Below are 51,506 nucleotides of genomic sequence, written 5' to 3' on the forward strand. Positions count from 1 at the left end.
CCAAGGCACTGCAGGGCAGGCCTCAGAAATGAGTCTGATCTGAAAGCTTGCTTTCGAAGGACCTTTGCATTGCAAAGCGCGGTTTCTAATGGACCTTCTCTCCTGGAGATACTAATAAACATCTCCACCTGCAGAAACCCGTGGGACCCCCGAGGCGCACCACGTGCAGGGCCCGCGGCTGCAGGAAGGCCGCCCATCCCAGGCCCCGCCCCGCCCCAGGCCCCGCCCCGCCCAGGTGACGCCGGCCCCGCCCCCGCTCTCCATAGTTACGGCGCTGTGGAGGCGGCGGCCATCTTGGCGGCGGAGCGATGAACGGGTCGAACCCGAAGGCTGCGGCCGCGGGGTCGGCGGCGGGGCCCGGGGGGCTGGTGGCTGGCAAGGAGGAGAAGAAGAAGGCGGGCGGCGGCGTCCTGAACAGGCTCAAGGCGCGGCGGCAGGCGCCCCACCACGCGGCCGACGACGGCGTCGGGACAGCGGTCACGGAGCAGGAGCTGCTGGCGCTGGACACCATCCGGCCCGAGCACGTCCTGCGCCTCGGCCGGGTCACCGAGAGTGAGTGCCGGGCGGGCCGCGCCCTCCCCTCGCGCCGGGCCCCCGCGCCCCTCGTCGGCCCCCCAGGCCCCCCACGGCCCTCGGCTCCCTCGCCGGGACCCGGTGGGGAAGGGGTGACCCGGAGCGCCGCTCGGGCCGGGCCCATCCCCGCCCCGCGGTACCCGACCCCTCGGCCCGGCCCCAGCGGTCCCTGGAGTTCCCGCCCGGCCCGTCTCCCTCGGCTCGCGCAGCCGCTGCCAGGCCGCAGCCCCTACCTGCTTCTCGCCGCTTTTCCCTCCGCCCCGGCCCCTGACAGCCCCGCCCCCGCCCCCGCCGCTCTTTGGGTCGCCGGCGGTGCCCCTTTGTGTGCTGGTGGCCTCTTTCTAACCCAGAACGCATGGCCGTGGCATGTCGTCGTGCACACTTACATCTGTGCCGCCCCATCCACTGAAGCTGTTAATAAAGTTGCAGTTTAGGTACAAACTCCAGCACGTGAATCCTGCGCTTGGCGTTTCTTCAGAAAATGCACATCTGGCGGAAAAGGCAGCCCTCCTGGGAGGGAGCCCGGTGCTCACCCCCCAGCTTGTTCCCTTCAGCCGAGCCCAGGGGTTTGCAGTCACCTGCTGAGGCCCCACCCCCACCCCTGCAGACCGCTCACCCCTGCAGTGGTCGAGCTGGCCCGGGGCCCTCCACTGGAGAGTGTCAGTAGTCAGCTCCCGTGTGGCTCAGTGTTCTGGGAGTTTGACGGAAGTAGGCCTTGGTCCAGCCTGTGCAAAAGGGAATTCCCGGCTCCTAAAGTAGTTGTACTGGGAATGTTGTGACGTCACCAGTGTCCACCACTGTTTGGGGCAGAGCTGTCCTTTGTGCACAGGAGTGGGTCTGCACAGTCCTGCCGTTCAGCTTCTGTTCTCACCCAGCCTTCTTCTCGAGAGGACAGACATGCTCGGCCCCTGACCTATGACCTCGTGCTTTCTCCTGATACGGGTGAGCCCGGCCATTCCAGGGCCTGGCCCTGAGCACCGCTCTTGGGGCACACTCAGGGCCCTCTGGGGGCTTGGGAGTGGTGCCATTGCCAAACCTGCTTTTGCAGCTTTTTGGAGAAAGCCACAGATAGAACTCCGTGACCCCTGGGTTCTCTTGGTCTCATCCACATCTTGTCTGTCTGATTAAGCAGGTTCTTTTCTAGAGTCTTGGCAGCACAGCCGTCTCTGCAGTTACCAAATACGTACTCGCTCCCAGTTTGCCTTTTTTTCTAAAGAGACAGCTTGTAAAGCAAGAAACAACTTACACATAATATAAGGTGTCAGGATGAGTTGTGGAGAAGATGCTGTCAGGAGTTGTCATGGAAGGAAATCAGTGATTTTACTTTTTAAAGATTTATTTATTTGAGGGGGCCGGCACTGTGGCGTAGCCAGTTAAGCTGCTGCCTGCAGTGCTGGCATCCCATGTGGGTGCTTGTTTGAGACCCTACTATTCCACTTCCTATCCAGCTCTCTGCTATGGCCTGGGAAAGCAGATGATGGCCCAAATCCTTGGGCCCCTGCACCCATGTGGGAGACCTGGAAGAAGCTCCTGGCTCCTGGCTTTGGCTCAGCACAGCTCCAGCCGTTGCAGCCATTTGGGGAGTGAACCAGTGGATGGAAGGTCTCTCTCTCTCTCTCTCTCTCTCTCTGTAACTCTGACTTTAAAATAAATAAACAAGTCTTTAAAAAAAAAAAAGATTTATTTATTTGAAAGGCAGATATATAGAGAGAAACTTCCATCTGCTGGTTCTCTCCCCCAAATGGCCACAATAGCCAGGGCTGGGCCAGGCCTAAGCCAGGAGCTTCATCTGGGTTTCCCATGTGGGTGCAGGGGCCCAAGCTCTTGGTCTATCCTCTGCTGCATATCAGTAGGGAGCTAGGTCAGAGCGGAGCAGCCGGGACTTGAACTGGTGCCCATATGGGGTACCAGCACTGCAGGCAGTGGCTTTACCTGCTATGCCACAGTGTCAGCCCCAGGTTGTTTGTTTGTTTGTTTGTTTTTTAATGGTAGAGTTGCAGAGAGATTTTCCACCTGCTGTTTCATTCCCCAAATGGTCGCAACAGCCAACACTGGGCCAGACTGAAGCCAGGAGCTTCCTTAGGGTCTCACATGTGGATGCAGTGGCCCAAAGACTTGGGCCATCCTCTGCTGCTTTTCCAGACGCATTAGCAAGGAGCTGTATCAGAAACAGCGCATCCAGGACTTGAACTGGCTCCCAAGTAGGATGCTGGTGTCACAGGCGTTGGCTTTATCCGCTGCACCACAGCTCTGGGCCCAGTCAGTGACATTTTTATGGTCGGTGTTATTTTGCTGTGATGCTCAGGTTGTAGGTTTTAGGTTTTACTGATGTGGACTTAATGCCCTCACTGGCAAGTTTATCCTGCTGCCTGTGTGTGTGTGTGGTCCACTGTATAGTTTTGTGTAACCCACACAATCAAAATCCAAAAATGGTCTTGCCTTTTTAAATAGTTGGAAAAAGCCAACAAGAGTAAAATCTGGGAGGCCAGCACTGTGGTGTAGTGGGTAAAGCTGCTGCCTGCAGTACCAGCATCCCATATGGACACTGGTTCAAGTCCTGGCTGCTCCACTTCCGATCCAGCTCTCTGCTATGGCCTGGGAAAGCAGTAGAAGATGGCCCAAGTTCTTGGGCCCCTGCACCCATGGGGGAGACCCAGAAGAAGCTTCTGCTCCTGGCTTCGGATTGGTGCAGCTCCAGCCATTGCAGTCATTTGGGGAGTGAACCAGCGGATGGAAGACCTCTCTCTCTCTCTCTCTGCTTCTGCTTCTCTCTAACTCTTTCAAGTAAAATAAATAAATCTTTTAAAAAAAAGTAAAATCTGGTGACATGTGGTTATTATATAAAATTCATATTTCAGCATCACTAAACATAATTTTATTGGACTAGGGTCACACTTGTTCATTTGTGTATTGTCTGTGGATGCTTTTGTGCTATGAAGACAGATTTGAGTGGTTCTGACAAAGTCCATGTGGCCACAATGCCTTAATTTATTAAATATTTTATAAAGATTTATTTATTTGGAAGAATTAGAGAGAGGGAGAGACATTGAGAGAGATCTTCCATCCCCTGGTTCACTCCCCAGATGGCTGCAGTGGCCGGGGCTGGGCCAGGCTGAAGCCAGGAGCCAGGAACTTCATCTGGGTCTTCTGCATGGGTGCAGGGGCCCAAGCACTTGGGCCTTCTTCCCCGCTGCTTTCCCTGGTGCATTAGCAGGGAGTTGGATTGGAAGTGGAACAGCCAGGACTCGAATGGGCACCCACATAGGATGCTGACACTATAGAAGGTGGCTTATCCTGCTGCCACAGCGTCGGCCCCAATTTATTAAATAATTTGAGCAGCAGACAGAGCCCTCATTGACTGGTTTCACTCTCCAAATGACTACAGTGATTGGGTCTGGGCCAGGCCAAACCCAGGAGCTGGGAACTCAGTCCAGGTCTCCTACATGAGCAGCAGAAACCCAAATACTTGAGCCGTCACTGCTGCCTCCGAGAGCCTGCTTTAGCAGGATGCTGGAGTCTGGAGCTAGAGCGCAGCCTCAAACCCAGACATTCCGCTGTGGGGGGCAGGTGTCTCGCTTAACCTGTGTCTTACCTGCGAGGCCAGATGTGTACCGCAGCCTAAATCATAGACAGTCTCGCCGCCGTTATAGAGTTTACTGACCCCTGCTTTCTCATATGCATGCTTGGCTTATAAATAAGACAACAATCATGCTGTCTGTTACATCAGAATAAATGTTTTGAAATGGATTTCTTAAAGGAATTCCGTCCTATTGTGACACCACGTTGATAGGTAATGAAAGCGTTGTAGATGTTTCCAGAGAAATCCCTCTCCTGTCCCTGTCGGAAAACGTGCTGACCGTCCGTGATGCACAGCGTCTGCACGAGAAATCCCAGGGGCTGTGCAGGTGGATTGTAGAGGGACAGTACCCGCGCTCGCTCCACAACTGGAGTGTGGATTTGGGAGATTCCGCACCAGCAGTGGTTTCTTTGTCATTTTCAGATTATTTATGTAAACCCGAAGACAACATCTACAGCATTGACTTCACCCGCTTCAAGATTCGGGATTTGGAGACGGGGACGGTGCTTTTTGAGATTGCCAAGCCTTGCGTTTCAGGTAGGCCTCGAGGAGGTGGTGCCCGCTGGGCAGGGCCGAGGGGTCTGAATCCTGAACGGTGTGCTGTCGCGGCTTGTTTCTTGGCTCCCGTGTGTCCACCTTCTGCCGGGAGGGCTGCTTGGAAACTGTCCTGAGTGGCTCGCTGCTCCTCACTGTGCTCCTCGGCCTGTGTAGTCTTCACACCCCTGTGAGGAGTTGTCACCCCCGTCTCACAGAGAACGAACGGAGGCCCAGAATTCCCAAATGGTGCCTTGTTAAGGTCCTGTGCTCTTTTATCTTTTTAAAAATTTATGTATTTGAGAGACAGAGTGAGACATAGACACTCAGATCTCCCAGCTGTTGGTTCACTCTCTAAATGTCCACAATGGCTGGGGCGAGGCTAGACTGAAGCCAGGAGCCAGGAACGCATTCTGGGTCTCCCAGGTGGGTGGCAGGGACTCAGTTATTTAAGCCATCACCTCTGCCTTCCAGTTCTGCATTAGCAAGAAGCTGGAATCAGGAGCTGGAGCCGGGCCTTGAGTCCAGGCACTGCCTAGATAGGAGACAGCGGTCCTAATCAGTGTCCTCACCCTAGCCCAGACACCCAGCCCTCCTCTGTCTTATCGTATTGCCCCAGCCAGCAAAGGCCCCTTGCAATTAAACTGCAGTGAGGAAGACTCACCTGAGCCCCGAGTCCTGGTACTGAGGGGTCCAGTCCAGACCGAAAGGCAGTTTTGTCTTGCTCCTCGTTACATAGGGCTTTGGTTTTAATCTCTACCTTTTTCTGGAAGAAGAGACCTATAGCTTACCTATTTAGGATTCCTTAAATTAGGCTTGACTGGGCACTTCCTGTGCCTCTGATGCATTTCCAGGGTGATTCATACTTGGCCAGGAGACCCTGTAACAAGTCTTTGGAATGCCTCACTGGAGATTTGGCGCCCCCTGGAGTTAGTTGTTAGAACATCCGCACACAGAGCCTATGTGGTATCAACTCAGATGAAAGCTTGTATTTTGCAAAGCTTTTCTTACCTGATTTGCTCCTGAGAAAGAGCCAGAAAATTTGTCAAGGCAGGCATTAGCCTCTCAGAGAAGTGGAAAGACTTTCTTGAGAGTTTCAGCTCAGATTAATTACCGTGCCAACTTTAGAGCCCTGGCCTCACTCCCATGTGATGTTCTTTATGCTGTGGTAAGCTGGTTCTGACCAAGATACCTAAGGTCAGGCCTCTGGCTTCCCTGGTCTGTGGTGTTCTCATCTCAGGTCCCTCATCCAGGTGCTTTGGCTGTCTCAGGGATTCCAGGGCTACCACAGCTGTGTGGCTTTGGATTAGACTGGGCACAGAGTAGTCATTTCAGACAAAACTGACCTCTGTCAGGAGGGCCACCACAGATGCTAGAAAGTGTCTGGATTCTCAACCTCTCCAGTCTGTGTTTGAGGATCTTCACGCATGTGGAGTAGCCACCACCTTCCTGCTGCCCTTGTTCTGATGAGTTCAAGCCCCTGAGAAGATTTGGTCTCACTTGGAATCCCGTCTTGGAGCCAGGGCTCTAGAATCTGCAGGTGTGGACCCCTCCTCGGTGTGGCTGCCCACTCTGGAGGTGTCGCTGGCAGAGACGGCTGATGCTGGGAAGGTCCGTATTCAGCATAGACCCGGAGGGTGCTGGTGCCCTGGTCACAGTAGAACGGTTCTTGAGCCCGTTTTACAACTCTGACCTGGGTTTGGGAATGTTCTACAGCAGGCCAGCATTCACCTGGTGGAGGCCATACATGTTGGACCATCGCTCACATGCCTCACCCTCGCCCAGGTGCTCAGAGGGCTGGGCCTAGAGTGGCCTGATTAACCTCAGTCCCAGGAAGTACAGTACCCCAAGGCTTCGATGTAAATAACAAAATTATTTCTCGTGATTTATCTTTGCTGAAGCAAACAGAAATGTTTATGTTCCAGAAAGAACTTTTTGACTAGTTCCGCCTTTTTAAAAAAAAAATTTATTTACTTGAAAGGCAGGGTTACAGAGAGGCAGATGTAGAGAAAGAGACAGGTCTTCCTTCCACTGGTTCACTCCCTAAATAGTTACCACGGCCAGAACTGGGCCAATCCGAAGCCAGGATCCAGGAGCTTCTTCTGGGTCTCCCATGTGAGTGCAGGGGTCCAAGGACTTGGGCCATCTTCTGCTTTCCCAGGCCATAGCAGAGAGGTGGATCAGAAGTAGAGCAGCCAGGACTCAAACTGGCACCCATATGGGATGATGGCACTGTAGGTGGTGGCTTTACCCACTACTAGTTTCTTACTTATGTATTTGAAAAGGGGAGTTACAGAGGGGGGGGAGGGGAGAGATCCCCTAGTTCAGTTCTCAAAGGGTTGCAATGCCCAGGGCTGGGCCTGACCAAAGCCAGGAGCCCAGAACTCCATTTGGGTCTCCCATGCAGGTGGTAGGGGCCCAAGCACTTGGGCTGTCTTCCACTGCCTTCCCAGGCACATTAGCAGGGAGCTGGACCAGAAGTGGAGCAGCCAGGACTTGAGCTGGCACTCATATGCTCATATGGGATGCTGGCATCTCAGGCAACTGCTAACCTGCTGTACCCAATGCCGGTCCTGGTAGCCTCTTTCTTTTGCACAGTGGCTAGTACTGCAGCTCTGTTTCCAGCTTCACTCTTAGGATAAGGCTCAAGCCCCCCAATTATATAAAAAGCAGAAAGCTCAGTGTTTAAGCCAGGCTTGAGTCAGGGAGACTTGGATTCAAATCCCTGTTTCCTTCATCTGCTGTTTGAAGGGCTTCGGTCATGTTCTTCAACCTCTCTGAACTTGGGCTTCCTGCTCTGGCCAGTGGAGGTGCTACTCCCTCACAGGGTGGAGGGGTTTGTGCAAAGCATGTAGCGCAGGGCCTGGTGTCTCGCAGGTGTGCAGCACACGCTGGCCGCCCATCCTGTCCTGTGGGAGGTAGTACTGCAAATTGGTTGTCGTCGTGGGGTTTGGCTGGCGGTGTGGAAAGGGCGCACTGAAGATTCTGGGTGCGTTTTCAGACCAGGAGGAGGACGAGGAGGCAGAAGGTGGAGACGTGGACATCAGCGCAGGACGCTTTGTCCGTTATCAGTTCACACCAGCATTTCTCCGCCTCCGGACAGTGGGGGCTACGTGAGTACCACTCTTTCCCGAGGGGAGTGTTCTGCCGGTTCACATGGAGGAAAGTTCTTGGTTGGGTTTGGGGTTGGCGTAGAGGAGGGAGGAGGCCACGTGGGAGTCACAGAGATTTCTTTTGCAGGGTGGAGTTCACAGTGGGAGACAAACCTGTGTCCAACTTCCGGATGATCGAACGGCACTATTTCCGTGAGCGCTTGCTGAAAAACTTTGACTTTGACTTCGGCTTCTGCATTCCCAGCAGCAGGAACACTTGTGAACATATCTATGAGTTTCCCCAGCTCTCTGAGGACGTCAGTATGTATCCCTTGACTCTTAAAAAAATTTTTTTTAAAAGATTTGAAAGGGAGAGAGGCAGACAGATTCCATCTGCTCGTTCACTCCCTAGATGACTACATCAGTGTGTGCCTGAGCGAGTGCCAACAGGGGAGCGCCAGTCCAAGTCCTGGCGGCTTCACTTCCGACCCAGCTCTGTGTTGATGCACCTGGGAAAGCAGTGGAAGCTGGCCCCAGTGTTGGGGCCCCTGCCATCTGTGTGGGAGGCCTGGAAGAAGCTCCTGGCTTTGACCTGCTCCAGCCCTGGCTATTGGGGCCATCTGGGGAGTGAACCAGTAGATGGAAGATCTCTCACTCTGTATGTCTCTCCCTGTCTCTGTAATGCTGACTTTTTTTTTTTTGACAGGCAGAGTGGACAGTAGAGAGAGAGACAGAGAGAAAGGTCTTCCTTTTTGCCGTTGGTTCACCCTCCAATGGCCGCCGCGGTAGGTGCGTTGCGGCCGGCGCACCGCGCCGATCCGATGGCAGGAGCCAGGTGCTTCTCCTGGTCTCCTATGGGGTGCAGAGCCTAAGAGCTTGGGCCATCCTCCACTGCACTCCCTGGCCACAGCAGAGAGCTGGCCTGGAAGAGGGGCAACCGGGACAGGATCGGTGCCCCGACCGGAACTAGAACCCGGTGTGCTGGCGCCGCAAGGCGGAGGATTAGCTTAGTGAGCCGTGGCGCCGGCCTGTAATGCTGACTTTTAAATAAATACTTAAAAAAAAAAAAAGCAGAAAGGTGTTAGGCCTGCAGTTAGGTGAAGTGGAGTCGGGGCGGGACCTGAGAGAGAAGCTGCAGCGTGGCTGAGCTGGAGAGGAGGAGCAGCCTTTCTGTCGCTGGGGCTTCGCCCTGGCTGTCCCGGCCCCTCAGCTGGCACCTGGGGGATGTGAGTGGACTCCTGTGCATGGTGCCTGGCTTTAGCTGCCTTGTGGGGAGGGTGCATGCACACTGGCTGGTTTCTTAGAGTCCCAGGCTCTTAAAGGCTGTCCTATTGAAGACCATGCGCTCTCTACTTGTGTGGCAGTACTGTCAGGTCAGAGTGGGAGGGCAGAGATGTGAGGCAGGGTGTTAGTGACAGCGTCTGTTCTGGCTGGACCTCCCCCCAGCCAGGCTGCAGTGTGTGGCTGTTGCATGAAAAGATTACAAGCTTTCCAAGTTTTACCTCTGAAACCAAGTAAACAGCAAGAGTTTGGAGGTCAGTGTTCTGGACATACACCAGGCAACTTTGGCCTGGATCAGTTTTAGCATTTTTTTTTTTTGCTTTTTTTTTTTTTTGACAGGCAGAGTAGATAGTGAGAGAGAGAGAGACAGAGAGAAAGGTCTTCCTTTTTGCCATTGGTTCACCCTCCAATGGCCGCTGCAGCCGGCGCATCTCACTGATCCGAAGCCAGGAGCCAGGTGCTTCTCCTGGTCTCCCATGCGGGTGCGGGGCCCAAGGACTTGGGCCATCCTCCACTGCCTTCCCGGGCCATAGCAGAGAGCTGGCCTGGAAGAGGGGCAACCGGGACAGAATCCGGCGCCCCCACTGTTCTAGTCCCCGGTGTGCCAGTGCCGCAAGGCGGAGGATTAGCCTGTTAAGCCACGGCGCCGGCCAGTTTAAGCATTTTTAAAAACGAGTTGTACCTTTTAAGCACAGTGGTGAGTGAGAGCCCTCGAGACCTTCTGAGGGCTCGGAGTGGCGTGGCTTCACTGACTCAGACCGTGGCCGAGGTCATGTCCCCGTTCTGTGTGGTTGAGGTCGGGGTGATTGTCTGAACCACTGGGAGATCACATTTAGACCCCAAGGTGAGCAGACCATCTCTGGAGAGGGCTCTGTGCCCTCTGCTCCCCAGCCCTCATCCCCACCTGGCATTCACAGGAAGTGGGCACAGGGCGGGCAGCCTTCCGGGTCTGGACAGGAATGTCTATAGAGTGGCCAGTGGGCCAGCAGCCAGGGCCTGCCTGGGTCAGTGAGTGGCTGTGGTTCCTGTTGGCAAGAGGTCAGCACACTTCCCTGGGGCCCTGGCCGCAGGAGTCCAGACTGGGGCAGCTGTGAGCTGCTTCCCCTCTTGTGTGGAAGAGGCTGTCACGGTCAGGGTGGGGCCCTGCCTGTGGTCTCCAGCTCTTGGGGGCTGGCTCCCTCTGCCCTCGCCTCATTGTCCTGGCAGCGAGTACTCACGTGTTCCAGAAGCGCCTGCTTAGGGACCTCGCAGGGGATGTGGGCCTCTTTCCCACCTGGTCCCGGGGCAGACTCACTCACTCCGCCTTTTTTCTTGCCCTGACTTGCAGTTCGTCTGATGATTGAAAATCCGTATGAGACCCGCTCTGACAGCTTCTACTTTGTGGACAACAAGCTGATAATGCACAACAAGGCTGATTATGCCTATAACGGAGGCCAGTAAGCGCGGCAGGAGTGGACAGGGAGGCGCTCAGCTGCGGCCACGAGGTCCTGGCCCACGGGCTCGATGCTGCTGTTTGTCACCACACGTCTGGAACCCGGCCCCAGGAAACCAGAGCTGGGGTGGCAGTTTCCTGTACTCCAAGGGAGGTGCCAAGCAGTGCTGTTTCTTCCCCAGTACTTTTTCTCCCCAGCGCCCCTCCCCTTAGGTCCCAGAGGAACTAGAGTAAAGTAAGATTAGGGTAAGGTGCCTGGAACCAGATTAAAAAAGAAAGTTTATTTTCATGTAGTTCTAGCTGTCTGTTGGTTGTTCTGACAACTTGGTCTCTCCAGGCATCGCTCTGCCAGGCCGAGAAGACTCTGGCCCGGCCTGCCTGCAGGCTCGGAGCCCTTCTTGAGGTTTCTGGGTGCCGGGGAAGCTGAAAGGTGGGCCTGCCTCTTCCAGGCACTCCTCCTCTCACTGCCAGTGTGGCCGTCTGCACAGCTGCCCTCAGCCTGTGCCTAGTCTAAAACAACTGGAAGAATCGCAGAGCAGATGGGAGGAGGACCTGGGGCTCTGTGGGGCCGCCCACGCGGAAGGCGGCTTCTCTGGGTCTTCAGGGGTCCTCAGTAGGATCCTGGGCATAGACCAAGCTTCGCCTGGCAGTGCCTTCCTGGCCTCAGTGTGGAGACCAGGCGCGCTCACTCTGCTGCTCCTGGCTCCTAACTTCTGAGTATCTGAGACAGAAAGTGTCCGATCTCTTGAGGCCAGAGTGGGCCTCCTTGTGCTTTGGCTTTTTTATTTCCAGACTTCTTTTGGGGAGGCTTGAGGAAATGTCAGTGGTATTCCTGGCATGTGTGGTGTGTGGTTAGAACTTCTGACGGTCCTGCCCGGGCCCCCGGGGCTGGCCTGGCGCGTGTGGGGAGGCAGAGCTGTGTTGCAGCAGGGATTTGATTTCTCCACCTAGCGTGGCCTGAGGGGTTGGCTTTGCCTCTGAAACTCTGTCTGGATTGATTTCTTTGAGTGTTTCTGTCTGCCTTTCCTGTTGCTATTGGAGCTGTTCTGGTTGTCTGGAAAGGGTGATGGAGGCTCAGGAAAACTTCCATGCACATCCTGTGGGTGCCTGTATCCCAGGGCCCTCAGTGGACAGGCTGCTGCCACCTCAGTGCCCTAGCTTGTCTGTGTGGGTGGCTGCAGGCGCTCAGCCCAGACCCGTGGCCTTCTGAGAAGAGTGTTCCTGTGGTCAAGGCCTGTTTAGTGTAGGTAGAAAAGTGTCTGTAGCAAGGGCCCAAGTGTGGGCTAAGTCACAGTGCCTGAGACAGGAGAGCTGTGTCCCCCGGTACTTGGGAAAAAGCGCGTATGGATGGGACCAAGGGAAGGCGGGCCAGCCTTTGCCCCCGGATCCCCTGGGCCTCCACTGACCATTGTTGCTCCCTGTTTGGATTCCAGAGTGTAAGTGGCCTTGAACCTTTGCCCAGTCCTCTGTGCCAGGTCAGAGTCTTGGCAATGCCATGTGCTGGCAGGGTTCTCACCGAGGAAGCCTAGGTTACCGCTGTGTGCTGGCACTGGACGCCCCGCTGCAGAATGGGGCCTCATCGCCAGACATCACTCAGAACTGGAGCCGACCACAAATCCAGGTGCCTTAAGCGTGGCTCTGTCCCTCAGGCTGTGGGGACAAGCTGCGCAGCCACCGTCCCTCCTCACCGTGGACAGTCATCGGCCTGTCCCCTGCCTTCTGCTGCTCGTTGTTCCTCACGGGACGAGCTGCAGGATGCTCCCTTCTCTCTGTGACAGAGGCCCAGTCGGGAGTTTCTGCTCTGACATTTAATTAAGCGTGGTTTCTGGAACTCCTAGAGTGTGACTCCATTGAGCGTGTCTGGAAATGGCCAGAGCAGGCTGCATCTTGTGCCCTGGTGGGCTGCCCATGTCCGCAGTGGCAGCTTGTGCTAGGGTGAGCACCCCGAGGAGGGAGGAGGGGCCCTGTGGCCTGGGTAGTGCTGGGTCTCCTTTACTGGTAGCTTGCCTGAGGCTCCCTGGGGACCATTTTGAGGCCCAGCGCTCAACCCGTGCCAGGCAGGCCAGGGATTTGCCAGTCCGCTCCTGTTGTGCCTGTGGGGCTGTGTGTTCCTGGGTCTGGCTGCGCAGGAAATCTGGAGCAGCGTCACCACTGGGGACTGTTCACTGGAATGAGTTGCAATGCAAGCTTGAGGTGACAGCTGGCAGTCAGACCCTCTCTGACAGTAAGGGAACCAGTCACAAGTTCCTTCGGGAGGCCAGGTTGTTAAGGAATCTGGCCGTTGACAGTAAGTTTCTTGTGGGTGGTGCAGAGGAGGGAAGAAGCAAAGGCTAGCTGCCTGGGGAGACCACATCCTCTGTTAGAGCTGGTGTCGCAGGGGCAGCTCCTAGAGGACCGCATCCCAGCACAGGGCCCGCTGCCTGCAGCCCCTCCTCTCCGGCCTTGTGCCAGCCCCTCTGCCTCGGGACCTCCGAGAGGACCTCTCTTTTCCTGAACAGCCTTGGGCTAAGGAGCCCTTCTAGCTTCTCCAAAGACAACCCTGGCTCGTTTCGTTCCATGTTCTGTCGTGCAGGTGTAGGGAATGACAGCTGAAGTGAGGAGGCTGTGGCTGGTCATTTCCATGGTGGTGGCTCCACACTGCCTCCTGGCGGAGAAAGCATTTTCAGGGGCCGTTCTTCCTGCAGACGCCCCAGTCGGGGCCATCTGACGTCAGTGCACAGGGACAGGGCCTGGGGATGTTTGAGGCTAACCCCTGACCGGCAGTGGTGCAATGGCAGTGACTGGGCGATCGCCAACTTGCTCTTCAGTTGAAGTGGGACTCGTTTCTGGAGTGGAATTAGTAGGCTGTGTCTGATGCCAAATCAGGTGAGCCTTGCCTTAGCGTGTCCTGCCACGCCTGGGAGGCTCCCGGTGTCCCTTCTGCTCTGTAAAGTCACCTCCTCCTGGTGGCCAGCGTCAGCACACATCAGTGAGGGAGGTCTGCTCCTATAAATCCCCGGCAGTGCCTGGGGAGCCCTGTCACGGAGCGTGCCGCTGTGCCTGCTGTGGGAGCCCAGTCGCTGAACCTCGTGTCACTCACATTCCACGTCACCCAACATCTCAGCCACAGGAGGATCTGGGGGGGGGGGGGCTGCTCCCTTGTTTTACAAAAGATCATGTAGAGTCATTGAAGTTGTGCGAATCTCTATTTTTCCCTGCGAGTCTTTTTTTCACAGAATAGAAGACGCCTCAATGACCTGATCTGTCCTCCTCTGGCCCACTGCCCCCAAGGTCCTCCTTCCGGTCTGTGTTGTCTGTGTCGACCGTTGGCTGCTGACTTATTTGTATGAAATGTTATTTTGCCACAAGAGACACTAATAAAAGAAAGTTTTTCTCAGTCTGTGTCAACCTGTCTCGTCTCCAGACTGGGCCCTGGTGTTGCAGGAGGAGCAGGGAGGGGCGTCCCCAAGGTTGTCTTGTCTGCTCACACGGCCTTTCTGTGAGCAATCTCATGTTTCTAGGATTTCTGGCTTCTAGGGTGGCTAGCCTAATAACATTGTGCTCGCAGTTGAACGTTTTTATCATTTCTGTTTATATTTTGCCAGGAGGCTTTGAGAATTGAAAGTTTACATACATATTTTTAAAAATGGGCTTATTAAGGTATATGTTACACTAGTAAAATTCATTTTTTTAGGGTTTATTTATTTGAAAGGCAGAGTTACACAGAGAGAGGGAGTGACAGATCTTCCATCTGCTGGTTCACTCCCCAAATGGCTGCAATGGCCAGGGTGGGGCCAGGCCAAAGCCAGGAGCTTCTGCTGCTTTTCCAGGCACATTAGCGGGGAGCTGGATCAGAGTGGGGAGTAGCTGGGACACAAACCAGTGCCCATGTGGGATGCTGGCATTGCAGGTGGGGGCTTAACCTGCTGCGCCATGACCCTGGCCCCAAAATTCATGTCATTTGAGAGTACAGTTTGATACACTTTGACAAATATATAGACTTCTTACCCTCATCACAACCATGATACAAAGTACTTCAAAAAGTCAGTGAAAAATGGAATGAAAAGGTAGGTTTATTTTGGTGCAAAAAATTTCTGAAATTATGCATAGTTTCTTCTTAAGCATTTTTATGAACCTTTGATGGCCCCTTGTATGCATGGATTTCAATTTTTTTGCACCAGAATGAACATTTTTTTTTTTTTTTTTTGACAGGCAGAGTGGACAGTGAGAGAGAGAAAGGCCTTCCTTTGCCATTGGTTCACCCTCCAATGGCTGCCACGGCTGGCGCGCTGCGGCCGGCACACTGCGCTGATCCGATGGCAGGAGCCAGGTGCTATCTTGGTCTCCCCTCCTGGAAGAGGGGCAACCAGGACAGAATCCAGCTCCCTACCGGGACTAGAACCCAGTGTGCCGGCGCCGCAAGGCGGAGGATTGGCCTAGTGAGCCGCGGCACCGGCTGAACTTTTTTTTTTAAATTCATTTTTATTTATTTGGAAGGCAGGGCAGGACAGGGCAGAGAGAGATGTCCCATCTGCTGCTTCACCCCCAGGAGCACTGGGCAAGGTGGGAACCAGGAGCTGGGAATTCAATCCAGATTTCCTATGTGGGTGGTAGGAATTCAACTGCTTGAGTCATCGCTACTGTCTCCCAGGGTGTACATTCACTTTAAGCTGGAGGGGCCGGCACTGTGTTGTAGTGGGTAAAGCTGCTGCCTGCAGTGCTGGCATCCCATGTGGGCAACAGTTCAAGTCCTGGCTGTGCCACTTCCAATCCAGTTCTCTGCTTGGCCTGGGAAGGCAGTGGAGGATGGACCAAGTCCTTGGCCCTCTGCACCTGCATGGGAGACCCGGAGCCTCCTGGCTTTGAATCAGCACAGCTCTGGCCAGTGGTGGCCATCCAGGGAGTGAACCAGCGGATGGAAGACTCTCTCTGCCTCTGCCTTTCTGTGACTCTGTCTTTCAAATAAATCTTAAAAAAAAAAAAAAGCGGGCGAGAGACCCATCTTCCATCCACTGGTTTACTCCTCAAATGGCCTTAACAGCCAGGGCTAAGCCAGGCCAAAGCCAGGAGTCAGGAGCTTCTTCCAGGTTTCCATGTGGGTGGCAGGGGCCCAACCACTCAAGCCATCTTCTGCTGCTTTCCCGGATAGCATCAGCAGGGAGCTGGGACTGGAACTGGCTCTCCTGTATGGAATGCCGACATCACAGGTAGCTTAAGCCACTGGGCCACACCACCAGCCCCATGGACTTTTGAAAGTTCAACACCCATTGAAAAAGTTCTCTTGAGTTCCTATGTGCAGCCAGTTCCTTCCCTCTGTTCCCACTCTAGGTCTGTTTCCACTGGGAAACTTGCACGCTGTTAATAGGTAACTCATGGCTGGCATGTAGCCCACTAGGCTAATCCTCCGCCTGCGGCGCCAGTACTCCGAGTTCTAGTCCTGGTTGGGGTGCCAGATTCTGTCCCGGTTGCCCCTCTTCCAGTCCAGCTCTCTGCTGTGGCCCGGGAAGGCAGTGGAGGATGGCCCAAGTGCTTGGGCCCTGCACCCACATGGGAGACCAGGAGAAGCACCTGCCTCCTGGCTTCGGGTCAGCGCAGCGCACCGGCCATAGCAGCCATTTGGGGGGTGAACCAATGGAAGGAAGACCTTTCTCTCTGTCTCTCTCACTGTCTAACTCTGCCTGTCAAAAAAAAAAAAGTAACAGCCATATTCACCATCCCAAACAATGCAGTCCTAACAAGAGCCTGCTTGATGTGCTCTGTGCCCTTCATCCCCACCTGCCGGTGGTGCCCAGCTGGGCTGACTGAAAGGTGAGGACCACCCCAGAGCCTTCGCTGGCGGCCGTTCTTGACTTCACAGTCACAGTACTGCGCATGTACTTTAAGTGCCCTTTTTTTGTGGTTGTTAAATGAAAGCTGTGGTGCCAGCATTGTGACACAGCTGGTTAGGCTGCCACTTGCAGTGCCAGCATTCCATATCCGAAAGCCAGGTCAAGTCCCGGCCGTCCCTCTTCGCATGCAGCTCCTTGCTCGTGTGTCTGGGAAGACAGCAGAAGATGGCCCAAGTGGTAGGACCCCTGCCATCCACGTGAGAGACCAGGATGGAGTTCCTGGCTTCAGTATGGCCCAGCGCCAGTCATTGCGGTCATTTGGGGAGTGAATCAGTGGGTGGATGGAAGACCTCTGTCTTTTTCTCTCTCTCTGTGACTCTTAAAAAATTAAAAAAAAAAAAAAATCAATTTTAATGGGGCCGGTGCTGTGGCATAGCTGGTAAAGCTGCGGTCTGCAGTGCCGGCATTCCATATGGGCGCTGGTTCAAGTCTCGGCTGCTCCACTTCTGATCCAGCTCTCTGCTGTGGCCTGGGAAAGCAGTAGAAGTTGGTCCAAGTGCTTGGGCCCCTGCGCCGGTGTGGGAGACCTGGAGGAAGCTCCTGGCTCCTGGCTTCGGATTGGCCCAGCTCCAGCCATTGCGACCAGTTGAGGAGTGAACCAGCAGATGGAAGACCTCTCTCTCTCCTTCTGTCTCTGTGTTACTCTGACTTTCAAATAAAATAAATCTTTAAAAAATCAATTTAAAAAACAATGTAAAAAATGAAAGCATCTTTTGACTTTCTCTCCGAAGTGAAGCAGATTTTTGGAGGAACAGGATTTTTGGCATGTGGGTCAGTGCTGGCTCAGATGCACCTGGGGTGCGGGGACGCTGCCGGGGTGGGGGTGGGGGCGGGAGCGGGGGGCCGGGCAGGTGCCCGCGAGCTCTGCCCGGGACGCCATGGGATCTTCGGATAGAGGGGTCTTCCCACAAGGGAAGGACCGAGGACCGCTTCGACAAGACCTCTCAGACCTCCGTGCGAGGCTCCGTCCTCGGCTTTGCCCTGCTCGCAGATTTCACTACCGCTCTCGCCGACCCGGGGAGCCCCTGTGCACGGCCCGGCAGCGCCGCGTCTCGGCCCCGCCCCTGGCGCCCGGGGGGCGTGGCCTCCCGCGCGCCAGCCCCGCCCCTGGCGCCCGGGGGCGTGGCTTCCCCGCGCCGGCCCCGCCCCCGGAGCCCAGACCTGCGCGCGCTAGCTCGCGGCCGGAGGTCGCTGGGAGAGGCCCCGCCGGGTGTGTGTCGTCCATGGCCGCCGCCTTGCTCAGCCGGGCCGGGGGCCCCCTGCGCGGAGGTGAGTGCGCGCGGGTCCCGCGGGACAGCAGCCTACGTCCCGGCTGCCGGCGATTCGCCGCCGCGGGCGGGCGCGGCCCCCTCCGGGCGCGCCGCGGCCTTTGCCCCTGGGCGGCTGCCCCCTCGCGCCCCCGGCTGCCCGGACCCCGGCCCGCCGCGGGGCCGCCCCCGCCCGGCCTCCCGCCCACTTCTCCGGGGGGCGTCCACCCGTTCACCCCACCCCCGCCCCCCGCGGAGGACCCGGGCCCGGGGTGGGAGCCAGACTCATTCTGTGACCTTGGCCGAGGCGCCCCGGCCCACCTGGCCCCGGCGGGGTCCGCGGGGAGGTGCGAACGTGCTGGGAGCACTGGAGCCGAGGATTCGGCGCGCGGTGAACTTAGCTGTTGCTGCGTGTTTCCTGCGGCCCTTTCCCGTCTTGCTGGTCTCCAGCCAGAGCCGCTCGCCCTGGGTGATCCATACCAGCGAGCCTGGGTTCCAGTCCCTCCCCAGCTTGCTGACAGTGTGCTCCCTAGGAGCTAGCGGGTGATGGTTCAAGTGCTTGGGTCCCTGCCTCCTACCCAGGATTCCAGCTCCAGCACCCGCTTGGCTCTCAAAACTGCCTTGGGCATTTGAGCCTTTAAAAAAAAAATTGTTTATTTGAAAGGCAGAGTTACAGAGAGACAGATAGAGATCTTCGGTCTCCTGGTTCATTCCCCAGATGGCTGCAACCACTGGGGCTGTGCCAGGCAGGGCCAGGAGGCTGGACTCCATCTGGGTCACACTTGGGCCATCCTCTGCTGGTTCCCCAGGAGCTGGAGTGGACGTGGAGCACAGGGGACTCGAACCGGCACTCCAGTATGCGATGCTGGCATCATAGGCAGCAGCTTAACCAACCCCTGTTACTGTTGTTTTTTGAGCTCTCTCGCATTCTTCTCCCACTGACCCCCGCTCTTCGCAGCTCTGTGCGCCCGACACTGGCGGCGGTTACACACGGTCTACCAATCGGTGGAACTGCCGGAAACGCACCAGATGTTGCGGCAGACGTGCCGGGACTTTGCGGAGAAGGAGCTGGTCCCCATCGCGGCCCGGGTGGACAAGGAGCACCTCTTCCCCGCGGCTCAGGTGAGGGCGCTGGCCTCGGCGCTCTGCCCTTGACTCCCGGACGAGTGGCGGCAGGGACAGCTGGGGCACCGAGACGCCAGAGAATGTTCTGGAAGTCTCCCTTGTCCATGAGCTTCGGGGACAGTAGTAGTGAGTGGTGGGTGCCACGTGCGAGGCATCGTTGTGTGCGCTGGATGTGAGGAGTTAGTGCCGCACACCCCATTGCAGGTGTGACATACGCACACTTAGGAGTGGGCGAATGATGGGCTCAGGGTCATGGAATCAGTCAGCAGAGCCGGGGCTGGGACTCAGCTCTTTTTTCTTTTCTAAACTAAGGTTTTTTTTTTTTTTTTAAGTAATGTTTATTTTTTTATAGATTTTTAAAAATTTATTTATGTATTTGAAAGGCAGTTACACAGAGAGAGAGGCAGAGAGAGAGAGAGAGAGAGAGAGAGGTCTTCCATCCGCTGGTTCACTCCCCAATTGGCTGCAACAACCAGAGCTGCACCAATCTGAAGCCAGGAGCCAGGAGCTTCTTCCGGGTCTCCCACGCAGGTGCAGGGGCATGAGGACTTGGGCCATTTTCTACTGCTTTCCCAGGCCATAGCGGAGAGCTGGATCGGAAGTAGAGCAGCTGGGACTTGAGCCAGCACCCATGTGGGATGCCAGCACGGCAGGCGGCAGCTTTGCCTGCTACATCACAATGCCAGCCCCGGTAATGGCCATTTTTATCTGCTTGAAAAGCAAAGCAATAGAAGGAGAGAGATCCTCAATCCACTAACTCACTCCCCAAATGCCTACAACAGCCAGGACCAGCCCAGGCCGAGGGCAGGAGCCTGGAGCTTCACCTGGGTCTCCCACAAGAGTGACAGGGGCCAAAGTACCTGAGCCGTCTTCTGCTGCCTCCCCAGGATGCCTCAGCAGGAGGCTGGGTTGGAAGTGGAGCAGCCAGGACTCCGTCGGGTGGGTAGGCACTTGCATATGAGACGCTGGTGTCCCCAGCGGCAGCTTAACCCGCCGCACCACAGCGCCGTCAGCTCTGCTTCTGTGGGACCCTAAGATCCTCCTGGGCCCCTGGGTTCCTTGATGTGCCTTCCCGTCCCTGCACCTGCGGGTCAGGACGTTGCTGCTGTCTGCCGCCCCCTGGCGAGGTCCTGGCACGTGGTGCGGACACGCAGCAGGTACTTGTTCAGCCGAATATTTGAAAGGGCAACGTTTCCTCACCTCCTCCTGCCTGTATTTCAGCCTGACACACTCCAGCGTCGTGTCCCCGTTTACATGTCTTGGGGCCGTTCTTCCAGCCCAGTGAATATTGTGTGTAGGGAGTTTGGGTGTTGTGCCTGCACCGTGCAGATACCCAAGGAGTTCAAAGCTGAGCAGAAGCAAGAAGCATTCTGGGCACTGAAATTAGCTGGGCAGCTGAGGTATGAGGCGTGGGCCATCTCGCTTAGCCCTTGGAGGCATCCTTGTCTAATGTATGTCGGCTCTCTTTTCACTCCTGGAAGGGTGGCAAGGGTCGAGTGAGATACTCTATCCCGAGTTCACTTGCTTTGGCAGCTACTGGTACTTTTTTTAAAGATTGATTGATTGATTTTTTTTTTTTTTTGAGAGCCAGAATTACAGACAGAGGGAGAGATAGAGAGATCTTCCATCTGCTGGTTCACTCCCCAAATGGCCTCAGTGGCTGGAGCTGGACCAGGCTGACGCAGGAGCTTCTTCTGGGTCTCCCACATGGGTGCAGGGGCCCGAGCACTTGGGTCATCTTCTGTTGCTTTCGCAAGCGCATTAGCAGGGAGCTGGATCAGAAGCGGAGCAGCTGGGACTGGAACTGGTCCCCACAGGGGATACTGGCACTGCAGATGGCAGCTTTACCTGCTACACCATAGTGCTGGCCCTGGCAACCACTAATACTGTAGAAATAAAAACTGTTCGTTTTATTCAGTTGAGAACATAGACTCTTAGATAGGTGACGTGACTTCCCAAGGCTTCCTGGTGCGTGGAACTGGAGTCAAGTGGGCTGTGGACCCTTCCCCGCCGTGGTCCGCGTGTTCTCCCCCAGGCCCCCTGCCGGGCAGAGAGCCCCCTCGCAGCTGGGAGAAGTGGCCTCAAGCTCGGCCTGCCCTCCGCAGATGTCACCCTTGGTGACCTTGCCTGCTGCTGTCCCCTCGCCTTTCAGCACCACTGGTGGAGCTGTGAAACCCCAGTGGTTTGTGCGGGGAGGAGATGAGCAACGAGGCGGCCACCCCGCAGGAGCGTGGGGTGCCCCCACGGCGGCTACACCGGCCCAGCCCATCCCGCTGCGCGGCACCCGCAGGCTGTTACAGCACCTTGGGCAGAGATGGGCTCCGTGCAGGGAAGCAGGGTGGTGCCAGTCCGTGCCCCGTGCGCTCCTGCCTGCACGGTGCCGGTCAGCCCTCGCAGGTGGTACCAGAAGTGGCGCTGAAGGAAGAGGCTGCCCCCTCCTCCCCCCGGGCCCCCGGGGCCTGCTCGGCAGGGTCTCCTGTGTGCCAAGAGCAGTGCCGAGAGCAGCCGGGGACACCTGTGTCCCGCTTTCTGTTGTGCGCTTCTGTTGTGCGCTGCGTTAGTCCTGCGGTGCCTGGCGGCTCTCCTGGCCGCCTCTGACTTGCCTCGGGCCACAGCGCTGGGGCAGAGGTGCCAGGACTTCTCACCTTCCCGTTAGCACGCGCGCACTGTTACTCCTGTGTGCGTCTCTCAGCTGAGGATTAAGTCCCTGTCCCTGTGTGCGGCACCAAGCTGTCGCTTCCAGAGGGAAATCCAGGGAGGAAGCGGGCATCAAAGGACCAGGCAGTCGAGGGCCGGCGTTTCTCGTGGAGGTCAGGACATTGCTTGGGACGCCCACAAGCTGGTGCAGGGCGCCTGGGTTCAAGTCCCGGCTCCACTGCACAGCCCGCCTTCCTGCTACTGCGCACCTGGGAGGCAGCAGGGGACGGCTAAGACCCGCGTGTGACACCGTGGTGGCGTTCTGGGCCCAGCCCTGACTGTTGTGGGCACTGGTGAGTGAAACAGCAGGTGGGAGCTCTGTCTCTTGTCTCACTCTGACAACTTGAATTACAAGAAAGAATTAGACACAGGTAGGGAAGCCGACATTTCTGCGAGATTCCACATATGTTTCAGGGCCACAGCAGTAATAACATCAATAGCTAACGGTCAGAGGTCGCCGTGTTCCCGGCGCTTCTACAGGGGGCTCCAAAAAGCCCATGGAAAGTGGAATTAAAAGATAAGTTTATTTTGGTGCAAAAACAAAACACTGAAATATGGGGCATGTTCAAAAAGTTCACGGAAACTGCGTATTATGAAAAGAACGTACATGGATATCACATTTGCACATCAAGTGGGTGTCTTAATTCTGCCTTCCCTAAACATTGTGAAGACCCCTCGTCCACGTGCCGAAGCCCTTACTCTTAGCAGCCCTGCGAGGTGGGCACCCAGTCCCCTCTGTGTCCAGATGAGGAGGCTGGAGCCAGAGGTGGTTGCTTGTGTAACAGTCACGGTTGATGATTGGAGGAGCCGGGCAGAGGCTTCTGGGTCCCCTCTGGCCTATAGTAGGTACTTAGTTAATGCTTTTTTTTTTTTTTTTTTAAGATTTATTTATTTATTTGAAAGTTACACAAAGAGAGGAGAGGTAGAGAGAGAGAGAAGTCTTCCAAATGCTGGTTTACTCCCCAGTTGGCTGCAATGGCTGCAGCTGCGCCGATCCGAAGCCAGGAGCCACCCACACGGGTCTCCCACGCGGGTGCAGGGGCCCAAGGACTTGGGACATCTTGTACTGCTTTCCCAGGCCATAGCTGAGAGCTAGATTAGAAATGGAGCAGCTAGGACTTGAACCCGGACAGCACCCATATGGGATGCTGGCACTGCAGGCCAGGGTGTTAACCGGCTGCACCACAGCGCCAGTCCCTAGTTAATGCTTTCTAATATTTCTTCCTGAGTAATCTCTCTCACACACACCCTGCACTGGCATGAAAGTGGGCTTACAGGGGTTGGGTCAAGGGGAGAGGCGCTGAGCAGAGGGTGGGCCAAGAATTGGGTGGAAGGCTTGCTTGACTGGTTTTATCACCTTAATTGAACTTTAGTCTTTTTATGTCCAAACCACCAAGTGGAAGAAGCACTCGTGAGTTTACGGTGCCGTTCTGTTGTAAAGGGAACCCGGAACCAGAAGGCTGCCCCTACCGTTGTGTGTAAGGTTGCCGCGGGCCGCTCAGCCTCGCCCTGTGTAGATGTGGTTACCCGAGGCCGCCTCAGACAGGGCGTGCAAGACGCGTGTTATGAAAAAGCTTGGCACGGACTTCTGGATTGTTCTGCACCACGTAAGCTGATCTGTTAACTCTGTTTCCCGTGACTCTTGTGATGTACCGTCACACACGAACCGAAGCCGGTCCTTCACATTTACTCAGTAAATACTGAATCACGTTACAGAGCCAGGTGCAGAACCTTCTCTTGTCCCATCCCAGATACGGGTGTCACCCCGGCCTCGTTAGCCACGTGGACACCTCCAGAGCCAAACCCCAGCTTGCTCTGCCCTCTGGCCCACTGGTCCTTGTTAGTTCCACCCTGGGAGTGTCCCCTGGTTCCCTCTCGTGGTTCTCCGCATCACGATTGTTCCATTTGTAAGTTAGGCTTCTCTAGCCGTGGTTACCACCCTGTCGTGTGTGGCCTGTCTTGCCGCTGTTTCTTTTCTTCTTCTTTCTTTCTTTCTTTTTTTTTTTTTTTTTTTGGATAGAGTTACACAGAGAGAGGAGAGGCAGAGAGAGAGAGAGGTTCACTCCCCAATTGGCTGCAACGGCTGGAGCTGCACCAATCCGAGCTTCTTCCTGGTCTCCCACGTGGGTGCAGGGGCCCAAGGACTTGGGCCATCTTCTACTGCTTTCCCAGGCCATAGCAGAGAGCTGGATCGGAAGTGGAGCAGCTGGGTCTCGAACCGGTGCCCATGTGGGATACCAGCACTGCAGGCGATGACTTAACCTGCTACGCCACAATGCTGGCTTCCTTCTCAAATAATTTTTTTAAAAGTTTGTGGAGGGGCTGGCGCTGTGGTGCAGCAGGTTAAAGCCCCAGCCTGCAGAATCGGCATCCCATATGGTTGCCAGTTCAAGTCTTGGCTGCATCACTTCTTCTTCTTCTTCTTTTTTTAGAAAGCATTTATTATTTATTTAATAAATATAAATTTCATGGGTACAGCTTTTGGATCATAGTGGTTCTTCCCCCCATACACACCCTCCCACCTCCAAACTGTCCCACCTCCTACTCCTTCACTCCTTCTCCCATCCCATCCTTCATTAAGATTCTTTTTTTTTTTTTTTTTGCCAGGCAGAGTTAGACAGTGAGAGAGAGAGACAGAGACAGAGAGAGAGAGAGTTATAGACAGTGAGAGACAGAGAGAGACAGAAAAAGAGGTCTTCCTTCTGTTGGTTCACTCCCCTAATGGCCGCTATGGCCGGAGCGTGCCAATCCGAAGCCAGGAACCAGGTGCTTCCTCCCAGTCTCCCATGCGGGTGCAGGGACCCAAGCACTTGGGCCATCCTCTGCTGCCCTCCCGGGCCACAGCAGAGAGCTGGGCTGGAAGAGGAACAACCGGGACTAGTACCAGGTGCCCCAACCGGGACTAGAACTTGGGGTGCTGGCACCGCAGGCGGAGGATTAGCCTAGTGAGCCGCGGCTCCTGCCAAGATTCATTTTTAATTATCTTTATGTACAGAAGAGCAACTCTATACTAAGTAAATATCTAAACAGTTTGCATCCACATAGACACACAAAGTATAAAGGACTGTTTGAAGACTAGTTTAATTCTCATAGTACAACTCATTAAGGACAGAGGTCCAGGATGGGGAGCAAGTACACAGTGACTCCTGTTGTTGATTCAACAATTGACACTCTTATTTATGATGTTAGTGATCACCCGAGCCTCTTGTCATGAGCTGCCAAGGCTATGGAAACCTCTTGAGTTCACAAACTCTAACCTTATGTAGACAAGGCCATAATCAAAGTGGAAGTTCTCTCCTCCCTTCCGAGAAAGGTACCTCCTTCTTTGGTGGCCCATTCTTTCCACCAGTATCTCACTCATGTAGGTCATGTAGGTCATTTTTTGCCACAGTGTCTTGGCTTTCCAAGCCTGAAATGCTCTCCTGGGCTTTTTAGCAGATCTGAATGCCTTAAGGGCTGATTCTGAGGCCAGAGTGCTGTTTAGGGCATTTGTCATTCTATGAGTCTGCTGTGTGGCCTGCTTCCCATGTTGGATCATTCTCTCCTTTTTAATTCTATTTATTATTATTAGCAGACACTTGGTCTTATTTATGTGATCCCTTTGAAACTTATTCCTATCTTTATGATCAATTATGAACTTAAACTGATCACTTTTACTAGTAAGATGACATTGGTACCTGCCAACTTAATGGGATTTGGAGTCCCATGGCAAGTTTTTAGCTTTACCCTTAGGAGTAAGTCCAGGCTGCTCCACTTCTGATCCAGCTCTTTGCTGTGGCCTGGAGAGCAATGGAAGATGGTCTGGGTACTTGGGCCCCTGCACCCGCGTAGGAGACCCAGAAAAAGCTCCTGGCTCCTGGCTTCGGATAGGCTCAGCTCTGGCCATTGCGGTCATTTGGGGAGTGAACCAGCATATGGAAGACCTCTCTCTCTGGCTCTGTCTTCAAAAAAAAAAAAAAAAAAGTTCTTGGAAGAGTCTGGCATTGTGGTGCAGTGGGTAAGCTGCCGCCTGCAATGCCAGCATCCCATATAGGTGCCAATTCAAATCCCAGCTGTTCCACTTCTCCAGCTCCCTGCTGATGGACTGGGAAGGCAGCATAAGATGGCCCGATTACTTGGACCACTGTACCCAATGAAGCTCTGGGCTCCTGGCTTCGGCCTGGTCCAGCCCTGGCCATTGTATCTGTTTGGAGAGTGAACTAGTGGATGGAAGATCCCTCTCTCTGCTTTCCCCTCTCTATCTGTAACTCTGTTTCAGATAAATCTTTGAAAAAAAAAAAAAAAAGTACATGGAAAAATGAGATTAAGGGGTGTTTGTATTAGTGCAAAAATTTTAAAATCTTACATAGAGGAGTCTTTTAAAAGGGCTGTTTGTATTAGTGCAAAAATTTTAAAATCTTACATAGAGGAGTCTTTTAAAAGTTCATGGAAGGCCGGTGCTGCAGCTCAATAGGCTAATCCTCCGCCTTGCGGCGCCGGCACACCGGGTTCTAGTCCCGGTCGGGGCACCGGATTCTGTCCCAGTTGCCTCTCTTACAGGCCAGCTGTCTGCTGTGGCCTGGGAGTACAGTGGAGGATGGCCCAAGTGCTTGGGCCCTGCACCCCATGGGAGACCAGGAGAAGCACCTGGCTCCTGCCATCGGATCAGCGTGGTGCGCCAGCCGCAGCGCGCCAGCCGCGGCGGCCATTGGAGGGTGAACCAACGGCAAAGGAAGACCTTTCTCTCTGTTTGTCTCACTGTCCACTCTGCCTGTCAAAAAAAAAAAAAAAAAAAAAAGTTCATGGAAGATGCATATGAAAAACGTATTCATGAATTTCAGGGTTTTTTTTGCACCAAAATAAACAAATCTGTTCCTGCCATTTCCACATCATCTTGTTAAAAATGCCCCTCGGACTGTTTCCCAGACCGACAGTGGCGGTGCTGGAGGCCTGCTCGGCATGCCACTGCTAGGAAGGGGCTTGCCAACGCTCATGTTTTCTCTTGGGTTCGCGTGGAGACCAGTGGGCTCACCCAGGCAGCTGTGCTGCCGCCTTCCAGCGTGCAGAGAGACAGAGAGAGGGGAGAGAGAGAGCTCCCATCTACTGGCCCACTCCCCAGATGCCCTGCAGCGGCTGAGACTGGGCCAGGGCAAGGCCAGGAGCCAGAAACTCAACACAGGGCTCCCATGTGCGTGGCAGGGCCCCGGTTACTGGAGCCATCCGTGCTTCCTCCCGGGTCTACGTTAGCAAGAAGCTAGAAGCAGGAGCCAGAGCCCGGGCTGGAACCCGAAACTCTGGGTACAGGATGCAGGCATTTAAGTCCGCATCTAACTGGGAGGCAGTGTGCCTGCCCCCGTTTCTTCTTTGGGAGGCCATTGTGACTTTTCTGAGCCCTTTCTTTCCCTGGCTGCTGGTCTCCCCACTCACCCCCTCTTCAGAACGCCCCTAACCGGTGTGTCCACTGCCGCCCTCATGGCCTCCCCCTCCAGTGCTTGTTTTTCCCTAGAATGTTCTGGCAGCTGGGTCTCCCACAGGGCTGCAGGGACTCAAGGACTTGCACCGTCATTGCTGCCCTACAGGGTGCACAATTGAGCAGACTTGTTACCTGAATCCAGGCATCTGGTGAGTGAACCATGATGGAAGATCTCTCTCTCTCTCTCTCTTACTCTGCCTATCAAATAAGTAAATAAAACTTTTTTAAAAATTGAGCAAAGACTCTTAGAATATACAGGACTGGGTGTTTGGCACTGTGGTTGAAATGGCGCTTGGGAAGCCCACCTCCTGGCTCTGCTTCCGGTTCCAGCTCCCTGCTAACAGGCATCTTGGGAGGCTGCACTGAGGGCCCAAGCATGTGAACCTCTGCCACCCACGGGGGGTAGGTACCCAGAGTTCTGGGCTCCTGCTCTCAGCCTGGCTCAGCCCTGGCTGTGTGGGCATGTGGGGGAATGATCCAACAGATGAAGGATCTCTGTCTCTGTCCCTCTACAGTGGATTGAAAATAAAATACGGAGGATGGGCGCAGGTCCTATGCAGTGCGACACCAGTTTATAAAGGACTTGTGCCTTTGAGGATTCTGGCATTTGCCGGAGGTCTTGGCGCCGTCCGCGAGGGTGACTGCCTGGGTAGGGCCTCGGGAGAGCAGTAGCTCGTCCTCCCCTTCCTGGTCAGAGAGAAAAGACTTTGTCACCAGCATGGTGGTGGTGTGGTACCGTGGGCTATGTGACACTGGCGTCCCATAGCAGAGCGCTTGTTCCAGTCGCAGCTGCACACACTGCTTCACATCCAGCTCCCTGCTAATGCACCTGGGAGGCAGCAGGTGATGACCCAAGTGCTTGGGTCCCTGCTCCCCGTGTGGGAGACCTGGATGGAGCTCCTGGCTCCTGGCTTTGACCTGGCCCAGCCCTGGCTGCTGTGGCCATTTTGGGGGAGAGAACCAGTGGATGGACGACCTCTCTCTTTTTCCCTCTCCTTCTCCCTCTCTCACTCTGCCTTCCAAATAAATCTTTTTTAAAATGAGCAAGACAGCTGTGAAATCCAGCTGCATAGTAAGGCCTGCAGAGGAGCCCAGGTGTGTTCTAAAGTGCGTGTCGCCGGGCTGAGAGGTGAGACCAGCGAGGAGGAGCTGGCGCCGAGAGCAGGAGGTGGGGAGGAAGGGCAGCGGCTGGCGCTTGGGGCCGTGCCGAAAGGGGAGCCAGCGCTGGCCGGGGCTGTATGTGGGGTGTGCCTAGGGGGCTGCAGGAAGCTCCACGAGGCTCAGTGCTGGCCCGCTCCTACCTCCTAGTCCCCTAAAGGCCCTCTGTGCCCTCTGCCTGCCCCCTGGTTGGCTGTGGACAGGGAGGTGAGCCGGTGTGGCAGGTGGGGGTGGGCGGCTTGAACGAACACGCCCCTCAGCCGTGTCTGGACTGCGGGATCTCGGGCTGTGTCCTCTGGTCACTTGGCCTGCGGGTCTGCAGGCGGTGGCTCAGGGAAAGCGGGGTGGGGTGGGGAAGGCGGGCACCGGCCCCCAGCAGCCCCCTCCCGTGACTCTGTTCCCCGGGCCAGGTGAAGGAGATGGGCAAGCTCGGGCTTCTGGCCATGGATGTGCCTGAGGAGCTAAGCGGGGCCGGCCTCGACTACCTGGCCTACGCCATCGCCATGGAGGAGATCAGCCGGGGCTGCGCCTCCGCCGGCGTCATCATGAGCGTCAACAACGTGAGGCCCTGCTGGGCCCCTGGGCGGGCGGGGCGGGCGGGCCCAGCACGTGGTCCTGCTGGGTGTATCCAGGCCCCAGGGCCTCCAGCTGCTCCCCTCTGTCCCCCCAGTCCCTCTACCTGGGGCCCATCCTGAAGTTTGGCTCCAAGGAGCAGAAGCAGCAGTGGATCACCCCCTTCACTGGCGGCGACAAGATCGGCTGCTTCGCCCTCAGCGAGCCAGGTACCTGCCCCGTGCCCTCCCGACCTGCCGCTGGTGGCTTCCTGAGGTCGGGGAGTGGCCGCCTCTGTGGGCTGAGCCTGGCTCCCTGTCGTGGCCAGGGAGAGTTCTGTGGCCCAGCTGAGCCGCAGGTTTGGCCTGGAGCCCCTTGGCCATGGTGATCCCCGCTCCTGCCTGCCACCCGGGCCCCAGGGTGCCTGCAGACCCGGGCTGGAGGGCGGCCCTGGGCCTGCGCGCTGCAGCCAGCACCCTGACTCTGGGTCTTCCCGCTCAGCAGCCAGGGCGGGGGGTGGGAGAGACTGGGGTCCCTGGTGCATTGGTGGCAGTGCCCTTGGCAGAGCTGGGGTCACGCGGGGTCCTGAGTCTGTGCACGGGGCAGGGAACGGCAGCGACGCTGGAGCCGCGTCCACCACAGCCCGGGCGGAGGGTGACACGTGGGTCCTCAACGGCACCAAAGCCTGGATCACCAACTCCTGGGAGGCCTCGGCCACCGTGGTCTTTGCCAGCACGGACAGAGCCCTGCAGAACAAGGTGGGGCTCCCGGCCTCAGCTTCCGTGTCGGACTCTCCTCGGCCCTGTGGGGCTGTGGCCGCTCTGGCGCTGGGGGAGGGGCTCCCCCTTTCCCTCCCTGGCACGGCTGCAGCCTGTACCTTCCTCCGAAGCCGGCGGAGTGGCTCCCCAGGGGCTTGTGTGGGGCCTGGGGGTGGCTGGAGGGCCGCTGTTCCCCTGGCCAGCTTCTGAGAAGTCGCTGGGTCTGTCTGGGGCCTCTCAGGGTATCAGTGCCTTCCTGGTGCCCATGCCAACACCTGGGCTCACCCTGGGGAAGAAGGAAGACAAGTTGGGCATCCGGGCGTCATCCACGGCCAACCTCATCTTCGAGGACTGTCACATCCCCAGGGAAAACCTGCTGGGGGAGCCAGGGATGGGCTTCAAGATAGCCATGGTGAGCCTGGCCGTGGGGGTGGGGCCCTGGGCCTGACCCCGGCCCCCGGCCGGCAGCTACTGACCAGGGCGGTCCCCACAGCAAACCCTGGACATGGGCCGCATTGGCATCGCCGCCCAGGCCTTGGGCATCGCCCAGGCTGCCCTCGACTGTGCTGTGAATTACGCCGAGAATCGCAGGGCCTTTGGGGCGCCGCTCACCAAGCTGCAGGCCATCCAGGTGAGGGGGTGCGGCCGAGGGCACCTGAGGGGGGGAGGCGCGGCCTTTTATCCTGTTGTCATTTTCTCCTCCTCCTCCCCCTCCTCGGAGCAGGGAGGGGCGGCTGCTGATGGGGTGGGGCTGGGCTGTTGCAGTTCAAGTTGGCAGACATGGCCCTGGCCCTGGAGAGCGCCCGGCTGCTGACCTGGCGCGCCGCCATGCTGAAGGATAATAAGAAGCCCTTCACCAAGGTACCCGTGGGCAGGGGCTCCCCAGGGGCCCTTTGAGGGAGAGTCGGGAGGCCTCTCCCATGGGCCCGTGGGTTTCTTGCTGCTGGGAGGGGCTTCACTCCAGGTGAAGGCGCTAACTCTGCCATCCCGTGGCTAGGAGGCAGCCATGGCCAAGCTGGCCGCATCGGAGGCAGCCACCGCCATCAGCCACCAGGTGAGTGTCTCTGTGTGGACCAGGGCTCCGCCAAGGCCCTGAGGGCGCCAGCCGCCTCCGCCCCCAGCCGCTGCTTCTGTGTGGCCGCCCCTGCCCCGTCCTTCCCACCAGTGAGGGGTCTGCTCACTTTCCGTCGTAGGCCATCCAGATCCTGGGCGGCATGGGCTACGTGTCGGAGATGCCGGCCGAACGGCACTACCGCGACGCCCGCATCACCGAGATCTACGAAGGCACCAGCGAGATCCAGAGGCTGGTCATCGCCGGGCAGCTGCTCAAGAGCTACCGGGGCTGAGCCAGCCAGCCAGCCAGGGCCGGGGGAGGGCTGGAGCCACTGGGCCTTAACCAGGACTCAGAGCCGGAGACCAGCTGGCGGCAGGGTGGGCCCCCCGGTCCCACCCCCCTCCAGATCAAACCAGGCAGAAGTAAGACTCAGGGGGAGGAGAGGCGAGGCGAGGCCAGAGGCTGTGGCCTGCGTGCCGGGACAGGCCGCCTGCAGCTGTTCTTGGGCCTGGCTGCCTCTTCTCCATTGATAACCGACCGTGCCTCATTTGCTTTACCTGTGGCCGCGGCCTCCTGGAGGAAGGACTGCGGGGAGGGGGCTGACACCATGGCACCCCCAAGCCTGCTGCTTGGCAGGAAGGCCCAGGAGGAGCAGCTCTTTGCCCTGAGGTCAGGGGTCAGGAGGAGGAGTGGGGGTGGGGCCGGAGGCTTTGGCAAAGCAGCAACAGTTGTGGTCTCGGATGCACTGGCCCCAGTCTTCAGCCGGCAGTGGGGTGGGGCCAGGGGCCAGCTATTGAAGGCCAAGTGTGTGCAGGTGTGTGGGGACGACTGTGGCTAATAAAGCGCGCCTGGCCCCGGGCCGCCGGGTCTTCCGTCTGTGCGCACCTTGTTCGACACGTCTACCCGGCTGGGTCCTTGGGGAGCAGCCCCCTGCCCTGGGAGAGCCCCCGGCTCCTGCCGGAGACAGGGCTGGCTGCTCAGGAAGACGCGGAGGCTCCCTTTGTGGGTGAGTGTCTTCGAGAGTGGCCAGCAGGGAGGGCAGCCTGCCAGGCCCTGCCCAGGAGGGCGCCAGGTGCGGGGGGAGGGGCGGCCGGCCAAGCCCTGCAGTGAGGTGAGGGGAGTGCTTGCTGTTTGAGTGCCTCAGTGGCAGCCCTGAGCCCGCCGGTGGGACAGGGACCTGCGCAGGTCCTGGTGCCCGGCAGGACGGGCTCTGGGAGAGCCGCTGCCTCTAAAGCCAGAGCTGGCGTCGGTGACCTGAAGGGCGCACCTGGAAGACAGAGCAAGCAGCACGGGAGGATTTAGAAGGGTGCGGGGCAGCTCCGCAGAGCGGGGAGGGGGGGGCACGGGCCTGTTGGCGTGGTCGGCAGGGACCTGGGCTACGCCAGCCCAGCCTTTGCTGCGTGGGGGTTGCTGTGTGAGGCCTCGGGTTCCCACGGTGGGAGAAGGAGCTTCCTGGAGAAAGTTGAGGTCCTGATCCCACACCCACCCCCCACACACGGGCGGGGCCGGGGGGCAGGCGCTCAGGACTGACAGGTGGTGTCTTCGCTGCCGAGGACTCGCACCCAAGACTCAAGAGCCGCCAGCTCCGCCTGCACTGCGGGCCTTGCCTGTCGCACAAGGGGCTCCCACGGGAGAGGCCGCTGTTGGGGAACGGGGCGGGGAGAGAACCCCTGGCCTTGCATGAGTGGGGTGGAGGCAGTGCCGCAGGTCAGGGCCTGGGCGGGCAGGGATGAACGTGCTTGTGGGGCGTCAGGCCCGCTGCCCAGGTGGGCTCTGATAGCCAGCGCGTGGTGCGCCGTGCAGGGCCCACAGGCGCCGTCTTCCTGGCGTCGCACACCTGTGGCTGCTGGGAGCAACTTCCCTGGATACTGTTGAGGTGGGCAGTGGCCTGGGCAGCTCGCAAATGTTCGGGTGTGCCTTCCTCCTGGGCTTCCTAGATCTGCCTGTTCCCACCTGGGCTAAGGGCAAGCCCAGAGTAGGGGTGGGGATGGGGCAGCTCCGCTGTGAGCCCAGGAGCAGCAGGGCGAGGTGCTCAGAGGGAACCGGGGCCCCTCCAGCCTTGGCAGCCCGGCTCCTGGCCCAGGGAGGGAGGGAGGGTCAGTTTCTGGGGTTGACGCTGTCTTGGGGCCGTTGCTGTGGGAGGGGGTGAGGCACTGAGGTTCAGAAGAGAGAGTGCAGGAGGCGCCCCCACTGAGCCGCAGGCAGTGCAGCCTGGGGGCCCAGGGCTTCTTGCTCGGGACTCTGACCCACCTGCCACGGGGAGTGTCTGGGCCTCCAAGGGCCTGGGAGGTCCGCTTTAGCCACGCCGTGTCCTCTGGGGCCAAGGGCTGGGCATGGTGGCTGAGCTGGGGCCAGGAAGTGGGCAGCGTGCCCCAAGTGGATCTCAGCTGTTCCTGCTGCTTGGAGCTGCCGCTGCCTTTCCCAGACTGTGCAGGAGAGCCCAGGGCCGCGGGCCTGTCCGAGGGCTTTGAGCCAAGGTCTAGTCTGCGCGCTCTGTCTTGGGCGCTCGGAGAAGCTGTCATGGCACGGAGGCCAGGCTCTCGCCAATGTGGGCGGAGTCTCCAGCGTAGGTGGAGTCGTGTGCACATATCCTCCGGCCTGGGAGTCAAAGCCGCTCCTGGTCCCTGCCCTGGCTCCGCGCATCCTGAGCCACGGGGAAGTGGGCTGTGGTGCCCACCTGGCTGCCCAGTCGCAGTGTGCATTTCCTGGGAACAGGACACTTGCTTAGACGGCGTCGCCTTGCTTACCAAGCCCGCAAACTCACATCTGCTGAGCCCAGAAAATCGCCTCGAGGCCCAGGACTGTGGGCTGTGTTGAGGCCTTGCCGGGCTCCTAGGATCTGGGACGCTCCCTGGTTAGAGATGGGGTTTTCACGACGTTTCCCATGTGACCGGCCCGGCTGCTGGCTTTTGTGCACTGTTGCTCCGAGATTCGTGCGGTGGTTTCTTCCTGATACGATCTGGGATCTGTTTTCTGCTATTGCCAAAATGATGTAGTAATGTCCTTCTTTTGTCTTTAGAAAGATCTACTTGAGGTAGGGGGACAGAGAAAGAGTTCGTCCTTCCTTCCATCTGCTGGGTCACTTGATAAATGACCACAACGGCCAGGGCTGGGCCAGGCTGAAGCCAGGAGCCGGGAGCTCTGGTACCGGGGCCAGCAGTGGCTGCCTCTCGGGCCATTAGCAGGAGGCTGGATTGAAGCACTGAGTGTCTGGGACTTGAACCAGGCACTCCAGTACGGGACACAAGTGTCCCCCGTGACGGCTTAACCACCCCACCCCCACCCCCCCCACCCCCACCCCCCCCACCCCCGCACACCTACCCCTGCTGGCCGCCTTTTCTTCCTGATATGGTCACTGGCTTTCCATCTTAATTAATCCCCTAAGGGCTATCAATTCTGTTAGTCCTTCCAAAGAGTCAACTTTGGGTTTTTTTGGTATTCCATATTGCTCTGAAAATCTTGACTGGCTGGCGCTGTGGTAAGGCAGATAAAGTCGCTGCCTGTGGCTCTGGCATCCCATATGGGCACCTGTTCCAGTCTGGCTGCTCCACTTTCGATCCAGCTCCCTGCTAATGCGCCTGGGAAGGCAGTAGGGGGCGCTCCAAGTCTCTGGGCCCCTGCACTCACATGGGAGAGCTGGATAAAGCTGCTGGCTTCAGCCTGGCCCCGTCCTGGCCGTTGTGACCAGGACTGAACCAGTGGATGGAAGATCAATCTCTCAGTCCCTTCCTAACTCTATCTTTCAAATAAAAAAAAAAATTTAAGGAAAAACTCTTGAGTTGTGTTTGTTTCTGCTTTTTATGGATTTAATTTGCTCTTTTTCCAGCTTCCTGGGGTGGATGTCTGCCTTATAGTAAATGAATTCAGAGCTATGCTTCTGCCTCTAACAGTGGCTCTCGTGTCTTGTAAATTTCCACGTGTCTGCTTTGTCTATCACTTGCTTTTCGGAGCCCGTCGTGATGGTGGTAACGCGGAATTTTCCTAGGGGATTACTGCGACTGATTGTTTAGAAATTGTGGGGACACTTGGCGCTCAGTGGCTTCACAGCGTGTGTTTGCTACACCTGCAGTGCTGTGCACCCCTAGAGCGCTCTCCCCACCCTGATGGGGGAGACTCCGCACCTGCTGTTACTGGCTTCCGCCTTCATATGTGGTCTCAAAACATCTTCTGCGTTAGGTGCTTTGAAGTATGTCAGGTTTGCTTCGTGTGCTCGTGCTGCTTTTCGTAGAAACCGAACGTTATCTGAGAGTCCTGGGGTCCGTGTCCGTGCGGGTCGCCGTGGTCTCTGGCTTGGATTGCCACGCGCCATCCCCCCTCGTGACTGCTGCACTTAGAAGCTTCCAGTGTTGCGCTGTTACGAACCACAGTGCAGTGAACATTCTGGAGTGTGTCTTCCCGGGAGAAATCTGAGCGTCTACCCAGTGGCCTTGCTGAGCCTTCGGCTCTTTGTTGCAGCAACTTTTAAAAGATTTCATTTATTTAAAAGGCAGAGAGACAGAGCTCTCGCATCCACTGCTTCACTCCCCCAAATGCCCACAGAGAAACTAGGAGCCAGCAACTCCATCCAGATCTCCCACGTGGGTGGCAGGGACCCAGCTGCTTGGGCCATCATTGCTGCTCCAGGTGCACAGTAGCAGGAAACTGGAGTCGGATGGGAGCTGGGGCTCATCCCAGGCGCGCTCGGTACCACTGGGCCCAACTGCCCGATCGCCCTTTGTGGAGGCCGGACCAGCAGGAACCCCCTGGTGTGTCTGGGATGCCTCATTCTCCCCAGACCTGGGTGCCATCCGATTTTACAACTGGAGGAACTGCACGCCTTTTCCCGTGTTCGTGGACCACTGTGGCTCTGGCTGGGAGCGGCCGTTTGTGTGTCTCCCCTGGGGGCAGCTTTCCCTCCCATGTGGCCGTCCGGGGCGCTAACCGCTGGTTTGTCAGCTGCATAGCTAGAAGAGCGCTCAGTGTGACTTTCTCCTTTTCAAATGGGTTTACATCTTCATATTCATTTGAAGAAAGTGTTTTAGAAGTTTTATCTGTATTCTGCAAATGTTTCAAAATCTGCTCCATGGTAGAAGTGACAAGTGACGGTCTTCTCGGGAGCAGCCTGGGGACCTCCTTCCAGATCTTTCCTGTTGCATCTGCAAACATCTCCCAAGTTCACCCCACAAATGGGGCCAGTGCAGTGTGGGACCAGACTTCCTGTCTTCCCCTTTGCAAGTTCCCACCTTAGTACGTTTGAGCACCTGTCTTCGTACCTATTTCAAAATTATTTATTGACTTGAAAGGCTGAGTGAGAGAGAAAGATCTCCCACCCACTGGCTCATTTCCCAAATGCCTGCAACAGCCAGAGCTGGGCCAGGCTGAAGCCGGGAGCCAGGAGTTTCTCAAAAGGGTGCAGGGGCACAAGCACTTGGACCATCTTCCACTGCTTTCCCAGGTAGATTAGCAGTGAGCTGGATCAGAAGTGGAGCAGGCGGGCCTGGAACCAGCGCCCATATGGAATGCCAGAATTAAAGTCGCTGCACCACACACCCAGCCCCTTTTTAACCGCTTGGAAACATTCATTTGATGGTGATGTCTCCAGTTCCCTCCCACCAGCTGTCGGGAGGTGCTCCTTCCTGCATTGCCAAGCATCCCATCCTTGCCGATCTGGGGAGAAAGTATGACCTGATTTCCTGATTAGTCATTCCCAAGAGAGTTTGAGCATCTTTTCGAATGTTTATTGGTGTTTTTTCCTTGATTAATTTTTTTAAAGATTTATTTATTTGAAAGTCAGAGTTACACAAAGAGAGAAGGAGAGGCAGAGAGGTCTCCCATCTGCTGGTTCACTCCCCAATTGGCTGCAATGGCCGGAGCTGGGCTGATCCAAAGCCAGGAGCCAGGAGCTTCTTCCAGGTCTCCCACATGGAGGCAGGGGCCCAAGGAGTTGGGCCATCTTCCATTGCTTTCCAGAGCATAGCAGAGAGCTGGATCTGAAGTGGAGCAGCCGGGACTTGAACCGGCATCCATTTGGAATGCCAGCACTTCGGGTAGAGGCTTTATTTGGTATGCCACAGCACTGGCCCCACCCCAGTGATTAATTTATATTCCATGTCCTTGACCACAAAAATTGTAGCAATCATCCAGAGTGGTCCTTTTGTGGCAGGCTTATTTCTCTTAGCATCATGACCTCAAGGTTCAGCCTTGTTGGAACAGGTGTCAAAATTACTTTTTTTGGGGGGCAGCACCGTGGCTCACTTGGCTAATCCTCTGCTTGCGGCGCCGGAATCCCATATGGGCCCTGGGTTCTAGTCCCAGTTGCTCCTCTTCCAGTCCAGCTCTCTGCTGTGGCCTGGGAAGGCAGTGGAGGATGGCCCAAGTGCTTGGGCCCCTGCAACTGCGTGGGAGTCCAGGAAGAAGCACCTGGCTCCTGGCTTCGGATCGGCGTAGCTCCAGCTGTAGCAGCCATTTGGGGGGTGAACCAACAGAAGGAAGATCTGCCTCTCCTTCTCACTGTCTGTAACTCTACCTGTCAAATAAATAAAATAAAAAAAAACTTTAAAAATTACTTTTTTTTTTAAGATTTACTTATTTATTTGAAAGAGTTAGGGAGAGACAGAGGTTTTCCATCTGCTGGTTCATTCTCCCAAATGGCTGTAGTGGCCTGATTGGGGCCAGTCAGAAGCCAGGAGCTTCTTCCAGGTCTCCCATGTGGGTACAGGGACCCAAACACTTGGGCCATCTTCTGCTGCTCTCCCAGGTGCATTAGCAGGGAACTGGATCAGAAGAGGAGCAGCCAGGACTAGAACTGGTGCCCATATGGGATGCTGGCACTGCAGGCGGTAGCTTTACCTGTATGCTAAAGCACTGGCCCCGAGAACTGCATTTCTTTTCTAGCCTGTGTGATATTCCATTTTATGGATAGACCATGCCTTTGGGATTGTGTCCAGGTTTGGTTACTGGGGACAGAGCTGCTCTGTACGTGTGAGCATCTGCTCTGTCTGTGTGTGTACACCTGCAAGTGAAGTTGCTGGACCCTAGAGTAGTTTTAATTTCGTGAGCCGCCACCTTACTGGTTTCCACAGCAGCAGCACCAGCATGTGTTCCTGCCAATAGCATGCGAGGGTTCAGATTTCTCCACATCTTTGCCACTGCTTGTCTTTTTCATTTCTCAAATGCCTGCAATAGCCAGGCAGAAGTCAGGAGCCTGGAAACCAGTTGAGTCTCTGACATGGGTGGCGGGGACCCAAGTACTGGAGCCATCACCTGCTGCCTCCCTGGGTGTGTATCAGCAGGAAACTGGAAACAGACACCAGGCGGGACTCCATCCCAGGGAGTATGGGTGCGCTCAGCAGCTTCTCGCCGACGAGGACAGGTGCCCACCCCTGCGTCCTAAATCTTAGCCCTCTGACATCTGCCATGTCACTGTATCTTGCCTTCATGCCCACTGGGTGTCATTATTGTGAGTATACAGCCCTTGTGAATTGTTGCACACAACCGTGCTAGAAGAACCACTGACCAGATTGGAATAGAAACTATTTTCCGGGCCCCACAAGGCTCCCCTGTGCCTATCGGGAGCCCCCAAGTAACCACAGTCGTAATTTCTGTCAGCATAGGTTGATGTTTGCCTGTATTTGAACGTCAGATAATGCAGTGATACAACATGCACTTAAAAAAAAATTTATTTGAAAGGCAGAGAGAGAGAGAGAGAGAGAGATCTTCCATCTGCAGGTTCAGAGAGAGAGAGAGAGAGAGAGAGATCTTCCATCTGCAGGTTCAGAGAGAGAGAGAGAGAGATCGATTTTCCATCTGCAGGTTCAGAGAGAGAGAGAGAGAGAGAGAGAGAGAGAGAGAGATCGATCTTCCATCTGCAGGTTCACTACCCAAATGGCCCCAACAGCCAGGGTTGGGCCAGGGCTGGGCCAGGGCAAAGCCAGGAGCTTCTTCAGGGTCTCCTATGTGGGTGCAGGGGCCCAAGCACTTGGACCATCTTCCGCAGTTTTCCCAGGCTACAGCAGAGAGCTGGATTAGCAATGGAGCAGCCGGACTGGAACGTGCACACATGTGGGGTGCTGGTGTTGCAGGCAGTGGCTTTACCCACTATGCCACAGCACAAAACCCACAACATGTATTTTTTTTTTTTAAAGATTTATTTATTTATCTGAAAGAGTTACAGGGAGGCAGAAAGAGATCTTCCATTTGCTGGTTCACTCCCCGAATGGCCACAACAGCCAGAGCTGGGCCAATCTGAAGCCAGGAGCTTCTTCCGGGTCTCCCATGCCGATACAGGGGCCCAAGCCCTTGGGCCATCTTCTGCTGCTTTCTCAGGCCGTAACAGAGAGCTGGATTAGAAGTGGAGCAGCTGGGATTTGAACTGGTGCCCATACAGGGTGCTGGTGCTGCAGGCGGCAGTTGTACCCGCTGCACCACAGCGCTGGCCCCCCAACACGCACTCTGGAGTGTAACTGCACTCAGCACTGTGTTTGTGCGGTCTGTTGTGTTACTCACTTGTGGCCTGTAGCTCACTTTTTCATGGCTCTGGACTCGTAGGAGTTTGCCACTGTCTTACCCACTCTGCTGCTGCCGGATTTTCATGTTTCCAATGCTTGCCTGTTACAGAGGAAGCTGTGGTGCCCAGTCCTGGCCACGGCTCTCGGTGGACACCAGTGCTGCTCTGCTGGGTGTGGGCCTGGAGGCGGAGTTGCTGGTCCTGGCCGCCCACCTGTGGAGGGTACTGGTGAGCAGTGCTCCGTGGTGCTTGTGCCAGTTCCCGCTCCCACCCACAGACTTTCAGTTGCTCTGTGTTCTTGCTGGGCTCACCGCAGGAGTCTTTTACAAGGGCAGGTTTTTTTTCTGCTGTTTTTGATTGGTGCTGGACACATCGGTCTATTTTTCTGCTTTCTCTAGGATTCATTTTTTCTAAAAGATTTATTTCTTTTGAAAGAGCTACAGAGAAAGGGGGAGAGACAGATATATTCCATCTACTGGCTCACTCCCCACATGGGTGCAACAGCCAGAGCTGGGCCAGGCTGAAGCCAGGAGCTTCTTCTGGGTCTCCCACATGGGTGCAGGGCCCAAGGACTTGTGCCATCTTCCACTGCTTTCCCAGGCCATAGCAGAGAGCTGGATTGGAATTGGAGCAGCCAGGACTTGAACCGGTGCCCATATGGGATACCGGTGTCTCAGGTGGCGGCTTTACCCACTTCGCCATACATTGACCCCTTTTGGGTTAATTTTATTAATTTTCCTGTAAAACAAACCACTTATGTGGATTCTGGATTTGTCAGAATAGGTTCTACAGGTTTGGATATGTAAATGTTTGCATTTTATTTTTCTCTTGAAGTGAAATATACAATAAAGAAATTACTTTACAACATTATAGAAAAACCATTAGCTCCCACCTCAGCCTTCTCACTAACTCAGACTCTTTTTTTAAAAAATATTTGAATTAGGGGCCACCACTGTGGCGTAGCGGGCAAAGCCGCACCTGCAGTGCCAGCATCCCATATCAGTGCCGGTTTGAGACCTGGCTGCTCCACTTCTGATCCAGCTCTCTGCTGTGGCCTGGGAAAGCTGTAGATGATGGCCCAAGTCCTTGGGCCCCTGCACCCATGTGGGAGACCTGGAGGAAGCTCCTGGCTCCTGGCTCCTGGCTTCGAATCAGCACAGCTCCGGCTGTTGCGGCCAACTGGGGAGTAAACCAGTGGATGGAAGACCTCTCTCTGCCTCTCCTTCTCTCTTTTCTCTCTATATAACTCTTTCAAATAAATGTCTTTAAAAAATATATATGAATTAACATGGAGATTTATAGATTTGTTTATTTTTTACATTTAAAAATTATTGAAGAGGCCAAGAGACGGACATACAGATGGACAGGGAGAGGGCACTCCCATCCACTGAGTCACTCCCGAAAGCTCCCAGCAGCTAGGGGTGGGCTGGGATCGTGGCCGGAGCCAGTGCCAGAAGCACGCTCTGTGGCTCTCCCGCCGGGGAAAGAACCCAATGGGGCCGCCTTCTGGGTTCTGCCTGAGCCGGAGTGGGGCTCAACGCCAGGCAGGTGCACGCCTGCCCCAGTCCTGCTCCTCGACTCTGAATGCTGGAGTCCGCATGCCGATGTCGCGGCTGCCAAGGAAGAAGTTTGAGCATCGCCCTCCTGCTCACAGAACGGTTCTTAGCGCTGACCTTGTGATGACCACGGCGGAGCCACGTAGTGGACTGCTTCCTCCTTCTATGGTTGTTTGCCCCCTAGACTTGTTCCCTAGAGTTCCGTGCCTCATTTTTCTGTCGGCTTAGTTCAGTGCACCACCAGTTCTTCCATGCTCGCAGGGAGTCTTCCAAGAGTTCATGGAAAATCTACCTTAGGAAAAAATCACACACGGGGTTTTATTGCACCAAAATAAGCTTCTGTTTTCCATGAACTTCGGGTAGTGCCCTGGGACTTGTGGGACCCAGTCCAGAGCAGGGGAGCCATCTCACCCAGTGAGACAGCGTGGGAGAGAATGTTCTAGAACTGCCATGCTGTCTAGGGAAGAGCCTGACTCTCCCAGGACTGGGCTGCCTCTGTCAGCAGTGGGGACTCGTGCTCCCTGCAGCTGGAGGTCTATGGGGCCCGTGTTGGGATCTGTTTCTCAGCGCAGGTTAGGGAGCAGCAATTCTGGGGGATCCGTGGGGAGAAGCGGAGGAGGAGGCTGGCAAAGTGAACAACGGCTTCCTCGGCGGCTGCACTTGACCTTGAGATTGGAGACCGTCCACTTCCCCTCCCCCACTGTCCATTCTGAGCGTGGCAGGTGCTGGCCGCCTGGCTTCAGAGACTTCTGAGCACACGGACAGCCAGGGGCTGCTGCACGCGGCTGTGCCCGGTGATGGTGGGGGAGGGAAGAGCCAGGCAGCGTGCTGGGGGGTCCCCTGGCTCCTGACGTGCTGCTGCTGTCCGTGCTGAGTGACAGCTGCCATGCCAGTTAGTTGTCATCAGCTTCCTCTCCCGACGTGGCCACTCTGTTTTCCTCCGGCCTGTCCTTGTCACTAGTTGTTCAAGTACACTTCTTGCAGGTCCCCATTGGCAATCAGGGCACCGACCCCGCAGGGCCCTGAGCTGTGGTCTGGGAGGCCCCAGGTGGTGAATGGAGTCTGTCTTGTTTTTATTCCTGGTTTCCATCAACACTCACGCATATGGGGTGGGCATTGTGGTACAGCAGGTTCAGCCGCCGCTTGAGTGCCAGTTCAAGTCCTGGCTCTTCCGTTCCCAATCCAGCTTCCTACTACTTAATGTGCACCCTGGGGTGGGGGTGGGGGCGGCAGGTGATGGCTCAAGAGGCTGGGCCCCCCACCACCCATGTAGGAGACCAGGTGGAGTTCCTGGCTCCTGGCTTCCGGGCTGGCCCTGGGCCTTAGGGGAATGAAGCAGCGGATCGAGGATCTCTGTCTCCCCCTCTCCTCCTGTGTCTCTCATGCTGCCTTCTCAAATGAAACTGAAACCAAGCTGGGGCAGGTGCTGTGGTGTCGCAGTTAAAACCTCCGCTTGTGACCTCCGCGTTCTGTATCGGCAGCGCCAGCGGCTCCACTTCTGGTCCAGCTCCCTGCTAATGCACCCGGGAAAGCAGCGGAAGATGGCCCAAGCGCTTGGGCTCCTGGTGTCAGCCTGGCCCAGCCCAGCCCTGGCTGTTGCAGCCACCTGGGCAGTGAATCAGCACATGGAAGATCTCTGTGTCTCTTTCTCTCCCCCCTCTCTCTGCCACTCTGCCTTGCAAAATAAATAAGTCTTTAAAAAAAAATTAAAGTTGCACAAAGGCAAACATTGTAAAAACCCAGGTCCCCCGCCTACAAGAACACAGAACTAGTGAGCGGGCTCTGATTAGCGGGAGCCTGGCGGCCTGGTGGACAGCGCCCGTCCCTCCAGGGTGTGCTGGCCGCCGGCACTTCTGTGGCACCAGCCACAAGGCCGTTCCAGTGTCCGGAGCGGGCCATGGCCCCGGCTGCTCGGCTGCTCTCCTTCCCAGTCCCACGCCAGGCTGGGTGGGCCTCTGGGGCTGCTGGGGAGCCCAGGCCTCCGTCCCCGTGGAGGAGAGCCCCTGACCCAGAACGGGAAGGCTCGCTGCTGTGGCTACCGTGCAGGGAGCCGTGTGTGCGTCCTGGCTGGTGGGAGTCCACGCCGCTGGGCCCTAGCAGCCGTTCCCTCCACACACGGGTTCTGCCGCATCTGGGCCGGCCCGCCAAGTCCTTTCGTCTCAGTCGTCCGGTGCACCTTCGTGGTGGGTGGCCGGTGTGGGTGGTTTGTGTGGATGGCTGGGGGTGGATTGTGGGTGTATATGGGGGTGCGTGTAGATGGCTGGTGTGTAGTATGTGTGTGGTATGGATATTGGTGTGTGTATGTGGTGTGGTATGTGGGTGGGTGTATGTGTGTGTGTGTGGTGGGTGTTTGGGTGTGTATGGTAGGTATTTGTGTAGTGTGTGGAATTGTGTATGGTGTGTATGTGTGGTGTGTGTAGATGGCTGGTGTGAAGTATGTGTGGTATGGGTGTGTCTGTGGTATGTATATGGGTGTGGTATGCATGTGGGTGTGGTATGGGTGTGTGGGTGTGGTACGTATACGGGTATGGTGTGGGTGTGGTGTGTGTGGTAAATGGTGTGTGTGTGTGTGGTGTGTGTGTGTGTAGGTTTGTGGAGTGTGTGTGTGGATGTGTGTGTGTGCCTGGTGTGTAGGTGTGTGTGTGTATGTGAGTGTGTAGGTTTATGTGCGTTGTGTGTGTAGTATGTGTATAGTGTGTAGGTGTGTGTGGATGTGTGTGTAGGTGTGTGTGGTGTGTGTGTGTGCATAGTGTGTAGGTTTGTGTGTGGGGTGTGTGTGTGTGAGTGTGTAGGTTTGTGTGCTGAGTGTGTAGGTTTGTGTGCTGTGTGTGTAGGTTTGTGTGGGGTGTGTGTGTGTAGGTTTGTGTGTGGTGTGTGTGCATAGTGTGTAGTTTGTGTGGTGTGCATGTGGTGTGTGTAGTGTGTAGTTTGTGTGTTTGTGTAGGTTTATGTGGGTTGTGTGTGTAGTGTGTGTATAGTGTGTAGGTTTGTGTGGGGTGTATGTGTGAGTGTGTAGGTTTGTGTGGGGTGTATGTGTGAGTGTGTAGGTTTGTGTGGTGTGTGTGTACAGTGTGTAGGTGTGTGTGTATAGTGTGTAGGTTTGTGTGGGGTGTGGTGTGTGTGTGTATAGGTGTGTGGTGTGTGTGTGTATAGTGTGTAGGTTTGTGCAGGGTGTGTGTGTGTGTGTAGGTTTGTGTGGGGTGTGTGTGTGTGTGTAGGTTTGTGCGGGGTGTGTGTGTGTGTGTGTAGGTTTGTGTGGGGTGTGGTGTGTGTGTGTGTGTGTAGGTTCGTGTGGGTGTGGCTTTCACAGGTCCCCATCACCTCTTATCCCAAGCCCAGGGGTCAGCGTGGCCATCACTTCAGCCTCCGAGGGTCTCGGTGCCAGTTAGAGGTGCGGGATTGGAGCCCTGGGGTGCCCGCGGGCTGCTGAGCCCCGGGTGACACACTGCGCCTTGGGTCGCCCTGTCCCCTCAGTGGTCCTTGACACGCCCGGCCATCGTCCGCCCCCCGTTCCCCGTCCACAGTCGCCTTCTGGGAAGGCCCAGGGTGGGGGCATTGTCAGCCCATATCCTCCCGTGGTGTTGCAGGTCCTTCCATGCAGGGACCTGGCCACTTCTCCAGGACCGGTGTCCTGGGTCACATGCAGTGTCCCCGGGCCTCCCCCACGTGTCCTCTGCCTGCTGCCATGTCCACGCTCCCCGTGGGGCTCCTCCTGCTTGGCTTCCGGCAGAGCTCAGTCCCTGCCCTCGGCCCCAGTTCACGGGGGTCCGGCGGCCACGTGAGGACCCAGCAGGGCCGAGGAGGAACGGGGCCCTGGGGAGGGCCCGCGGGGCTGGGACTTGGGGAAGGGGGCGTGGGTTCCGCTGCCCGAACTGGGGTGCGTTCCTGTGCGCAGCAGGAGCCCCGCAGCAGGGGACGGCCTGGGGGGGTCCCCTCGGGGAGAGAGGCAAGTGGGAGCGCAGGTCACTTTCCTTCCCTGGCCTTCCCGTCCTGCCTTGCTCCTCCCATTGGCACTTGTTTGAGACATCTGGAGGGAGCCGAGCATTCCACGGTGCCGGTGCCGGGAGCCCTGCGACGCTGAAAAGGAGAGGCAAGCGAAGTGTGGCAAGCGAGAGCGCTTTAGACACAACCGGCCTGGTCCTGAGCCACAGGGGAGTGGGAACAGGGAGCACAGAGGTGGCCCAGCTCCACCGTGGGAAAGAGTCGGTCTCGGTGTGTGCGCTCGCCGATCGTCTGCTGTTGGAAGAGCTCCAGCAAGGCTTGCAGTGAGCGCTTGTTTTGTTTTTCTAAGATTTATTTATATGAAAGGCAGAGTTATGGAGAGGCAGAGGGATGGAGAGAGAGGTCTTCCATCCACGGGTTCACTCCCCAAATGGCTGCAACAGCTGGAGCTGCACCAGTTCAGAGCCAGGAGTTTCTTCCGGGTCTTCCACGTGGGTGCAGAGGCCCAAGGACTTGCACCATCTTCTACTGCTTTCCTAGGCCACAACAGAGAGCTGGATGGGAAGTGGAGCAGCCGGGGCTCGAACCAGCGCCCCTATGGAGTGCAGGCATTGCATGTGGTGGATTTACCTCCTATGCCACAGCACTGGGCCCACTTGTTTTATTTATATTTGAGAAAGAGAGAGCCCACCCAGGGGCTCATCCCGCAAAGGCTGTAGCTGGGTTGGGATGAAGCTGGGAGCCAGGAACTCCATCCAGGTCTCCCACACTGGGTGTCGGAACCCAAGTACTTAAGCCATGGCCACTGCCTCCGAGGGCCTATGTAGCAGGAAGCTGGAATTAGGAGCCAGAGCGGGAAATCAAACCCAGGTAATCCAGTGTGGGACACAGGTGTCCTAACCTGTGACCTAACCAGTAGGCTGAACGCCCACGCCGGTGCTTATTTTAATTCCACTTTGCAGCCGGTAAAACTCCCTGGAGGCCACAGAGCTAGAGAGCAGCATTGTTTCTGTGATGTTTAAGGATCTTAAAGCAACACGTGGTCACTGCCTGTGCTGGTGGGGGACAGGGTGGCATCTTGGTACATGTGTGCATGCATACGGAGCAGCCCACAGTAGCTGGCAAGCCCATCACTGCAGGTGTCAGTCATTGTTTGTGTTGGCAAATTCAAAATCTCTACCAGGGGCTGGCATTGCGGCGTAGTGGCTAAGCCGCCACCTGTGACACCAGCATCCCGTGTGGGTGCCGGTTAGTCCTGGCTGCTCCACTTCCAAACTAGCTCTCTGCAAACGCGCCTGGGAAAACAGCAGAGGTGGCCCAAGTGCTTGCCTCGGGAAACCCGGAAGAAGCTCCTGGCTTCAGACTGGCTGTTGCAGCCATCTGGAGAGTGAACCAGCAGATGGAAGACGGTCTGTCTGTCTGTCTGACTCTCTCTCTCTCTTAAATAAATAAATAAATCTTTTAAAAAAATCTTCTCCACCAGCTACTTTGCAACATATAACTAAGTGTTGTCAACCAGTGCGGTGCCCGTTACAAGTTCTGCCATCCGGTTGCACCCGGTGCCCATTCACCATTCTCTCTCTCGTCCCCACCCCGACCTTCCAGGCACTGCTACCCACTATCCTGCTCGCTCTCTCTCTCTCTCTCTCTCTCTCTCTCTTTTTTTTTTTTGACAGGCAGAGTGGACAGTGAGAGAGAGAGAGAAAAACAGAGAAAGGTCTTCCTTTTCCGTTGGTTCACCCCCCCCCCCAATGGCCGCTGCGGCCAGTGTACCGCGCTGATCCGAAGCCAGGAGCCAGGTGCTTCTCCTGGTCTCCCAAGTGGATGCAGGGCCAAGCACTTGGGCCATCCTCCACTGCCTTCCTGGGCCACAGCAGAGAGCTGGACTGGGAGAGGAGCAACCAGGATAGAATCCGGCGCCCCAACTGGGACTAGAACCCGGTGTGCCGGCACCGCAGGCAGAGGATTAGCCTATTGAGCCGTGGCGCCAGCCTCCTACTCTCTCTTTCTAGAGAGATCCACTTTGTTTTACAGCTTCTCCTGCCAGTGAGAACACACAGTACTTCTTTCTGTCTTAGTCCACATGATGCCCTCCCATTCCTCTGTGATGCTGCAAACAACAGGCTCATGTTTTCACCGCTGAGTAGGGCTCCCCATGTGCACACACCGCATCTTCTCTGTCCGGTCGTCGGTTGGCGGCTCCAGGTTGGCTCTGTGGCCTGGCTGTTGAGAGCAGCACTGTGATAAACACGGGGTGCAGGCGTCTCGTTCACATGCTGATTTCACTTCCTTTGGATGAAGAACCCGAGCGGGGTTGCTGGGCCTTGGTACAGTTCCGTTTCTGACTTTTTGAGGAAACTCTACTGCTTTCCCTAACGACTGTGCTGTACATCCCGCCACAGTGTATGGGAACACCCCTTCTTCATACTCCTCCTCCATTTGGTTTTTGTCTTCTTGCCAACAAGCATTCTAACTGGGCTAAGTGATGCCTCGCTGCGATTTTGATTGGCATTTCCCTGATGATTGGTGATATTGAGGATTTTTTCATAGACTTTTGGATGTGTATGTATCTTTGAGAAACGTCTGTTCAGGTCATTGCCCATTTCTAAGTTGGATTTTTTTTTTTTTTTTTTTTTTTTTTTTTGCTGTTGGGTTCCTTATATATTCTGTGTGTGAATCCCTTGTCAGACGAATAGTTTGCAGATCCTTCCCTCCATTTGTTAATCTCTTTGTTCTGTTGATTTCTTGCTGTGTAGAAGCTTTTCAGTTTAATGCAATCACATTGTGTTTTTTGGGGTTACATCCAAAAAATCTTTGCCCAGCTCCTGTGTCCTGACAAACTGAGTTTCGTATCCAGGCAACCTGGATCCCAGAGCCATCCTGCCCAAGGATTAAGAATCCTGCGTTAAAAATGGACTGAAGGGGCTCACTCTGGCATCACCTGTATTCCACGCCAGGGTACTTGGTTCAAGTCCTGACTTTGCTTCCCCTTCCAGCTCCCTGCTAATGCACACCCTGGGAGGCTCAGTGCTTGGGTCCCTGCCGCCCACCCGGGGGACCTAGATGGAGTTGCTTGTTCCTGGCTTTGGCTTGGCCCAGCTCTGCCAGTTGCACACACATAGGGGTAAACTAGTAGATGGGACAGCTCTCTCTGTCTTTCAGATAAATAAAATGAAAAAAATCACCACGAAGGAAGAAATGACGTAGCAGCAGCAGAGCGTGTGGGCTGTGAGGAGTCGCCCAGGGAACCGTTCATGCTGGGGACAGAAATGTGGGCAGGACTCTCGGAGGATCTGCATGTCAGAGCTTTCATTTCCCCCACCGTTCTGTCTGAATATTTTTAGATCAACCACCACTACCAAAATACGCGAGCCAGCAGCACAGATACACCATAGCTCCAAAGAAGAGCTTCGCAACAATCACAACATCAGCAAGAGTCAGATCTTTTTTTTTATCAAAGATTTATTTATTTATTTGAAAGAGTTAGAGAGAGAGAGAGAGAGAGAGAAAGAGAGGGAGAGACAGAGATGCAGAGAGAGAGACCTTCCACATGTTAGTTCACCCCCCAAAAGGCCACAGCAGCTAGGGCTGGGTAAGGTCAAAGCCAGGAGCCAGGAGCTTCATCTGGGTCTCCCACATGGGTGCAGGGGCCCAGGGGCTTGGGCCATCCTCCTCTGCTTTCCTAGGCACATTATTTTGGGGCTGGATTGGAAGTGGAACAGCCAGGACTTGAACCAGCGCCTATGTGGGATACTGGCATTGCAGGCAATGGCCCCCAAAAGCCATTTTAAAAAAAAAAGATTTATTTGAAAGAGTTAGAGGAGGTTGAGGTCTTCCATCCTCTGGTTCACTCCCCAGATGGCTTTAACAGCTGGAGCTATGCCTATCAGAAGCCAGGATTGAGTGCAGGGGCCCAGAGACTTGGGCCATCCTCTGCTTTCCCAGGCACATTAGTGGGGAGCTGGATCAGAAGTGGAGCAACCAGGACTTGAACCGGTGCCCATACAGGATGCTGGCACTGCAGGCAGCGGCTTTACCCGCTATGCCACAGCGCCGGCTCCGCATCAAGCCAATCTTAAGGAAGCAGAGGCTTCTACTTCACAGCTTAGTTAAGACCCGGGGCACCAAAGACACAGGATCCTGGAGGGTGCTGTAACAGTGTCTTCCAAACTCAAGTTCAATGTCAAATAAACAAATATGGGGAAAAAAAAAGTCCCAGTCCCCCATATGAGTGGCAGGGTTCCATGCACTTGCACCATCATCTGCTGTCTCCCAGGATGGATTAGCAGGGAGCTGGATCCAAACTGAACAGCTGAGCCTGGAACCAGGCACTCCGATATGGGATGCCTGGGTCCCAGGTGGAGGCCGTACCTGTGTCCCTATTTGTCCCTTTTTTATGTTGTTGGATTCAACTTGCTAAAATTATATTTTATTTTTAAATATATATATTTTTATATTGAAGGCAGAATGACAGAGAAAGGAGGGAGAGGGAGAGAGAAGTGTTCCATCCATCTATTGGTTTACTCCCCAAATGCTCACGACAGCCAGGGCTGGGCCAGGCTGAAGCCAGGAGCCCAGAGCTCCATCCGCGTCTCCCATGTGGGTGCAGGGACCCAAGCACTTGGGCCGTCTTCAGCTCCCTTCCTGGGTGCATTAGCTGGAAGCTGGATCAGAAGTGGAGCAGCTGGGACTCCAGCTGGCGCTCTGGTATGGGATGCTGGCATTGCAGGCGACAGCTCGGCTCCTGAGCCGCTGTGGTTGCTGGGATGAGCAGGGCCGCTGCTCTGAGGTTTTCTCTCCTTGCCACGTCGTCGTCCTCTGGTTTTGGCGCTGCAGTCATGCTGCTCTCATGCAGGAAGTGTTACTTCCGCTTCGCTTTTCCGGTAGAGTTGGTGTAGAAGGGGTCGCGTTTCCTTCTTAGATGTTTGATAGCATTTATCATCTGTGCCTGGGGTTTCACCGTGGGAAGGTTTTAACGTATTCGGTGGCTTTAATGGATACGGGGCTATTCAGGTCACTGATCACCTTTTCTTTTCTTTTCTTTCTTTCTTTCTTTCTTTTTTTTTTTTTTTTTTGACAGGCAGAGTGGACGATGAGAGAGAGACAGAGAGAAAGGTCTTCCTTTTCCGTTGATTCACCCCCCAATAGCCGCTGCGGCCGACGCACCGCGCTGATCCAAAGCCAGGAGCCAGGTGCTTCTCCTGGTCTCCCATGGGGTGCAGGGCCCAAGCACTTGGGCCATCCTCCACTGCCTTCCCGGGCCACAGCAGAGAGCTGGCCTGGAAGAGGGGCAACCTGGATAGAATCTGGCGCCCCAACCCGGACTAGAACCTGGTGTGCCGGCGCCGCAGGCGGAGGATTAGCCTATTGAGCTGCGGCACCGGCCTGCTGATCACCTTTTCAATGAGCCTGCAAGCTTTTGTCTTTCAGGAAAGTTGTCTATTTCAGTTGTGAAATACGTCATCTGTTACTGTCCCTTTCCAGGGGGGCTGCGTCCCCTTGCGTTCTGATGTTAGTCATCCGTCTCTACCCCTGGCAATCTGTTTGATTCTTTTTTTTTTTTTTTTTTTGACAGGCAGAGTGGACAGTGAGAGAGAGAGAGAGAAAGGTCTTCCTTTTGCCGTTGGTTCACCCTCCAATGGCCGCTGCGGCCGGTGCACCGTGCTGATCCGAAGGCAGGAGCCAGGTGCTTCTCCTGGTCACCCATGGGGTGCAGGGCCCAAGCACTTGGGCCATCCTCCACTGCCCTCCCTGGCCACAGCAGAGAGCTGGCCTGGAAGAGGGGCAACCGGGACAGGATCGGTGCCCCGACCGGGACTAGAACCCGGTGTGCCAGTGCCACAAAGCGGAGGATTAGCCTAGTGAGCCGCAGCGCCGGCCTCTGTTTGATTCTTTAGTAGTCTTACTGGGCTTTGCAAAGAATCTCATTTTGCTTCTCAGAGAACCAGCTTTTAGTTTAATTGATTTTTCTGCATTTAATTTTTATTGGTATTTCTGTTTTTATTATTTTCCTCTTGTGCTTATGTTGGCTTACTCAGTTTAACTTGGTTTTTTTTTTTTTTTTAAAGAACTTTATTTATTTATTTATTTATTTATTTCTTAGAGAGTTAGAGTTACAGAGAGAGCGGTCTTCATCTGCTGGTTCACTTCCCAAATGGCCGCAATGGCCGGAGCTGGGCTGATCCGAAGCCAGGAGCAGGAGCCTCTTCCAGGTCTCCCACGTGGGTGCAGGGGCCCAAGGACTTGGGCCATCTTCTTCTGCTTTCCCAGGCCATAGCAGAGAGCTGGATTGGAAGTGGAGCAGCCGGGTCTCAAACTGGCGCCCATATGGGATTCCAGTGCCGCAGGCCAGGGCTTTAATCTGTGCCACAGTGCTGGCCCTGGCACTCCAGCTCTTGTGATCGGTGTTAACGTGACAGTTCTCATCTTTCACCTTAAAAAAAAAAAAGATTGATTTATTCGAAAAGCAGAGTCAGGGAGAGCGAGAGAGAGCAAGCAAGCTTCCGCCTGTTGATTCAGTCTCCAAATGGCCACAACAGGCTGGGGCGGGGCCAGGCCGGAGCCAGGACCCTGGAACTCCATCCTCTTCTTCCATGTGGATGGCAGGTTCCCAAGCACTTGGGCCGTCTTCTGCTGCTTTCCTGGGTGCATTAGCAGGGAACTGGATCAGAAGTGGAGCCGCCGGGACTTGAACCAGCGCTCCCATGGGATGCTGATGTCACATGTGGCGGCTTAACCTGCTGCATCCCAATGCCAGCCCCGCTGTTTTCAGTTTATTCATGAATCGTGGAACAAACACTGTACCTAATTCCAGAATATTTTAATCCTCCTCCCCCCAAACCCTGTCCCTGCTATCCGTCCCTCCCATCTCATCCCAGCACCACTCGCCTGTTGTCTGTGTGGAGTTGCCTGCCCTGGCACCTCACGTAAATGGAGTCACACTTTCGGAGCTGTTTCTGGCATCCTCCACTTCTTTCGCCAGCACCATGCTTCCAAGGTTCATCGCGTTGGGGCATGGGTGAACACTTCGTTCTTATCGCCAAATAACATTCCACCGCGTGGAGACGCACTCTCTGCCCACTCATCAGCGGAGGGGGACCCGAGTTGTTTCCATTTCTTAGCTA

At 55.8% G+C, this 51,506-nt stretch overlaps 2 protein-coding genes across 2 annotated transcripts; both read left to right on the forward strand.

Annotated features, from left to right (window-relative positions):
- Positions 1–291: 291 nt before the first annotated feature.
- Positions 292–13,864, forward strand: UNC119B (unc-119 lipid binding chaperone B). Its single transcript, XM_062181949.1, has 5 exons — positions 292–552; positions 4,574–4,687; positions 7,686–7,797; positions 7,925–8,097; positions 10,385–13,864. The coding sequence occupies exons 1-5, from the start codon at positions 309–311 to the stop codon at positions 10,495–10,497; spliced, it is 756 nt and encodes a 251-aa protein (XP_062037933.1). The 5' UTR covers positions 292–308; the 3' UTR covers positions 10,498–13,864.
- Positions 13,865–17,507: 3,643 nt separating this feature from the next.
- On the forward strand, positions 17,508–31,267 carry ACADS (acyl-CoA dehydrogenase short chain). Its single transcript, XM_062182396.1, has 10 exons — positions 17,508–17,625; positions 18,562–18,725; positions 28,446–28,595; positions 28,706–28,817; positions 29,194–29,345; positions 29,587–29,757; positions 29,839–29,976; positions 30,111–30,206; positions 30,343–30,399; positions 30,539–31,267. Exons 1-10 carry the CDS (start codon positions 17,580–17,582, stop codon positions 30,689–30,691), a joined length of 1,239 nt encoding a protein of 412 aa, XP_062038380.1. The 5' UTR covers positions 17,508–17,579; the 3' UTR covers positions 30,692–31,267.
- Positions 31,268–51,506: the final 20,239 nt, after the last annotated feature.

This window comes from Lepus europaeus, chromosome 23 (assembly GCF_033115175.1).
Source record: "Lepus europaeus isolate LE1 chromosome 23, mLepTim1.pri, whole genome shotgun sequence".
NCBI lineage: Eukaryota > Metazoa > Chordata > Mammalia > Lagomorpha > Leporidae > Lepus > Lepus europaeus.

Excerpts from the sequence above, each read along its gene's own strand:
- UNC119B (XM_062181949.1), top strand. The coding sequence starts at position 309 with ATGAACGGGTCGAACCCGAAGGCTGCGGCCGCGGGGTCGGCGGCGGGG. Across the intron at positions 4,688-7,685 it reads TGCCAAGCCTTGCGTTTCAG|ACCAGGAGGAGGACGAGGAG; the intron begins GTAGGCCTCGAG and ends GTGCGTTTTCAG. Across the intron at positions 7,798-7,924 it reads CTCCGGACAGTGGGGGCTAC|GGTGGAGTTCACAGTGGGAG; the intron begins GTGAGTACCACT and ends TTTCTTTTGCAG.
- ACADS (XM_062182396.1), top strand. The coding sequence starts at position 17,580 with ATGGCCGCCGCCTTGCTCAGCCGGGCCGGGGGCCCCCTGCGCGGAG. Across the intron at positions 29,758-29,838 it reads TGGGCTTCAAGATAGCCATG|CAAACCCTGGACATGGGCCG; the intron begins GTGAGCCTGGCC and ends CGGTCCCCACAG. Across the intron at positions 30,207-30,342 it reads ATAAGAAGCCCTTCACCAAG|GAGGCAGCCATGGCCAAGCT; the intron begins GTACCCGTGGGC and ends TCCCGTGGCTAG.